The following is a 53,259-nucleotide window of genomic DNA, read 5'->3' as shown; positions in this document are numbered from 1 at the left end:
GTAGTTTAAAATAATGCATAAAAGATGAGTTTATGGATCAAATGGTAAATAATATCTGATTGATATGAAAATTGGCATGCATGTTAAGAATATATAGAACATATAATTCAATGGTTAGATTTTCAAAAGATTAATTCAATAACAAGTTATTAAGTGGTGTAACATTACTTAGAGTTATACCAAGTGTAACTCTCTCTCTCTCTCTCTCTCTCTCTCTCTCTCTCTCTCTCTCTCTCTCTCTCTCTCTCTCTATATATATATATATATATATATAAAGCTAAAACGTAGTATATATTATTCTTGAGTCACATTATCCACCTATTTTCAACTCTCTCTTTCTCTTATTTTTAATTCTTTTTCTTCTTATTAATTCCCAACTTATTGTTACAGTTCCTCCAACATTTCCTCTCTATTTTACCTTTTCATCTCACCATTACTATCTACTTTAATATTACTCTTCTTGTATCCCTGTATCCCTTTATCTTTTTTTATTGTTGACTTTTCTTATTCCTAGGGGTTGCTTTACCTTAAGGCTAGGGGGTTCAAATGAACCCCCCGACCTGTCCGGAATTATATATATATAATTTTTAATAACTTCTTTTAGTACCTAAAATAAAATTTTGAACCTCCTGACCTTAAATTTTGTTTAAACTCAGCTAATATAAATTTGAATATGATCATCATAATGCTACTTTCACAATATTTTCACAATAACTTAACAATAAAGATTAAGTAGCAAATTGTAATTGGTTTTTATTAAGACCCGTAACTAACATTATTTTTTCCTGCTTGTTAGGTTCTAAGGATTTAGGATCCAAATGTATTAGAACTTCAATGTGTAATATTGGCAAACCATGATCAAAACTTAGAGTCTAGAATTAGGCTGCTCAAAGTATATTTATTGTAAAGTTGGAATCGAGTAATTGCAGAAAATTATTGTTCACTTTCTGCAAGGCTCGATTGATCGGAAATTAGATTCAATCGATCGAAGCTCGTGCATATTGTTTTTTTGCAGATTTTTTCCAACTCAGCCCAAGCTCATATGACGTGTAGGGTTTTATGTTTTGCCTTAAGTATAAAAAGAAAAACCCTAGCCACGTTTTATTGTTGTTGTTTATGCTATGTGTATGAATTTTTTGTGAGATCTAAAGGTGTTTGCCTTTATACATACTTAGGGTTATCAAGATCAAGATTGATGTCGAGAACTTGGTGATTGTTTCAGTTGCTGCATAAAGAGCTTAAAGAAAAATACAAGTGGGAGTACTTGTGATTGCTGTGAATCCAAGAAAGAAGTAGTCTGTGGACTCGGAGCTGTCATGTGGTCGTGGTAGTAAGTTTTTTACTCGAGGTAGCAATAGGATGTTAGTGGTCTAAGTCGTTATTGTAAAACTTCAATTCTTTCATAATGGATTTGTTTTATCTTAAGGATAGCTAGGTTAAATCCTCCCTAGGTTTTTTACCGGTATGGTTTTCCTGGATTATCATATCGTTGTGTTCTTTATTTTCCACATTGTTTCAATAATATGATTTATTTGTGTTAATCTAGATCTGTATAATTTACCTAAGTTAATCATTTGGCTAAATAACTAGGTTAATCTTTTTGTGTTTAAGGGGTCTAAAAATGTACACTGCTTTTAATAACTTGCCACCTAGATTTTGTTGTGAAAGTGTTGTGTCAATAGCACTACTCTTAAATATTTAATTTTATAAGAAAGAAAAAAATGTTTAAATTTTTTGCTCATTTGTTATAAAAAAATCTTTTTTTTTCCCAAGATTTTGGTTTAATTTTCCATTGATAGCAGAATAAAGTTGTTTTTCCCTACACTTTTCTTCTTCATCAACAAAAAAGTACACTACTATTACAACTAATAGATCTGTATTTATATCTATGATTTTTTTCTCATTCTCCCTATCTTTCTTTTTCCCTTCTATGTTTTCTTAGTTTTTTTCTCTATTTGATCAAGTAGTTTGATAAATGCTCTATAGATTTCCAAATCCAAAAAGTCTTTTAGTGCTTGCTCCAATTTCGAGACTAATCACATGTATGGTTAAGAAGTCATACTCTTCCAAAGTTAAAACTAATATTAGTTACTATTTTTTTCTTCATCTTAGTTTCACATTTATCATTAGTCTGACTCCAAGAGACTGACCACGTGTATTATTAGTTATTTCATTATATTTTTTTTGTCCATTCAATGGTTGTTTTCTTACTGATATTTATACTAAATTATATTTTGAATACTATTTTAGATTATTGTATAATATATGTAATATGGAAGTTGCACATATAAAAAAAATTTAATTATTTTATTTTTTTTACTCACTCCCATGATAAATTTTTACCTCCACTACTGCTGACTCCCCTAGAAAAAAATCCTGGAGCCACCATTGCTTTTTCCCACCCTCTTACTATAAATTTGCAATTCTCTCTCTCATTTTATGAATAATTTTTGCACACAAAAATGCTATTTCTCTCTCTTTCTCTCCTAATTTTTTTTTAAAAAAAAAATTTTGGTGGATTTATTTATTTATTTTTTATTTTTTTATCTTGCCTCTCTACTTTATGTTGATTAATTTTTGTGTTCTTTAGAGCTCTATTTGGGTTGATGTGATTTAGTTTTTTGTTGTTAAGTATTTATTTTTTCATTGATTTCATAGATGTCATTTTATTGCATTATAGAGATAGTATATAACAATATAATGTTATTTTATCATATTACATGACTTAGATAATCCAGTGTTTATTACTACATGTGTTTCTAAATTTTTTTATTTTTTCATCTTATTTTCTATAAATTTTTATTCTCTCTCACTTGCTCTCTTGAAAATATGAGTATTCTCTCTCTCTCTCTCTCTCTCTCTCTCTCTCTCTCTCTCTCTCTCTCAATTTTTTATTATTTTTTTCTACTCCACTTTAGGTTGATGAATCATTGTGTTTTTTATAATTCTATTTTGGGTGAATACGTTTTGGTGAATTTGGTTACCAAACAAGTATAATAAATTGTAATTTTTTTTATCAATGTATTGTCAAACCCTCTGAACACTAAAAAGTTTTTTATTTTTTTATTTTTTTATTATTATTTTTAAGTTAAAATTCTTTATTGCAAAGTCACTAGTTACAATAATGTTAGTATCATACACACTTTGCCACAATTATCTTACGTGATAGATTGTGATTGACTATCTATTACTATTATATAGACCTACCATTTTTTCTCTATTATTTATTGTCTATCACATAAAACAGTTTTGGTAAAATATGTATCTATATGATACTAGCATTATTGTCAAGCGAAAATGGTTCATGAAACTAAGTATAGGGAATGGAAGTATCACAAAATAAATATATTGCAACTCCATGTTCTTTTATTTTTATTTTTATTTTTTTATTATTATTTTTTTGAGAGAGTTCCAACCTATGACGTCCGCTCTTAATGATAGCTTTTTATCATTAGACCAAGATACCAATTGGTTTTCGATGTAGGCGAAGATTGAACCCTAGATCTCTTATTCAACCATCAGAGACTTTACCAGTTGAGCTAACTGGAACCCATTACAACTCCATGTTTGATTGGGTCATTTGCATTTTACCCAAATATATATAAAAATGAAAGATTACAAATCTGTTGGCTGTTGGTTTGATTATTCTGAAATTGAAAACGATGGATAACAATACCATAGAAAACTAGACCATAAATTTAATAACAATATTGGAATCATCATATCATCATCATGACATTAATTATCTTATCCTTTAACCTGACATCAAAAGACAATCTTTGGTAGGATTTTTGTTGTAGAAAATTTACTATTTATCCGCATATTCGTTCAAAATGTTTGATTCAATCATTGTCATCTTTGTCATGTTATCATCATTACATCTTTAGAGTTTAGAATCTCCTGTAATCATCAATAGCAAAACACCCTAATTTGGCAGATTAGTATAATCTAATTTTATCATTCCTCAAAAAAGTAAAAAGAATAGTCTAATTTTATCTTTTCTCATTTCTCATCTGAGTGAGGTAACATAAATTCACAATAATATCATAATTTTAATAGTAGATTGTGGTTAGCGAGATAGTAGGCAGAAATATTGTAAGTTGGATAATTATAGGTTTATATCGTCCTATCAATGTAAATTTTACATTGTAAACTATGCAAGAACGTACAAAAATCGTATATATTTATTGGGTTTGGCTTACTTCTAGTACTTTTTCAACTAAACATCTCATTTTATTTAAAATATACAATAGCAAGTAGCAGTTGAGTTTTAATCTCTATTTTTTATTTAGTTAGTGAGTGATGTAGCAATTTCTCATTAAAATAAAAGGAGATTTCAGTTAAAAAAATATTAGAGGTAAACCAAACTAACATTTGTTTAGTATATAATATAAATCTTACATTGTTAGTACAATGTAAACTAACGCTCTGTTTGTTTCAGCATTAACGTTTTCTGCAAAATGGTTTATTTTCCAAAGAGCATTTCTTGGAAAACTATCTCACTTTCTGGTGTTTGGTAACGACCTTGAAAATGAGTTTGAGAATGTTTTCTAGTGTTCGGAATGCATAAAATTTTTATAACATTTTTTGTATAATTTAAAACATGTGTATTATGTATAATTCTAAATTGGATTTCAATTAGAGTCTAATTTTCCACCACATGTCAATCTAAATTTTTAATTTTTGTGGTAAGTGAATTATTAAGTGTAAAAACCAAAGAGTCTAAAACCAATTAAATTCTAAATCTCTCTCTCTCTCTCTCTCTCTCTCTCTCTCTCTCTCTCTCTCTCTCTCACACACACACACACACACACACACACACACACATATATATAAAATATGAGAAACCATTACATATTTTAGAAATATATGGTTTTAAAAAAATGTGTAAGTTAATACCATATATAGTTTGAACATCTTCTAAAAAAATTGTATAATTTAAACCGTATAATTATGATTGTTTTTAATTGTACTCGTGCATATACATGAGACTAAACACTAGTCTATATATAATAATAGGTGAAGCTGAGAGAAACTTAAATTAGAATTCCAAATTAGAGTTCCAATTTTGTGCCATGTGTCCTAAATTATTTATTCATAAAGAATTTTATTTCTTAATTTTAGAACCAAATGTGGGATCACATCATAAATATTCATTCAAATGAGTTATTAAGTATAAAAACCAAAGAGTGTAGAATAAATGAATCGTAAAAAAAAAAAAAAAAAAAAAAAAAGTGCTTCACAATAATAAATAAATATGGAAAATTTATATTTTATACCTAATAATATTCTTATAATTTTTTTTAAAGAGTTAACAAAATATAAAAATGACTATCAATAGTATTTAAATTATATATATAGGAATTACATTATATATCTTATTGTATATCTTTAAGTGTATCTATGTATATGCATGGGGTTACAAGTTAGTATATATAATAGTGGAGACCTCATGGGAGAGTATGAGATTTTGCCAAGTGGCACATTCCTTGAAACCCTCGCATTTAGGCTTCCACCTTATCAGAGTTTGCAATTATGTTTAGTTCATTGAATGTGTTAATGGAGTAAATACACATATTAATAATCTATAAGTGTGCATTACATATATATATATATATATATTTATAAGTATTTCATATGTTTGTTTGTTTTTTTTTTTTTTTTTTTAATAATTTTATATAAGAAAGCAAAAATTTCATGTGGGAGATTATGCAGTTTTGCCATGTGGTGCTTTGTTAGAGTAATTTTTCTTTTAACTTTCCACCTCACCTTCTTTGATATTTTGGATTATAATAAAATTCTATTAGTAGGACATTACTATTTTCACTAAGTGTTTAACCTGCCACTATCATACTTCAATAACATAAACGTGAAATTATAAATTTTCTATGATATTTTCATAGGCCAACTAAACATTAATGTGATACTACACAAATTTTTATACCATCTCCAATGCATTGAAGAAAAAAAAAATGATGATTAAACAAACAATCAACTTATTTGTTACACTACATAATAACTAATTTCTAATTTGCTAGACATTTACTCTATAGACTAAATTCTTCATCCCCTAATTTTTTTTACATCATTAATTAAACAAAAACAACACTACTTCATTTTATTACTTTAAAATATTTGGAATATTCTATATAATCATCTTGTATAGCAGCTTACAACACTATCCATGCATCACGCGGGCCCATTGCTAGTAATAATGAAAATTAGAATCATTCCAAGTCTATTAAAAAAAGGCGTATAACAATTGAAGGTGCTATAAATTGGAGGAAACTCTACTTCTTGAAATCACAAAGTAGAAGTGTTATAGTATCGGTTCAGAGTTTTTTCTAAAAAGAAATATGGGTGTAATTATTCATTATTTGTTGATGGTGACCATATCCATTTGTCTCACCTCAGTTGAAAGTACTTATTCTAGGGTTGCCACTTTCTACAGTCCTTATGTTCGTGAGTATATTTATATGCAACAATTTTAGTTAATTGCTACATCTTATAGAATGTTACAGTTCAAAATGGTTTTTACCCCAAACAATTGAATTTCATTTAGGTTGATGAAGAAAATATTACAAGTATAAGGAGAGGCCAATGGTAGCATTGATGAAATGGTCAATACAATAATTTGGGGTAGTGTTTATTACATACTTGTGTGTATACACACTAGTGTGTAATAAGTTTTATCTGAATGATTTTTCGATCCATGTTACCACAAACTTCAAGAACATAGATATAACCGTTACATGAAATTGCTTAGTTTATTGTTTTTTGGAATTTTAATTGAAATTAATTCACTTGTTTTAGTTGGGTCAATTATTATAACATTAGAGTGGTAGCAATGAGTTTGCTTCCCATGAAATAACAAAGAAATCAATTGAGAAACTCTCTATTAACTTAACCTTTGCTTTAATAGTGTTTTGTTATCTATTGATAGCCTCTGCATGCTTTGGAAATCAAGACGAAGGTTACTGCGTAGCTGGGGGAGGTGATGAATTATGGGACAATGGGGCAGCATGCGGGCTATTATATATGAGGTCGTATGCACTGGGCCTGTAAACCAGGGTGTGCCACAACCTTGCACAAATGAAGCCATCGTTGTTAGAATCGTCGATTATAATCCAGGTGCTACAACAATTATTAATCTCTCTACCCGCTTTCGCCACAATAGCTAATCTTGATGCAGGATCAGTCTCTGTTAATCTTGTTCGGTATGTCCAAATGAACAAACTTTATACTCCTTTTGCTTTAGGTATGTATAACTTGCGAGAATAAGAACATAATAATTCATATATGTTTACTTTTGTATTTGCAGAGTCAGATGAAGTTGACAATGCATGGCCTCTCATAATAAAAGTTGGAGATAATATAAGTAGTTGATCAAGATGGAAACATCCATGTTTCAAGTCTGAGAAGTTATCATGATAAATATATTTAAATAAGCACTCCATGTATTGTTCAAAATAATAATAAATTAGGAGAATCTTATGGAATGTATATTTCCTTATATTTTTGTGTATTTACTTTTTTGGGAATCTTATAATAATTGTGTTATCAAGCTTCTATTATGTTGTCCATATAAAGCTTATATTATATTTTTGAATTGAAAATATTGTATTATATTCAAAATATATTAGACTCATAATTAGTCTATACCAGATAATCAACGAAGTCATTATCAATTAATGTAAAATATAATAAGTAAGATGTTTGTAAACTCATATTGAATGAATCGAATAAGCAAATAATTAGTATCGAAAAGAAATATGTGAAGCAGAAAACCATAGATATTAGACCATAAATTTAATAATCTTATTATTTGGCATCAAGACTTCTAGCTAGGAAGACAGTTCGGCTGTTCAAACTTCTAAATTGACATTTGCAAATTGCAACATGATGCCTACCTCAGAAACTGGTAAAATTCTTCTATTATTTAGTCCCCAAAATACTATATATATATATATATATATATATATAAAACTTAATAATGGGAAAGATCCTTTCTTGACTGGGACACTAGTTGACTCCAATTTGCACGTCGCATTAGACTATTATTATTTTTATTATTCACTATCGTCTATAGTTGCTGGGATTGGAAAATTTGAATCATCATCATCACCATGACATTATCATATCCTTTAAAGCTCACTTCTAAAGACACTCTTTAGTAGGATTTTCCTTTTTGTTGTAAACTGTGGTTGGCCTTCTTATTTCTATTCATTATTTTATGAGAATTGGTCTTGAGGCCTTTAAAAGCAATGATCGAACCTCATTGTGACTGGGCCAATTTCAGTGGACCATTAAGCAGCCCACATTTATCATAAGGGAAATTAATTTTTTCATCCCTACATTTTGGGGATATTATCAATTTGGTCCTCAAATTTTTGTAAGTTCATTTTTGCTCCTATTTTTAATTTGCTATCATTTTGGTCTTCAAGTGAAGATACTACAGGACCAAAATGACTGCAAATTTTAAAGTATAAGAACAAAAAATGAATATATAAAAACTTGAGAACCAAATTAAAAACATGGCCTAATGAAGGGATAGAAAAATGTAATTTTCCCTTAATTATACAAGGGATCAAGCAATGCCAATGTAAACTAAATTGAGATGGCTAGTTTTATTTTATTAAAGTAAAACATGGATTCAGCCCCCCCCCCCCCCCCCCCCCCCCAAAAAAAAGAAGAAAAAAAAGGGATCGAGCAATGCCAATGTAAACTAAATTGAGATGGCTAGTTTTATTTTATTAAAGTAAAACATGGATTCAGCCCCCCCCCCCCCCCAAAAAAAGAAGAAAAAAAAGAAAAAAAAAAGGAAAAGAGTGAAGCATGTGACAAAAAGGTTTGCAAATAGCTTTCTTTATACTCTTATCTTAATCACCATATTACCACTAAAGGTATCAGAAGTATACCAAGTAACAAAAATAATCTTGCCATTGACCTCCAGATTGAAACACATTTTCAAGATAACAACATACATCTGAAAGAAATTTTGCAAAATGCACCTTTACAATGTTTCGTCAGTTCTCATGCCCCGGCACTCTCTGATGAATGTACTGGCAAGGTCATAAATGAACATGTAATTTGAGCTTTTAGCAGCATTTCCCTTTTTTTTTTAAACCAGATATACAATTATAACCGGATTTTTTTTTTCCAAGGGTAAGATGATTGGAACTTAATAATTGCTGATTGGAATTCTTATAAGAGCACAATGCATTTTTCTTTAGCAAATAAAATTTGCTAAACATCTAAAATTTGATTGAGTGCATGTGTGGGTCTCTGTGTGTGTGTCTAAGTTTGCTCCCTTTGTGTATTGGATACTGGGTTCCTGCATAATAGAGAAGCCGAAAGAAATAGCCATTTTGGAATGACCCAGCATATTCTAATCGCTTGTCACGACCCATTGTCTATAAGAGAAATGGAAAAGGTATAAATTGATGGGTTTATATTTAGGTAAAAATGTCAAATTGCAGAATCGAAACTTGCATGATACCACTGGAAGCAGGTAAATCCTGAATTTGAGGAAATCCATATATATATCATATTAGTCACACAGATAAATAAGTATCTGCAAAAAAATTCTTCGAAATTGGTGGTTGGAGGATAGCAGCAAAAGCATATATAACAGTATGCCAGAAAAGACTGTACATTGGTGTAAATTTTACACATGTAACCTGAATACCTGATCTAAATACAATCAATCCAACAGATCTGATAGTTCGATCTGATTTCCTCTATAAAATTACAGCCGACAAGTTTTATGGAATTTTAAATCTAACAAAGAAAATAGATAGAGCCTGCTAGTCATGGAGTTCAAGCCAAGAAATTCCGAGTTCACAATTTCATCTATATATTCTCCAATTTACTGTGTGTGTATAATTTAAGTCATACATTGTTGATGATAATAGTGATCAGCGGTCTAGAGCAAGCTCCAGAGCAAAGCATAAACATTCCAATGATTCTGATTTAGGGTTTGATCACAGAGCTGGAGGTTGAAGACAAGGATTTGGGGGATTTTTTAAAAAAATAACTATAAATCCGAAACAATTTTATTAGTTGAGCAACTTTCCAAACTATTTGCATTTCTAACAAATCGAGTCTAATAGACTCGATTTTGCCCTTTGAAAATACACTTGGAAATCGAGTGTGAGACACTCGATTTTCAAACTCGAGTGTCTCACACTCGATTTCCAAGTGTATTTTCAAAGGGCAAAATCGAGTCTATTAGACTCGATTTGTTAGAAATGCAAATAGTTTGGAAAGTTGCCCAACTAATAAAATTGTTTGAAAGATTTAGTTATTTTTTAAAAAAATCCAGGATTTGGGAGTTACCGTTGTTGTTGAATGAATAGCAAAACGCGCCGTTTTCATTAAAATGTATTTATTAGAACGCACCATTTCATTTGTATTACGTGCATAGTTTTAAGTCATCAAACGATGTCCTTTCTGTTAGCACAGGTTGGAGTTTCTTTTAGGCGCGAAATTCATTTGTAACCTATGAAGCACGGGTGCGTTTCGGGACTTGGGTGCGGGTGCGGCGGGACTCAGCGATTAAAAAATTATTAAAAATATTTTTATTTATATTTTTAATATATTACTAAGCATACTTTTTTATATAATAATAATAATAATAATAATAATAATAATAATAATAATAAAGTTTTTGACACTTGAATTATTGGCAAAGGTATTAAAATAGATGAAGCTTCTCATAAATAAATAAATAAAAAGATGTGACTTAGCTCAAAAATAAAATAAATGATATATGTAGTAAGTATTAAAATAGGTGTAGTTTCCTATTAAAAAAGAAAAAAAAAAGAAAAAAGAAAAAAGAAAAAAAAAGGGTAGATGTGGCTCTCATGTGTTTGATCAGAGAGGTGTGAGAGCCACAAAGAAAAAATAAAGCTTTTTTATCTCCTGGGACAATCATAAGAAACAGAGCTCTTCAAAAAAGAAAAGAAAAAAAGAAACAGAACAGTGAGTTACGAAGCAAAGAAGAAGAAGAAGAAGAAAAAGAAGAAGAAAAGGATTAAGGTTGGTGAAGAAGAAGACGAAGAAGCAAAGAAGAAGAAGACGAAGAACAATGAGTTACAGATTGATACGGCATGGATAAGTCTTTAAATTTCGGCCTGAATCGGCAACAGAACAAAACGACAATGCTGCGAAAAAAAGGAAGAAGAAGACGAAGAAGCAAAAAACAAGAAGAAGAAGAAGAAAGGGGTTAAGCCGGTGAAGACGGCGTATCAAATCCACCAATATTTTTGGTTAAATTTTTTTTTTCTTCTTACTGGCCGATTTCCTTTTTCCAGCCGAAACACACCGATATTTGGCTGATACGGCCCGAGTCGGGGAATCCACGTGGCAGGACGCGGCTCGACACGGAACGGACGCGTGGTCAGCAGTGTCCCTCCCGCGTCGCCGCGTCCCGCCGAGTCAGACGCGGGTGCGGCTCCTTTGGAGCTGTGTCCGTGCATTCCAGTTTGTAACTGAATTCTCTCTCTCCAAAAATCACGGATTAGATCCATATAATGTGGGTTTGTACCATAAATACTGACGTACACTTCTGTTGATAATTAAGCAAGAATTACTCTCAGTTTCTCAATTCTTCTTTTCCTCTTTCTCTCTCATTTTCTCACTCATTTTCTCACACTTTCTATTAGTCTTCTTTGTCCTTCAATTTCTTTGCTATATACAAAACAATCCACAGTTAAGATCTTGCTTTAGCATCAATGTGTGTTTGTTACAGAAATTTTCAATGAGGAACAAAATTGATAGCAGATCTTTTGTATGATGCCTGCTTGTATAAGGTTTGTAAGAGATTAATTATCCAAAAGAAAGGAAAAAATTTGTAGAGTATTCCACTTCATATGCACTGCCACTGTATCCATGCACTCATGCATCTAGCTACTGTTTAAATAGATTTTTTTTTAAACATCTAGCTAACATCAATGGCAAATGAACCCTTAAGAAAGGATAAGCAACAAAACTAATGCATTTAAAATTTGGTGATTTCAGTGCCTTTCTACACACAAAAAGTCAAAAACTAACTTTTCTTTTAAGTGTATATGTTACATATATGTCTGCTTGATTTTTATTCATCTATTAGAACGAACAAAGGCAAATGTATATCTATATATATATCTAAAAGTTAAAGTGCAGCATTTATTGTTGCTATGCTCCTATTGAGCCACCACATTATCCACTCATTTCCAACGTTCTCTCTTCTTCTTCTTCTTTTTTCAACTTTTTTTTCTCTCTCTTATTAATTTTCCAACTTAATGTTATACTTTTACCAACTTTTCTCATCCCTTTTATCTTTTCATCTCCCCACTACCATATATCTTAATATCACTTTTCCTCAATCCCTCTATCTTCCTTTATTTTTGGCTTTTCTTATCCCCCTCTTACTATAAATTTACAATTCTCAATTTCATTCTATACATAATTTTCCCACACACATAAGGTTATTTCTCTCTCTCAAATTTTTATTTTTTGGTGGATTTTTTTTAAAGATTTTTCTTTCATCTCTACTTTAAGTTGATAAGTTTTTGTATTATTTGAAACTCTACTTTATGTTTTTAAGTTGTTATCTTTTTTCTTCCATTTGATTTCATAGATATTATCATATTGCATTATATATAAAGATAGCATATGAGAACATAATGCTATTTTATTACATAACATAACATGACTTGGATAATTTGGTGTTTATTACAATATTTTTTACTTTTCACTTTTTTTCTTCTCATATTATTTTCTATAAATTTTTTATTATTCTCTCACATTCTCTCTTGAAACGTGGTTACTCTCTGTCTCTCTCTCTCTCTCTCTTCATTTTTTTTTTAATTCTTTCTTACAACTCTTCTTTATATTGATGAATCATTGTGATTTTTAAAAACTTTATATTGGGTTTATACATTTTGGTGTTGTATTTTTTAGTTTCCCATTACAAGTAGCATATTTTTCTCTCTTATAGTTTTGGTTTGATTTTGGTTTGAGTTAATACTTGATTATTTTGGAAGTAAGAATTTGAATTTATATCAAAACACAATCTTGGCTGTGCTAATAACAGATCGGCATTCGGTCCACTTCATCAATTCAGTCCGATTTGGTTTACTTCAGGTCACTTTGGTCAATTTTGGTCCAATTCGGTCTACTTCAGGCCACTTCAATTCAATTAGGTCTGATTCTCAAAAAAAAAAAAAAGTCCATTCGGTCTACTTCGGTCAATTCAGTCCAATTCGGTCCATTCAATCCCATTCAGTCTACTTTGATCAATTTGGTTCTATTCGGTCCAATTTGGTCCATATGGTCAACCTAGGTCTATTCGGTCCAATTAGATCTATTAGGTCCAATTTGATCCATACAGTCCACTTAGGTCAATTTGGTCCATTCCATCCATTTAGGTCTATTCGATCCAACATGGTCCATTCGGTCAACCTAGGTCTATTCAGTACAATTTGGCCAATTTAGTTCAGTTAGGTCTATTCTGTCCGATTTGGTCCATATGGTCCACTTGGCCAATTCGGTCCAGTTAGCTCTATTCGGTCTACTTTGGTTAATTTGGTCCTTTTGCTCTACTTTGGTCAATTCGATCCTGTTTGGTCCATTCTGTCCACTTCGATCTATTCGGTCCATACGGTTCACCTAGGTCTATTCGGTCCAATTTGACCAATTCGGTCTAATTAGGTCTATTCCATCCAATTTGGTCTATACGGTCCACTTAGGTTGATTTGGTCCAATTCGGTCCATGCGGTCCACTTAGGTCTATTCCGTCCATTTCGGTCCACCTAGGTCTATTCGGTCCAGTTAGGTCTATTTGGTCATATGGTCGACTTGGCCAATTCGGTCCAGTTAGGTCTATTCGGTCTATTTCGGTCCATTCAGTCCAATTCGGTCTATTCGGTCTATTTCGGTCCATTCAGTCCAATTCGGTCTACTTTGGTCAATACAGTCCTGTTCCGTCCAATCCAGTCCATTCAGTTCACTTCGATCTATTCGGTCCAATTTGGTCCATACGGTCAATTCAGTCTAGTTACACACACACAAAACACATTTGTTTATTTATTTTATTATTTTTTGCTTGAATGTATAATCAACCTCATGCAATTCATTTAAAAGTAATGATGTTAAAATAAATGAGTATTTGCCATAAATATTAGATTTGTATATTCATAGCCTTAATGTTTAAAAGGACTTTCACTTAAATTTATTCGGACCGAAGTAGACTGAAATGTTATGTTATTGTGACTCAACAAAAGTGTAGCAATAATAAATTTTATAGTTAAAATTTTAGTTATTACGAGTTTAGGATATCTAATAATAATAATAATAACAATAATAATAATAATAATAATAATAATATTTGGATTTAGAATAGGTACCCTCAACCTAAACATGTCTTTTCTCTGTATGCAAGTGTACAAAAATGGACCAAAATGAATTGAAGTGGTCTAAATGGACTAAAGTGAACACAAATGGACCAAATGGAATAAAGTTGATTGAATGGACAAAAAAGGATCGAATGGGAACAAGAAGGACCAAATAGGACTAAAGTGAACTGAATAGAATAGAGTGGACCAATGTGGACCAAGTAGGAACAAATAGGACCGAATAGGACCAATGTGTACCGAATAGAACCATAATGGGCAGAATGGACCAAAGTGGATTGAATGAGACCGACGTGGACCAAATAATACTTTTGAATATTTGTCATTTTTATTGCATTTTTAGGGCTCATATTTCTAATTTCTAATGTTTATTTTGTTTGTATTTTTTAATTCAAAACTAAAGAGTTTAGCCTAGATATAATAAAATCTCATACTTTTCAACCCAAAAATTAAGATTTTTTTTTTTGGGAGCTAAACTTGAAAAGGCAACCTATAAAAGAATCAATTTAAGTCCCAATTTGTCCAAAATGGACTGAAGTAGACCTAATTGGACCAGATAGCAATTGTTTAATTTTTAGAGAGAACAAATTAGGTCTATTTGGTCCGGAAAGCAATTGTGCTTAGCACATTTTTGGAAGTCAAGAAATTGCAAATAGATGTTTTAAAAACACACGTTTATCAGTGGTTTTAAAACTATTTTCAAAACACACATTTTAAAAATGCTGTTTTTTAAAAATGCACATTTTAAAACAGCTTATCCAAACGGACTTGTAAGGACTTAAAAGATAGCCCAAACCCACTTAGAATAGTGGAACCTAGTACTTTAAACCTAATACAATAAATTTGTAAGAGAGTGGGCTTTTTGAGTACAATTGCAATGCTAAGTAAATTACAAGCTTGAGGATAATAGGACTAATGCAATTAACATGAATGATAGAGGCATAGATTCAGTATACATTCTTCCTCGGGCAGGTCCGAGGAAGGGTTGTTCATTAACAGTCAAAGTTGATTCTTTTACAATAGGATCTTTAGTTCTCTCTCTCTCTCTCTCTCTCTCTCTCTCTCTCTCTCTCTCTCTCTCTCTCTCTCTCTCAGTTTGTAAAATGTTCATCCTCTTTTATAGAGGGGTTCCTTTCCTTATATAGTTCTTTCCATTACATCTCAGCCCTCTATCTGTACGTCTCAGGAGAATAATTTGGATGCTTGTCCCTTAAGGACCCTTCTAGAGGTGGTAGAGAGAATTGTGAGCTGTGGAGTCACAGTTCATGTGTCTTTTCCTTATAAATGCGGCCAGCTCAATTGGTGTAGAGTATTGAATGTGGAGGTGATCGCCACCTTCCTAGATATTTTCCTACTCTGTTGTCTTCCATAGTGCTTTACTTTTTGGTGTAGGTGGACAGCTGGCACATCTCGAGGTGCCACGGCTCCTCAGGATCCTCGGACAAATGGTCCGTCCACGTCCCATCATCGGATCTCTATTCGCACATTTTGCCTGAATTAGCGTTATCTTCAAGTCTGACTTCCTCGGACTCTACCTATATGTCAGGCTTTGATTGGTGATTGAATGGGCCTTTGCCTTTCCTAGGACTGGACCTATGGACCTCATTTCTTGGTTCGGATCCCTCCCTCCCATAGGACCCATTAAGGAAAAAAAATAATTTATTGATTCTCTCAAACTTCAAGGGAGGGGTGTCATTTTCCTCAAGGTGGATGAAGTGTCACTATCTCAAATTTCAAGGGAGGTTTGTATAATTCACCTTCTTCTATTTAATTCATCATAAGTTTTTTAAATTGCGAAAAGGTCGTACTTTCAGTTTAAAAAAAAAAAATCTGAATTGGGTGGCTGGGTGTAATTCACCTTCTTTCATTTAATTTATTATTATTATTATTATTATTATTATTATTATTATTATATACAAGTTGGATCCTCTTCTTTGTGTAAGAAGGAAAAATGAGATTTATTATAGTAAAATGGAAATTTGGTAAGAAAAAGTAATTAAATATACTCTCAATCTAAGCCTATTTCTCTTTGCTTTGGTGCTCTCTGGGCGTGTACTTCTGTTGTATTTCACGCCGCCTGGATGTTTGTTTTGGTTTTTATTTATTTATTTTATTATTATTATTATTTTTTTTTTTTTTTATGTGTTGTGTTGCAATAATAATTGCTTGATTAAAAAAAAAGGTGTAATTAAAATAAAAAGGATTTCACTTTCTTAAATCGAGAATATTCACTAATCTCTATTATGCGAATAATTTTGTACCCTTGCAGGATAAAACAAACAGTAAGCATCCAATATACAGATGGATTTCCCTTTCCATAGTATTTTTACTTAGATTTACATGGATTTCACTTTCATCTTTTATTTTGCAATAACTTTCAACTTGTGGAAAGTGGAAACTATGACAAATATGGAAAATGACACACAACTTTGCTTTGTTTTGTTTTGTTTTTGTTTTTGTTTTTTTTTGTTTACTGAGTTTTTCAAAAAGTGAGCCTTCTGGAAATTCCGAAATGCCACATCCCATTGCCACCAATTACCATGAGGGTTATATAATTAGCAAAAATTTTAAGACCATGCAATAATTTTAAGACCATGCAATATACCATAATTTTAGGTCATAACTATCCATATGGCAGACCATGAATGGTAAAAAAGAGAGTAGTAGGTCTATATAAAAATGACATATAATTAATCATAGTCTGTCACGAAAAATAGTTATGGTAAAAGTTGTGGAGTTTTATGTGTTACTGGCTTATATAATTAATGGCACATAATAGTCCAATAGTTGGCTCTATCTCTAGCTAAAAAAGTTGGCTCTGTCTCCTCATTTAACACCATACGTTTGTCATTTAAATTAGATGTTTTTTTTTTTTTTTTTGGGAGAAGATAATTAGTTGAGGTAAAAACGGAGATAATGAATGAATTTATTTTTATATTTTTTGAGAAGATAGTTTTTTTTTTTTTTTTTTTTTTGAGAATCTTTATGAGAAGGTAATGAATAAAATTTGACACAATTCTGTTTTTCCCAAATGTGTTTTTTTTTTTTGCTAAGTAAAGTGATGTGATTATTTATATTTTCTAGCTGAATTTAGGATTTATCATGAGTCACATGTGATTATTTTTATTTACTACTAGGATTTAGCCTTTCTTTTGGGGGAGGGATGAATAAGTCAATGACATTATCCTAATCCTACTCAGACAACAAAGTCTTATAACTTATAAGTGTGTGGGTTTCGAACTATTTGGATTGGATTATTGGTGTATGCAACAGGTCAATGGTTAATATGGATTAAGTGATTGACCCACCCATGCTAGCCTAGAGATCCGGGGCAGTGTTTTCAGAACCGGACCGGACCAGGAGGTCGGACCGTGAAAACCAGGATGAAAATCGGTTTTTTAAGCTTAAAAAACCAAATTTTTTGTTAATTCCGTGAACTTCTAAAACTGAGGTTGGACCGTAAGAACTGGTGAGAACCGTGCGGTTCAACCTCTTAGCAATTTAAAAAAAAAAAAAAAAAACAACTTAACACAATTTTATTCTACTTAATTAAATTATCCATCTCTTATAAGGAATAAAAAAAATTATAATTAAAATCCTTCAAAGATATTCAATTTTACTTCAAAAATTAATCATAAATTTTAATGTTTTCATGGTTATTATTTTATTTTATTAACTTTCTTATTTAATTATTAAATATATGCTTGAAAATCATTAAATTTCCCTCACATATACAGATATATTGTCAATTTTGATAGTTTTATAAATTTAAAAAATATATTTAGGCTTTAATTAATTATTAAATTAATTATGACGTCATCACGGTTCGACCCCGGTTTGACCTTGAAAACCTTGAACCTCTTCCTTTTACGGTTCAATGAATAGTCCGGGTCTGAAAATCTTGATCCGGGGTTCAAGGATCGGTGGTGGACAAAGAGAAAGGTCAACAATTAATGAGATTGGGATTTGGGAGTGTCATCATAAAATAATGTTTATGGAAAGTATTACTACATGTTTAACTATTAATTGGAAAGTATTACTATATGTTTAACTATTAATTGTTAATATGTATATTTTTTAAATAAAGGAGTATAAGTATTTGTTAAAGGTTTGTTTTTTGTGTTTTTTGTAATAGAAAATTTCCTCTCTCCCCCCCCCCCCCCTCCAAAGCCTTGTTAATTTTTAATGGTTTTTTTTTTTTTTGTGTGTTTTTTAATTATTCATAGAAAATAAGTTAACTGCATTAATATAAAGAAAAGGATAATACATCATGAGATAACACATATTCAATCTAAGTTATAAAATCAGTCTATCAAAAAAAAAAAAAGGTTATAAAATCAGCAATTCTTAAAGCATGTTTTGCTAGTAATTATTTAAGGTTTAAATGTTAGAATAAATATTAATTATTTAAGTTAGATAACACGTTAAGGAATATTAAATACTTTAATAATTAGTTGTTATATTTGTTTTTTTATAAAGAAAAAGTAGGGGTTTATTTTGTAGCAGTCAATTGGTAAGTTGCGTGTGAACAAATTATTTGATGTAGGTCGTTTGTGTCTCTTTTCTCTTAATACTAGCGGATATTCGGCACGATCCGCGTGTACATCATTAGTTTATTTTGAAAATTATAACACAAAAGTATTGTTAACTTGCACTCTTAGATAGTGATTGGTTGGGGTACTAGTAATGTGTGTCCTTAGGAGAGAGGTAAAGAAGAAAATATCATTGTTAATGATTCATTGACTCACTACACAAATTCATTTGGTTGTGTGTGTTTTTTGGATATATTCATACGGTTTAATTTTATTTATTTTTGAATGTATAAACACATTATTTAATAAAGTGTTATTTGATATTAACCATTGTCTTTAGGGCATTTGATAATAAAAGCTTATATGATATTGATTTGTTAGGCTCACCCATGCATGCATCATTGGTTCAAGTATCATGCCCATTCAATGCATGACTCAATTCAAAATTATATGGAAATAAATTGAAACATATTAATAGATAGTGCTTGTGGGGCATGGGAAGCAAGGGTGAGGGTTCAAGTCTTCAAAATCTCACCCATGCATGCATTATGTCAGGATTGGTTCAAGTATCATGCACATTCAATGCATGACTTAATTAAAAATTATATGGAAATAAATTGAAACATATTAACAGTTAGTGCTTGTGAGGCGTGGGGAGTAAGGGCCGGGATTCAAGTCTCCAAAAAGAAGTTTCACACACACATATATGCTTAAATTATGCTAGAATAGAATTTCTATTTTGTATATATATATATATATATATATATAGAAAAGAAACAGCCAATGTGTAATATATTAAGTCATTTTGTGCAAGTATGGTATGTAAATTTTATTATGATTAAAATTAAAATAAATATTAATTTTATTTTAAATTGCTTGAAACTTTTGGTAATAGATTTTCAATTGAAGTAGAATTTTAAATTTCTTAGAATTTTGATAATTGAGTTTTATATCGAGTAAACTATTGGTAATAGATTTCATTTACAGCAAACTATCTTAATAATTAAAATGAAAAAAACCACTTGGGGCAACCACATATTATAGGACCTAACTTCTTTTTATAGTAAATGATAGGATGTTAACTTATTCGGTTCACTCACACATACATTATGGCGGGAATGGTTCAATGAGTATCCTATAGTGTGTGAAAAAAAAAAAAAAAACTTATTTAAAAAAAAAAAAAAGTTTTCACATATAGCAAAAATTAACAAAACAAATATGGCAAAACCGAAAAAAAGGGGTTAAAAAGTGTATGAAAAGATACGCTATTTAGTTTGAGCTCAAATGCCGTGCACAAGCCTCGCAAGACAGTATGTTACAACTTGAAACTAACTTCCATATCCAATAGCAAATTAATAAGCGATATTATCTTACTGTTGAAACTTAACTATATCTATGTTGTATTTGCTTAAACTTAAGTCTGTGTCTATTGAGAGAGAGAGAGAGGTCCCAAAAAGTTTTGCTTTGCCTGAGTTGTACCTATCAGACAAACAAAAAAGATGGTCTTCACTTTGAAGTTGTAACGTCAACTTGGTGTGCACTGTGCAGGGTTTATAATGATTAGGCACATGTGTTTGTTTCATACGTGATTCTGATTCTCAGTTCACATCCTAATTTTGTCTGCATTAGATTAGAATGAGTATGAGGCTTGCGAAAAGGCTGCAAGAAGGAATGGCTTTTTTGCTATGACGTTGATTTTAATAAGATAATACCAAAACAAAGATAGGCTAGTGCCCAAACCCAAGATGAAAAAAGAGAGAAAAATAAAAGAAGCGATCTGGTTAAAACTAGTATGTGTTTAGTAGATTTTTTGGTTAAAACAAGTATGTGTTTTTCCCTGCAAGTCCTACATCCGGAAAGATTGATCATTAACCATTCTTGTTTAGTTGAAATTCTTGTCATGATTCCTCCCCCACCGGTTAAATAGTACCTGATCACTATTAAGGTGCTCGGTTTATAAATATAATTATGGGTCCGGTTAACGAGTGTCCTAATGCATTTGTTAAGATTAAATTTTATAATGAAATCGATTGGATTTTTACGGGATTTGAGCCATTTTCAGTTTCAATGAATATTTGTTTATTAGCTTTTGTTTCTTCTTAATGCAGATGGAGTTTGTTTTTAACCCCTTAATGAGTGCACAAGGACTCCCAATGACATACCTCATAATCAAATTGTTTGTTTGGGTTTAAAATTGAGAGACGTGGGTTACTTGATGCCATATTGGTATGTGGTACATATATATGTTCTTCAATTGTGACACACATATGATCCATAATAATGGGTTTTGAGACTTTTTGAGTTTTGGCCCAGCTGCCTTAATTTTCCACTACCATTTAAAGCATTAAGTGTATGTGGAATGGGACTCATCTTAATATCACAAGACACAAAATCAAAAGCACTGTCACACCTGAAAACCAGTTGTTGAATTTGTTTGATGACCACTAATTTGATCATGGATGATTAAGCCAGTTAGTGGTCACTGATTTGATCATGTATGAGTTTAATACTTCTTGAACAATGTGACCAGTTGATTAAGATTTTTCTTACGGCAAAATGGCGTTCCTCTCTTAATGCAAGTGATTGTGAGATAGTTAATGTCTCTCTTAGCAAACTCATGTGGGAGAGCATAAGATTCTGCCAAGGGATACATTCCTTGAGACTCTCATTTAGGCATCCACCTAATCAAAGTTTGCATTTATGTTTAGTTCACTGAATATTGTTTTAATGGAGTAAACATACACACACATAAAGTATTTTACATGTTTTTTATAATAAAAATATTTACATAAAAAAGCGAAAACCTCATGTGGGAGATTATGTAGTTCTATGTGGTGCTTTGTTAGAGTAAGTTTTCATTTGTCTTTCCACCTCACCTTCTTTACATATTTTGGATCATAATAAAATTCTATCAGTAAGATATTACTATTTTCACTAAGTATTTAACCTACCACTATCATATTTCAATAACATAAATGTGACATTATAAATTTTCTATGATATTTCAATAAGCCAGCTAAACATTAACATGATATTACAAAAAATTTATACTAACTCCAATGCATTAAAGAAACAAAAATTTGTGATTAATCAAACAATCAACTTATTAGTTACACCACATAATAACTAATTTCTAATTTATATGACATTTACTCTATAGCGTAAATTCTTCATCCCCTTAATTTTGTAATATATAATTAATTAAACAAAAACAATTCGACTTTATGTTATTACTTTAAACTATTTTGAATATTCTATATAATATTCTCATATAGCAGCTTACAACATTATCCATGCATTGTGTGGGCCTATTGCTAGTAATAATGAAAATTTGAATCATTCCAAGTCTATAAAAAAATGCTTATAACAATTGAAGGTGCCGCTATAAATTAGAGGAAACTTTACTTCTAAAATCACAAAGTAGAAGTGTTATAATATCGGTGTAAGGTTTTTTTTCTAAAAAGAAATATGAGTGTAATTATTCGTTATTTGTTAATGGTGACCATAGCCATATGTCTCGTCTCAGTTGAAAGTACTTTTTATGGGACTGCCACTTTCTACAGTCCTTATATCCGTGAGTATATTTATATGCAACAATTTTAGTTAATTGGTACATCTCATAGAATGTTACAGTTCAAAATGATTTTTTTCCCCCCAAACAATAGAATTTCATTCAGGTTGATGAAGAAAATATTAAAAGTCTAAGGAGAGACTGATGGTAGCATTAATGAAATGGTTGATACAATGAGTTGGGATAGTTTTTATTACATATTTGTGTGTATACATACTAGTGTATAATAAGTTTTACCCAAATGATTTTTGATCCATGTTCCCACAAGCTTCAAGAACATAGATATAACTGTTGCACAAAATTTCTAAGTTTATTGTTTTTTGGAATTTTAATTGAAATTAATTCACTTGTTTTAGTTGGGTCAATTCTTACAACATTAGAGTGATTGCAACGAGTTTGCTTTCCATGAAGTAATAAATAAATCAATTGAGAAACTCTCTATTAACTTAACACTTTGGTTAAATATATATTATAGAATTTAAATTATAAAAATTCTAACATTTGCTTTAATAATATTTTATTATTCATTGGCAGCCTCTGCATGCTTTGGAGATACAGACGAAGGTAGCTATGTAGCTGGAGTAGGTGATGAATTATGGGACAATGGGGCAGCATGCGGGCGACAATATAGTGTCATATGCACTGGGGCTACAAACGGTGGTGTGCCACAACCTTGCACAGGTGGGGCCGTCACTGTTAAAATCGTCGATTATAATCCAGGTGCTGCAACAATTATTAATCTCTCTCCACTCGCTTTCCTCACAATAGCTACTAACATTAATGCTGGATCAGTCTATGTTAACGTTGATCAGTAAGTCCAAATGACCAAACTTTATATTTCTTCTGCTTAAGGCATGCATAATTTGCGAGAAAAAGAACATAATAATTTATATATGGTTACTTTTGTATTTGCAGAGTCAGTTGAAGTTGACAATGCATGGCCTCTCATGATAAAATTTGGGGATATATAAGCAGTTGATCATGATGGAAACATATGTGTTTCAAGCCTGGGAAGTTATCATGATAAATATATTTAAATAAGCACCCCATGTGTTTTTCAAAATAATAATGAACTAGGAGAATCTTATGGAATGTATATTTCCTTATATTTGTGTGTATTTTCTTTTTTGGGAATCTTATAATAATTGTGTTATCAAGCTTGTATTATGCTATCCATATAAAGCATATATTATATTTTTAAATTGAAAATATCGTATTATATTCAAAATATATTAGAATGATAGTTAATCCATATCAGACAACCAATGAAATCATTACCAATTAATGTAAAATCTAATAAGTAAGACGTTTGTAAACTCATATTGAATGAATAAGCAAATAATTAGGATCAAAAAGAAAAATATGAACCAGAAAATCATAATAAAACTAGTTACAATAATGTTAGTAATATAGATACTTTGCCACAACTGTCTTACATGACAGACTGTAACTAACTATTTATTATTATCACATGGACCCAATATTTTTTTTACCACTCACAACCTGTCATATAAGATAGTTATGACAAAGTGCATGTGACTCTAGGCAATATTAGGTTTTTTTTTTTTTTTTTTTTTTTGTTAAGAAGTTAGTATTGGCTTTATTGTTGAAAAAAAAAAACAAAAAAGCATCATTTTTAGACTGGACAAAACTTAGGCATAATTCTTTATGTATAGTTACTTAGGTTCCTGGCTTAATTTTTTGACACCTGCGACTTAAAAAACGGATGTTAAAAGACCCATCTCTTTTTGTTTTCTTCCGTTAATTTTTTTTTTCAAGGTTCGGAGTGGCTGCTACACTTTTGCCACCGCCGCGGACTACAGCGAGATATTTGAGAGCTTCCACGCCTCATGCGCACTTCAATTCCAGTCTTGGATCTCCCGGCAGTCGACGAGGAAGGCTCTGAGGTCTTCTTCGATGTTCGGAGCTCCGGCTTCGACTACTCCGAGGTCTTCGGTGGTGGCGGCGGTGGTGGTGGACTATATTTCGCTGTCTCCTATGAGGACTTGCTTTTTGAATTGTCTAACGGTCAGGATTTCCATTCCTCTGAAGAAGATGAAGAAGCTTGGTATGATCAAAGTTCAAAGTTCTTAGATTTAAACTGAAGAAAGCTTCTGCTTTGTGCTTTCTTGCAGTCACAGGTCGGGGAAAAAAAAATTAACGAAAGAAAACAAAAAGAGATGGGTTTTTTAAAGTTTGTTTGCTAAGTAACAGATGTCAAAAAATTAAGAGGGAACCTAAGTAACTATACCTAAAGAACTGTATCTAAATTTTACCCGATAGGCTATTATCATTCACTATTGTCTATAGTTGCTGGGATTGGAATCATCATCATCACCATCACATCTAATCACTATCGTCTTTAGTAGGATTTTTGTTGTTGTTTGAAAATTTTCTATATACAGCATATTCGTTCAAAATGTTTGATCCAATCATTGTCACCATTGCCATGTTATTATCATCATTACATCTTTTAGTTTATCCTGTACACATAACACTTCAATAGCAAAACACCCCTGTTTGGCAGATTATAACAGTCTAATTTTATCATTTCTTATCTGAGAGATGTAACAAAAATTTTAAAATTATAATTGTAGATTGTGGTTGGCCTATGTACAAGATAGTAGGCTGAAATATTGTGAATTGGGAAATTATAGGTTTATGTTATACAATTAATGTAAATATTACATTGTAGACTAAAAATATATGTACAAAGCATCGTATACATTTGTTTAGTCTATATAGCATAAATCTTACATTGTTTTTATTTCTATTCATTATTTTATAAGAATTAGCGTGTAACCCATGCACTCATTAACTCTCTTGGCAGTGATTAAAAAACCTTAGTGGATACATGGCACAAAATTGACCCACAATTGAAATCTAATTTGGGATCTAAATGAAATTTCTCTCAGTTTTAGCTATATATATGTGGAAAAATCTCTCATGCATTAGGAGCATAAGACTTGCCTATGAAAGGTTGGTCTCATGCACTTGGCGCATGAGATACGTGTGGGGCCCACCTACCTGTGTGAGGCCCACCTACCTGTGTGAGGCAGGTTTCATGCGCCTGACGTATGAGAGGTTTTTCTATATATATATATATTTTTTTTTTTTGGCCCTGAGACATTTAAGAGCAATGATCGAGCCTATTTTTTAAAATTTTCTATCATTTTGGTCTTGAAGTGAAGATAGTGCATGGTCCAAAATGACAGCAAATTTTCAAATACAAGAACAAACAAGTAGACATTTGCATGTGACGGAAATAATATATACCACTCAAGAAGCCCCTACAAAAGAACAGAGGATAAATCATTTAAAAAATTAGGAGATACTAACAACCAGAAATAAGTAAGAAGATGTGATGTTTCTTACCAAGTTCCTGAGGTATTCTTAGCTTCATTTCTGCATTTGTTATTGAAATGAAAGGTTTAATCATGACACTGGTTTTTGAAAGTGAACAGCAACAAGAACAAAAAGTAACAGAAATTATCCATAAAATACTAATATATAACAATCAAATGTGAGTTACCTTGGTTTTCCTTGGAAGGCCGAAGGCATCATTAATTTCATCAGTGGTTGGCCTTTCAGTAAATATAGACAAGATCACATACTTCTCCTTTCCAGATGGTTCATCTACCCTCTTATACAATTCATAACGATATGGGTAAGACATCCTGAAACAATGAGGTGAGAATACTTTTAGGTATTGTTCATAGAAGTATTTTAGGTGATAAAATTTTGCAGCAGATTAATGTAGCACATCCATCTCTTCATTGGATTGTGTGTAACTCCTACTTAATCAATAAAATTAAAATAATGAATACCCAAATACAATTGGGATAGACATTGATGGTAAATCTAGGAACTGGAAGTCATTTTCAAAAATTGAGAACAAGAATATGGTTTTAAGCTTTGCTCCAATCATATAATGGTGTATGTACTTCCATTATATATCAAAATGTTAAAACAGGTCTTTTACCAAAAAGGAAACATTAAACTTTGTACTAATGCATCCAAATGTCTTGTGTTAAATCAGGTTTTGAGATTTTGAATAAAAAATTGTCCATATGACAGAGAAGAAAAAGAATCTTAACCATATGTGAGCAAAGACATGCCACACTACGAAAACAAGTTGGGAAAAGGATTTGCCAATTGAGCCACAAAGCTGTGACCTTCTATCTAGGGACTTGAAACAAGAACCATTGGGATAAGCCTAAGGCAAGTGAGAAAGAAGAGTGTGGTTTATTATAGTATATGATGCAATGGATCAGTACACAGATTTGAAAAAAAATGCAATCACTGGTACAATAGAACACAATTTTTTTGTCTTTTATGTAAAACTTCTCTTGTCCCAAGTGAATTTGGAAGAGAATCAGAATTTTTTGAAAAGTTTGTGATGCAATGGTTCAGTACACATTTGAAAAAGTGCAATCAGTGGTACGATAGAACACAATTTTGTCTTTTATGTAAAATTTCCTTTGTACATATGTTTATGGAAGAGAATTTTCATCTAGCTAACAGACTTCAATTCATATTATCTAGTATTCGCAGCATGGTTTTAAAAACCGACTGGGGGGTAAAACTGTTTTTGCCTCCAATTCTCGCTTCTTGGTTTAACCCGGTTTTGACCGGTTTAGTCGGTGTTAACTAGTTTTGAGTTTTTTCCTGAATGGATTGGTGCCTGGTTCGTTGAAACGGTTAGACCGGCTGGTCCAATCCGATTTTTAAAACCATGATTGGCCATGAAAGAGGTTATATTTCTATAATTATTAGATGTACACTTCTCTAGTTTTTCCAAGTTTGGCATTTCCATATTTTTGTAAACCCTATGGATGGGAATTCCCTTGCTTTATGATGGACTTTTTGTCAATCTCATGATAAATGAGGTTTCTTTGAACTTCAAATAATTGGAGCAAGGAAATACCATCTTTTTTCTAAGACAAAGGCTATTAGTTACTCCTTCCATCGCATTTTGTTTGTCTATTCTTAGAATATCCAACTTTTCAAGGGACGTTGTGACACAAGACAATAAACTCTAAAGGAGAAAACTTTTGTTTGGGAAATAAAAGAAGAATAAAAAATGGGATAGAACCTAGGAATCAGCACCTAGGGTATGTTAGGAATAAACACCAAGTAATGAAAAAAATAAAAATTGCAACAGTCAATCTTGGGCATCTACATCCCAATTTGGATTCCCCTAGCAGGTGTAAGTGATTCTGTTTTTTGGTGCTAAGGCTATAAAAGATCTTATAATACTTATAATTACATAAAAGTTTCGTTGAATTATCAGCTATGCTTTCTCTTATCAATCAGTCACTCTATCAACGTCATTTAGATTAAAACCTCTAAATTTAGGAGAATTTAAGGTGGTTTTTTTTCCCCATTAAGGTTTGACTTTGGTTTTTCCACATTTAAATTTTTCTACCAATAGAAATTAAAATATTGTTTCTTTGTATCCACAAAAGTGCACTTTGTAGGGAATTAACAGGAAATTCCCAACCTGTGAGAAACAAAAAATTAGAGAAAACACATGCTAAAGAAAATAATCACACTCAGAAGACAATATTTACGTGGTTTGACAATTTGCCTATGTCTACGGAGTTGCAGAGATTTCACTATTATCAGGGAAAAATACAAAGTGTGGCAATACAGTTTTTCTTTCTCTTAAAAACTATAACAACCCAAACCCTAATCACCGAAACTACGTTTTCTATAACCTGCGCACAGGATTCACAATGGGCTACAAAACGGGCCAAATTTTTTTCCCAGGGCCTCAGACCCCCAGGAGGCTTGTCCATGAGCGCTACGGCTTAGGCTTGTCGTCCCAAGCCTTCACTCCACGAACTAAGCCTTAGAAAATCTCCCATTAAAAACCATTCATCATTTTTCGAGTCGGGTCAGGTCGTCAACCGAATCAAACATAACTAGGCTCCATAAAGCCCAACACACTTCTACTAAAGAAAACAAAAGTGGGGCTAAAAAGGTTGTATTAGTTTCTATCATTTCAAAGGTTGCATTTAAATAGGTCTTTATTATGCTATTGTCTCTGATTGGACAACAATCACCCATTTAGCACACCAAAGAATCCATTTTGTTCCTATTTTATATACCTTTGTAGTTGGCATGTTCAAGATGGACAACATTTGAGAGGATTACCATATGTGCTATAGTTTTTGTAGGTGAATGATGATGGCTCAATTCATCTAAGTGAAACAGAGCTGGCACTTACAAATGCATTAGGGCTAGAATACGTCTTTGCTCACTAAGTGAGCATTTGGGTTAGGATTAAAAATTAAAATTATTTCACTATTCAGCTTATTTTTGCTACTATTCAGCTTATTTTTGCTACTATTCATGGACCCTACTATACTATTTCAACTAACTTTTACCTTTATCTACAGTACTTTCAGCAATAATTTTTCAATTTCAGCAAAATAAGCAATATCCAAACACATCCTAAATGTTTTTTTGGTTAATGAGTTCTGGGACTTTATTTTCTACTATGGAGAATTTTGGACATTCAACATTGTTATTGACCTGACTTTATATCGCACAATTGTCATTTTTGTTTTTTGAAGTGACTATCATTATTACAACAAAGCCTTTGATAAACATATTAACTATTGTATTTTATTGCATTATTATGTCAAATTGATAGTATTTTAAAAATGTAAAATGCTCCCGCATTGTACTGGTTAAATGTTAGTATATATAAAAGTAGAGATCTCATATGGGAGAGCATGAGGTTGTGCCAAGTGGCATATTACTTGAAACTCTCTCATTTAGGCTTTCACCTCATCAGAGTTTGCATTATGTTTAGTTCATTGAATGTGTTAATGGCGTAAATACACATATTAATAATCTATAGGTGTGCATTACATATATGTGTGTGTATATTTTATGTTTTTTTTCTCTAAAATTATATAAGAAAGAAAAAATCTCATATGGGAAATTATGCAATTCTGCCATGTGGTGCTTTGTTAGAGTAATTTTTCTTTTAACTTTCCACCTCACCCTCTTTATATATTTTGGATTATAATAAAATTCTATTAGTAGGATATTACTATTTTCACTAATTGTTTAACCTACCACAATCATACTTCAATAACATAAACATGAAATTATAAATTTTCTATGAAATTTCCATAAGCCAACTAAACATTAACATGATACTACAGAAAATTTTATACCAACTCCAATGCATTAAAGAAACAAAAACTATGATTAAAAAAAAATCAACTTAATAGTTACGCCACATAATAACTAATTTCTAATTTTTATGACATTTACTCTATAGCCTAAATTCTTCATTCCCTAAATTTTTTATTACATCATTAATTAAACAAAAACAACACTAGTTCAAGTTATTACTTTCAAATATTTTGAATATTTTATATAATCTTCTCATATAGCAGCTTACAATATTATCCATGTATCGCACGGGCCCATTGCTAGTAATAATGAAAATTTGAATCATTCCACAATTGAAGATGCCGCTATAAATTGGGAGAAACTCTACTTCTTGAAATCACAAAGTAGAAGTGCTACAATATTGGTGCAGAGTTTATTCTAAAAAGAAATATGGGTGTAATTATTCATTATTTGTTAATGGTGACCATAGCCATATGTCTCACCTTAGTTGAAAGTATTTATTCTGGGGTTGCCACTTTCTACAGTCCTTTTGTTAGTGAGTATATTTATAAGCAACAATTTTAGTTAATTGGTACATCTCATAGAATATTACAGTTCAAAATGGTTTCCCCCTATTACAAGTATAAGGAGAGGCCGATGGTAAGCATTGATGAAATGGTCAATACAAATTGGGGTAGTGTTTATTACATACTTGTGCGTATACATACTAGTGTGTAATAAGTTTTACCCAAATGATTTTTCGATCCATGTTGCCACAAACTTCAAGACATAGATATAACTGTTACATGAACTTGCTAAGTTTATTGTTTTTCAAAATTTTAATTAAAATTAATTCGCTTGTTTTAGTTGGGTCAATTATTACAACATTAAAGTGGTTGCAATGAGTTTGCTTCCCATGAAATTATAAATAAATCATTTGAGAAACTCTCTATTAACTTAACACTTTGGTTAAATATATATGTTATAGAATTTAAATTATAAAAATTCTAACCTTTGATTTAATAATGTTTTATTATCCATTGACGGCCTCTACATGCTTTGGAAATCAATACGAAGGTAACTATGTAGCTGCAGTACAGTAGGTGATGAATCATGGTTAAATGGGGCAGCATGCGGGCAAATATTCCAGGTCTCATGCAACCCGAGTGTGCCACAACCTTGCTTAAATGAGACTGTAAATGTTAAAATCGTCGATTATATTCCAGGTTTTGCAACACTTATTAGTTATTACTCTCAATCAACCCTCTTTCGCCACAATAGCTAATATGAATACAGGACCAGTTTCTGTTAATGTTTTTCAATAAGTCCAAACGACCAAACTTTAAACTTCTTCTGCTTAAGGCATGTATAACTTGCGAGAATAAGAACAAAATAATTCATATATGGTTACTTTTGTATTTGCAGGGTCAGTTGAAGTTGACAATGCATGGCCTCTCATAATAAAAGTTGGAGATATATAAGCAGTTGATCATGATGGAAGCATCAATGTTTCAAGGCTGGAAAGTTATCATTATAATACATATTTAAATAAGCATCCCATGTGTTGTTCAAAATAATAATGAACTAGGAGAATCTTATGGAATGTATATTTCCTTATATTTGTGTGTATTTTCTTTTTTGGGAAACTTATAATAATTGTGTTATCAAGCTTCTATTATGTTGTCCATATAAAGCTTATATTATATCTTTGAATTGAAAATATTGTGTTATATTCAAAATATTTTAGAATCACAGTTAATCCCATACCAGACAACCAATGAAGTCATTATCAATTAACGTAAAATATAACAAGTAAGATGTTTGTAAACTCATATTGAATGAAAAAGCAAATAATTAGTATTGAAAAGAAAATTTTGAAGCAAAAAACCATAATAAAACTATTTACAATAATGTTAGTACCACACACTTTGCCACGACTGTCTTACGTGACAAACTGTAATTGGCTATCTATCATTATTATATGAATCCACTATTTTTTTTTTACCATTAACATGTCACGTACGACAATGGTGGCAAAGTGTGTATCAGTGCAATATTAGCTTTATTGTTTAAAAAAAAAAATTTGAAAATGCCTCACGAAACTAACTATAGGGAATGGTGGTATCACAAAATAAAACATATTGTAACTCCGTATTTGAAGGGGTCATGTGCATTTTTCCCATATATATATATATATATATATATATATATGAAAGATTACAAACCTGTAGGCTGTTGGTTTGATTATTCTGAAAATGAAAACGATGGATGACAATAAATACCATAGAAATTAGACCATAAATTTAATAATCTTATTATTAGGCATCAAGACTTCTAACTAGGAAGACAGTTCGGCTGTTCAAAATTCTAAACTGACATTTGCAACTTGCAAACCTCAGAATCTGGGAAATTCTTCTATTATTTAGTTGATTCCAAGTTGCATGACGCATTAGACTATTATTATTAGGACAAAACTTAGGTACAATATCTTAGGTGTTGTTTTTTAAGTTGCTCTCTTAAGATTCAACTATGTGGTTACTTAACTAAAAAATACATTTCTACCCCATGAGAAAAAATCCACATGACAAAATATTAAAATAAGAACCTAAGGAATAGTACTTAAGTCTTTCTCTTATTATTATTCACTATCGTCTATAATTGCTGGGCCTAGGATTGGAACCATCACCATCACCATGACAATATCATGTCCTTTAAAGCTCACATCTAAAGACATTCTTTAGTATCTCAGCCAAACCAAAAAAAAAAACCAAACACTCTTCGGTAGGATTTTCCTTTTTGTTGTTGAAAATTTACTATTGATCATCATTACGTCTTTAGAGTTAGCATCTCCTGTTCACATTAATAGCAAAACACCTTTATTTGGCAGATTAGAATAATCTAATTTTATCATTCCTCCAAAAAGAAAAGAGAAAAGTCAAAATTTTATCTTTTCTAATGAGTGAACTAACAAAAATTCACAAAAATATCATAATTATAATTGTAAATTGTTGTTGGCCTATAGTAGGTAGAAATATTGTGAATTAGGTAAATATAGGTTTATATTGTATTATCAATATAAATCTTACATCATAGATTCACTAAACAAATATGTACAAAACAACGTATACATTTGTTTAATTTATAATGTAAGTCTTAAATTACTAGTATAATATAAACTAAGAATTTTCCTTGTGAATTTTTATTGTCTCTAGTTGTATTGTTCTATATTCAGTGGACCATTAAGCAGCCCACATTTATCATAGGGGAAATTAATTTTTCGTACATACATCCTGGGGATATTTTCAATTTAGTCCTCAAATTTTTATAAGTTTATTTTTGGTCCTATTTTTAAATTTGCTATCATTTTGATCTTCAAGTAAAGATACTGCAGGACCAAAATGACAAAAAAATTTCAAAATACAAGAACAAAAAATGAAGTTATAAAAACTTGAGAACAAAATTTAAAACATGGCCAAAATGTAAGGACAAAAAAGGTAATTTTCCCTTAATTATACAAGAGATAGAGCAATGCCAATGTAAACTGAATTGAGATGACTAATTTTATTTTATTAAAGCAAAGCATAGATTCAGCCCCAAAATATAAATAAAAAAACAGGAAAAGAGTGAAGCCTGTGACAAGAGGTCTGCCAATGGCTTTCTTTATACTCTTAATCACCATATTACCACATATGTATCAGTAGTATACCAACTAACAAAAATAATCTTGCCATTGACCTCCAGATTGACACACATTTTCAAGATAACAACATACATCTGAAAGAAATTTTGCAAAATGCACCTTTACAATGTTTCTTCAGTTCTCAGGCCTCGGTACTCTGATGAATGTACTGGCAAGGTCATATATGAACATGTATTTTGAGCTTTTAGCAACATTTCCCATATTTTTTAAACCAGATATACAATTATAACCGGATTTTTTTCCCAAGGCTTAGATGATTGGAACTTAATAATTACTGATTGGAAGAATTATAAGAGCACAATACATTTTTCTTTAGCAAATAAAGAAGACATTTACATGTAATGGAAATAATATATACCGCAACGCTCCTACTCAAAATATACCACTCAAGAAGCCCCTACAAAAGAACAGAGGATAAATCATTTAAAAAATTAGGAGATAATAACAACCAGAAATAAGTAAGATGTGATGTTTCTTACCAAATTCCTGAGGTATTCTTAGCTTCATTTCTGCATTTGTTAATGAAATGAATGGGTTTAATCATGACACTGGTTTTTGAAAGTGAACAGCAACAAGAACATAGAGTAACAGAAATTATCCAAAAAATATTAATATATAACAATCAAATGTGAGTTACCTTGGTTTTCCTTGGAAGGCATCATTAATTTCATCAATGGTCGGCCTTTCAGTAAATGTAGACAAGATCACATACTTCTCCTTTCCAGATGGTTCATCTATCCTCTTATACAATTCACAACGATATGGGTAAGACATCCTGAAACAATGAGGTGAGAATACTTTTACTGTATTGTTCATATTAGTATTTTAGGTAATAAAATTTTGCAGCAGATTAATGTAACACATCCATCTCTTCATTGGATTGTGCGTGTGTGTGTAACTCCTACTTAATCAATAAAAGTAAAATAATGAATACCCAAATACAATTGGGATAGATATTGATGCTATATCTAGGACTGGACGTCATTTTCAAAAACTGAGAACAAGAATATGGTTTTAAGCTTTGCTCCAATCATATAATGGTGTAAGTACTTCCATTATATATCAAAATGTTAAACAGGCCTTTTACCAAAAAGGAAACATTAAACTTTGTACTCATTCAGCCAAATGTCTTATGTTACATCAGGTTTGAGATTTTGAATAAAAAATTGTCCATATGACAGAGAAGAAAAAGAATCTTAAACACATGTGAGCATTGCAAAGACATGCCACACTACAAAAACAAGTTGGGAAAAGGATTTGCCAATCGAGCCACAATTTGAAAAGTTTATGATGCAATGGTCCAGTACTCATTTGAAAAAGTGCAATCAGTGGTACAATAGAACACAATTTTGTCTTTTATGTGAAATTTCCTTTTTACCAAATGTTTATGGAAGAGAATTTTCATCCAACTAACACACTTAATTCATATTATCTAGTATTGCAAGTGAAAGAGGTTATATTTCTATAATCTATTAGATGGACACCCCTAGTTTTTCCAAGTTTGGCATTTCCATATTTTTTTTTGTAAACCTTAAGGACGGGAATTCCATTGCTTTATGATGGACTTTTTGTCAGCCTCATGATAAATGAGGTTTGTTTGAACTTCAAAGAATTGGGGCAAGAAAATATCATCTTTTTTCTAAGACACAGGCTATTAGTTACTCCCTCCATTGCATTTTGTTTGTCTATTCTTAGAACCAAGTTTTCAAGGGACATTGGGACACAAGGCAATAAACTCTAAAGGGCAAACTTGTGCATGGGAAGCAAAAGAAGAATAAAACAAATGGATAGAACCTAGGAATCAGCACGTAGGGTTTACTTGGAATAAGCACCAAGTAATGAAAACAAAAAAATAAAACCTAGGTGTCAGCAAATAGGGCTGTTGGAATCCGCACCAATCATGATAGGAACCTAAAAATCAGCACCTGGGCCTGCTTGGAATCAACACCAAGCACTAGAAGAAAACTTCCAATCCAAATTTTATAAATCCATCATCAACTACTTACAACAGTGAATTTTGAACCCTGTAAATGGAGTTCCCAATTTACATCAAACAAGGAAAGAAATTAAATTCATAATAAGATTACATCATATCTAGCAATAAAATTCAAATAGCCATCAAATCTCCCTAATAGCATCCATTAACATCACAATCAATCAGGTCCAACAAAACCAATCAGCATTATTTGGTGTCCGCAGCACCACATCATGTAATGCATTTTCTTTCAAACAATAGGAGCACTATTTTGAGATTGATCAACTCAGTACTCACTATACAAGGAAATGAAATAGGAAACAACAAGTGTTCCCATCTATGACACCATCTATCTCTGAGGTAAGAAATCTTATGTGCTTAAACATCTAGAATTATTTTTGATAAGTATTAAGTTTTATTGATATCAAAAAAGGGACACCATTACACAGGGAGTGTACAGGAGTCAACAAATCAAGTACAAAAATTACAAGAATCAAGAAAATCAAGAAAAGAAGTGAATGATTTGGTTTTGCAAAGTAGACAACCAATCCCATAAAGTTCTAAAAAAAAATAACTTGAGGAATGGTATGGATCTCTCATTATCTTCAAAACACCTATTATTTCTTTCCCTCTAGAGACACCACATTAAACAATGGGAAACAATTATCTATATATGACCACTTCGACGACAACCAACACTTAAGCATCTAGAATTTGTTTTGAGTGCATGTGTGGGTCTCTGTGTGTGTGTGACTAAGGTTATGTTTGGTAACTATTTTTGTTTTTTATTTTTAAAAACTTGTTTTTGGGAATATAAAGAAAAAATAATTTTCTTATATTTTTGAAATCTAAAACATGTTTGGTTAATTGAAATTAAAAAAAATAGTTTTTTGAAGAAAAAAATAGTTTTTTGAAGAAAAAAATAAAAAAATACGTTGTTATTAGGATTTGAACTCTAATGCTAACTCACTAAATAAGACAGATTCATTAAATCAAATACGTATTTTCTTTAACTTTTGAAAACTAGAAACTGAAAACAGCCTTTTGCATGTTTTCAGCTTCCTTCACAAATTGAGTTGTCAAATAAGTTTTTTAATTTCAAAAATAGAGAATTGTTTTTGAAAATAGGAAATAAGAAGAAAACAGTTATCAAACATACTCTAAGAGTATATTTGGTAATTGTTTTTTCTCTTTATTTTTTATTTCTAAAAACAATTTTCTATTTTTGAGACTAAAAAACTTGTTTGGTAATCTAAAATGGACAGAAAACAAAAACTGTTTGCAAAACTCAATTTGTGAAGGAAACTGAAAACATGCAAAATACTGTTTTCAGTTTCTAAGTTTCTAATTTTTAAAAGTCAATGAAAAAACTATTTAATTTAATGAACCTGTCTCATTTAATGAGTTAGCATTAGAGTTCAAATTCTAATAACAACATATTTTTTTACTTATCAAAAAAAAAAAATAACAACATATTTTGTTATTTTCTATTTTTTTCTTCAAAAAACTATTTTTTTAATTTCAACTAACCAAACATGTTTTTGATTTCAAAAATACAAGAAAATTGTTTTTTCTTTATATTTCCAAAAACAAGTCTTTGAAAATAGAAAACAATAACTGTTACCAAACATAACCTAAGTTTTCTCCATTTGTGTTTACTGTTTTCTCTATCTGCTTTTTAGGCTTTTCTTTTGTATACATCTTGTATTCAAGGATAGTGTTGTACCTCTGCCCCCCTTTTTTGTGAGTTCATATTACTTATTAGGGGGGTGACAACAACAACTACTCAGCAAAGAATTATAGAAAAAGGATGATCAGAAGGTTTGGGTAACATATAAAAAGTACTAAACTTGCAATATCTTTACCTGAGAGCACCCATAATTGGATACTGGGTTCCTGCATAATAGAGAAGCCGAAAGAAATAGCAATTTTGGAATGATCCAGCATATTCTAATCGCTTGTCACGACCCATTGTCTATAAGAGAAATCGAAAAGGTATAAATTGATGGGTTTATATTTAGGTAAATATGTCCAATTGCAGGATCAAAACTTACTTGCATGATACCACTGGAACCAGGTAAATCCTGAATTTGAGGAAATCCATATATATCAGTCAAACAGATAAATAAGTATCTGCAAAAAATTATTCTAAAATGGTGGTTGGAGGATAGCAGAAAAAGCATAACAGTATGCTGGAAAAGACTATTTTGCACATGTAACCTGAATGCCTGATCTAAATACAAGCAATCCAACAGATCTGACAGTTCAATCTGATTTCCTCAATAGAATTTCAGGAAATTAGAAATGTCTCACTGAGTGTATTGTTGAAACAAATCCTGAAAAAATGTGGAAAAAAAGTCCAAGTAGCACTTCAAGGTGTGGTTAAGTATGGTGACAAGTGTTATGGAGTTTTAAATCTAACAAAAGAAAATAGTTAGAGCCTGCTAGTCATGGAGTTCAGGCCAAGAAACCGAGTTCACAATTTCATCTATATATTCTCCAATTTACTGTGTGTGTGTGATTGAATGCAGGACAGAGTGATCACATATAATAAATTACAAAATCATTCCACGAAAGGGATATCAGCTGAAGTTATAAAAGGTATTGAACCTTGAGCCTAGGATTGATAAGAATAACTGGCCGGTCCCCAGCAGCATCAGTCATTGCTTTTAGATCCTGCACATTCAACCTCAAGACCACTAAATACAGAATAGTAAAACTAAAGGACATTAGACAATGCAATGTCCTAAATGTTTTAGCAGAAGATTTGCTGAGTTCCTTACATCAATAATACAATTCCCAACAGCATTCTGAGGAGCCACTATGATAAACATGTCATCTTGCTCATCAACCTCTTTGGCACCTGCAAATGCAATTGAAACTATAAGTCACATGTAATGAGGAACAGAATTGATAGCAGATCTTGTGTATGATGCCTGCTTGTATATGGTTTGAAAGAGATTAATTATCCAAAAGAAAGGAAAAGATTTGTAGAGTATTCCACTTCATATAAGCACTGCCACTGTATCCATGCACTCATGCATCTAGCTACTGTTTAAATAGTTTTTTTTTTTTAACATCTAGCTAACATCAATGGCAAATGAACCCTTAAGAAAGGATAAGCAACAAAACTAATGCATTTAAAATTTGGTGGATTGCAGTGCCTTTTGACACACAAAAACTAGCTTTTCTGGTAAGCATATATGATACATATATGCCTGCTTGATTTTTATTAGTGTATTAGAACGAACAAAGGAAAATAGAAGATAATTGCAATTACAAGTTGGGATATGGAAATAAGATGGAGAACTTGTGCTTAGTACCATAGTTGTCAGTATCGTACGATACGTGATACATATTGTATCGTGTATAAAAAGTTTTGTATTGTATCGGCGTATCGTAAGTATTCATGAATCGTACGATACAGTGTGCTATCGTATTATATCGTATCGTAAAATCATATGTATCATACGATACATAGAAAAATGCTTTAAAATGAGATTTTTTGTTAAAATTTGTACTTTTATTTGAATCTAACAAGTTGTTAGGCTTGTTTTTAACACAAAATTATTAGTTTACTTAATTTGGCCTAATAAAATAGCATATTCATAAGTTTTTTTCCCCTCTCTTTTTCCTATAAAATTTAGACTACACGGTACCCACTTACACTTTACTTTAATATTTGCAAATTTATTTTCTATACTATGAATAAGATATTAATTGACAATATAATTATTTTTTTTTAATTTTTGTCATTATTGTTATAAGTCCATGAAACTAGAATGCCAAGAAGATATTTTTTTTTTAATTATTAAAATAAAAAGAACAAGGAGAGATAGTAAATGTTAATAACGATGAAGAAAATTTTAATGAAGAGATAAGTTTGTAAAATTATAAACATGATGACAGCATTGACTTAGATGGGGTTTATTAGGCAATGTGATAAAAATAAATTATTATTTTTTGATCATTTGAATTATATTATCACTTTTAAATTTAAACCATTTGAATGTGTATGTTATAAACACATGATAGGTTGATTTATTTAGTTAGCTTGTTAAATATTATTACATAAGTGATGAATAAATTAATTATTAGTTGAATATATTTAAAATTTATAACGAATATACCATTTATATATGCATATCTATAATTTTTTATAAATTTTATTAAATGTTTGTGTATTTTACGATACACGATACGATACGATACACGATACAGAAAAATAAAAAATTGATTCACGATACGATTCACGTTTTGACAATTATGCTTAGCACATTTTTTGAAGTAAAAAAAATGATGGATTTCTTACTAAAATAGCAATGCAAATAGATAGGGATATGTATTCTGTCAACAAGTCTACATGCATATTAACAGCACTATCCTACCAATTTTATATTTATATATATCATCATCATACAAGCTTTATCAGCACTTTTTTCAAGGATAAATAATAAAGATTCTAGAATATGCATATCTATAGATGCAACTCATAAAGATGATGCATAAGATTACAAGCTGAGTAAAAAATTAAACATGATTTCTGTTCGGTTCTATACCTACAGAACCAATCTTGATAAAAGTCCCCAGCGCACCATAATCACCCCAATCCATATACTCTAGGATCTTTCGAGTACCAGCAAGCTGCAATGGCATTCCCGCCAGTGCACCTTCCCCCATAGATCCTTGCACACAAACCTAAAAGAAAAAAGGTGTGGAAGACTGAATAAATGAAAAGTTCACTTTAGGATATTATTATTGGAAAATCCATGTTAGAGGCGAGCCAGATAAAATCACCTTGACTTGTTTTCCATCATCAGCAAATGAAAGAGCAAGAACTCGAACAAGTTCCATTAAAGTACCTATTCGATAAACATCCTGTGCATCAAAAGATATTGTTAAAAACAAAAAGACACTCGGAGAATTAAGGAAAAAAGCCCTTTACCATTTCTGGGTTCAACTCTGGAATATTATTCTCCACCTGTCAAATTTAAATGAGAAATGAAACAAGATTAATCCGGTTCATTGGGGAAGATATCTTTGCAAACAGTAAAGCCACTTAATATTTAGTGTAAGTGCAAATTGTATTGGAATGAAAAGAAAAAACTAGCTTCTTTCTCACAACATCTTTAAATAGTAGTTAGCTACATGTTTAGTTGGTTTAATGGTGACTGATCTACAGACCCTTTTATTTTCTCTGAACTTGATGCACTTCATATCCATAACCTTCCCAAAACCATGTCCAAAATAAATTAATCACATGAATTGGACCGGTTTAAGTAATTACAAATATATTCTCCGAGTAAAAAATAATCCCAAAAAAGAGGATAGGAATATTAGTTGTACCTAATACTGTTCATTTTCTGAAATGGTGATCTATTTTATAGTTTCCACCTAGCATGCAAATCCAAGTTCATAAAATAATTATTTATATATGACTCAGAAACAAAAAATAAACGAAGGAATTATATCATTGATGATAAATAAACTTGAATCATTGATGTATCAAAATAAATTAATCTCCAACCAAAAAGAAATAATGATCAATACCAAACCTTTAGTCGAGTTCTTCCATCATTTATGGCTCTTTGTGTTGCTTCTAGCACGTCTTTATAAAAATATTCCCTAATTTCCCTTGAGTGAGGAATGTTATTCAATTTAGTAGGAATCCCTCTCCAGTTATCCTGTAAAAAGCTAAAGTAAAATAAGAAAAGAAATACAACAGAGATTATTTAATGAAGCTTTACATAAAAGTGAAACTTTAAATACAGAAAACAATCATCATTAACTTTACACTGTATAGATTATACCTCGCTTGCAGATGCCTGAATCTTATGGCTCTTACTTTCAAGTAGTGTATTCCCTGGTGCAAAGAGTGAAAAAGATGGAATTTTACAAATGAAAGAACCTTAAGCTAGTCACTGGTACAAGTTTAAAAATAATTGAGTGATGTCTTGAACATTGGGTTTTACTTAAATGCAAGGTTCCATAATGAGAAATCTTCAACTTGTGGGAGAGACGATTCAACTTGCATGCCATCAAGGTTTTAAAAACTCTTAAAATTTTATACTTAGCAAAGAAAGGTACCAATAAAAAGGACGTAACAAATTCAACGGACATGTGCCTATTAAGCATACAAAGTAAAAAATGAAAAATGAAAGCATAAAATTTTATTTTTCATTAGAATCTAACCCTCAGTTCATCTCTCTCTCTCTCTCACACACACACACACACAGAGAAATGGAAAGTAAGTTTGTTAAAATGCTTAACAAGACAGCTAATTTCTTAAGCAATAAGGTTCCCTTTCGTTCATCTTGTAGTTTCCAATTCCAGCCTGAACCGAATGGTAACATTCCTAAGCCATAAGTCTTTTTTTTTTTTTTTTTTTGATAAATTTCCAAAGCCATAATTCAGTAAAAAGAAATGAGCACCCAACAGTGGAAACACAATACAGGAATACTTGGTTGGCAGCTAAAGGAAATATATAAAAACAACTAAAATAAATAAATATTTAAAAAGAAGAAGAAGATTGATATTGTCGTGAAGCTTAACTGCTGATAAAGTACATAATTAAGTAAACAGTAGAAGAATGTAACCACTTAAAAATAGATAATGTCTTCCAGAATAGAGTTAAGACTAAAAGAAGTGACCATATAGAACCAGAAAAAATATCTTGAAACAAGCTTGATTGTTTCTGCAAATCCTAACCATATACTCTTAACTAACACGCTTTAAATCCTGAAAATACTTGCCTGATTTCTCCATCTTTTCTGTATCTTTCTGCACTTGCAAAAGAAAAGATTCTATTACTTTGAAAATTTCTTCTTTTGGACGGTTTCCATCAATCTGTGTTTACAAGATAAAATATAACAAACAGACATCACTAACATAGATTTACAATGATAGGGGCAAAAAGAAAGTGGATAAAGTTTAATCAATTTGCAGACACCTTGGTCATTATTTTCAAGTAAGTGGATGAGATTGCTTCTGAATTTTGCTTGTATATTTCTAGACGTGACTTCACCTAAACAAATATTACACAAAGAAAAGAAAATTTAGGTGGTAGACACAGAACCTCATAGTAAATCAGGTTAAATAGACAAAAGAGTATTACAATCATGAGACTTAATCATACCCAAAATGATATACAATCATCTAATAGGGAATGACAATGAGAGTGAAAAAGATAAAAATGTGAATATGCAAACCATACTTTTTCCTCAGTATCATCAGGACGAATAACAAGCCTAGCTTTAATTTCTTCAGTCTCTGGAGGGAAATTCTTTATGTGATAAATCTTCCTTGTAACTGGATCTAGCCTTCTACCAATGCATCTGTTGATTAGAATTTCATCAGGAACCTGAGTATTAAGAAACACATCTATGTAAAAGATCAATTTGATAAATAAATGATTACCTATGAACAACTAAGATGATTTTATCAAAGATTGTGAAAGATGCTAAACAAACAGAATATTCAATTCTGAAGGCATATTAAGTAGAAGTCTATGATGGTTCATATACCAGAGAATCTTTCAGCTAAGTAGATTTATGTTTTATAATTTCAGAAGGAATGAAGGAAAGCTATAGTGGATGATAACCAATATATATTATAAAAAAAAAAAAAAAAAAAAAAAAAAGTATAAACATGTGGTTCACATACATCTAATACAATATAAATATCTGGCCTAATTTTCAGTTTTTCCAGACTTTGAGCTTGAGCAAAACTCCTTGGATAACCATCTAGAAGCCACCCTCTTTCTACTGCATCTTCACGAGATAATCGTGCTGTGACCATCTACAAAGCAAAGCATTAGTACTTTGAACTATATGATAAAGAAAAAACACAAATGTGAGTTAGAAAATTTCAGTACAGCTGTCACTATTTCATCTGGAACAAGATGGCCAGCATTCATAAATTCTTTTGCTTTATTTCCAATTTCTGTCCCAGAAGACACTTCAGCTCTTAAAAGATCCCCGGTTGATATGTGCACCAATCCAAACTGAAGTACCAAGACAAATGAGGCATGGATGAGTATTTACATAATAACCAATTACATTCAGTTATTGAAGCCCAAGATGAAATTCTAACGTGACATTAAAAGAGCACATCTAGACTTTTAGTATGATAAATGTAACGAATAAAAGGGCAATGCACTCTTTTCATCTCGAGAGCACTTGTTTGTAATATGCCTATAATTTTCAAGATTAGCTAATTTATCTTTACAGGACCATATGCAGAATAAAGGAATCAACACTCTTATTTGCCTTCCAGGCATCAAACTAAATCTAGCCCTTAAAACATTTTTTATTAGCCAATAAATAAGTTGCTACTTTTTGTCAATGGAAGTTTAATGATTTTGAAAAACAGCACATGCACTCAGCAAAAATTTTCCGTTTATTTCTGTAGACAATTCCTCACCAAGAACATCAATGTTATACAACTTCTTTATCAAGAAGTTCAAATTCAGCCAGCTATACATTTCTGCATTGTTGTATAGGGATCAACATCCAGAGTACTGAGAAAATGGGATCAAACAGTTACAATCTACAATTGTCAACATATATGCCAAACCCTTCCATAGCTGACACAAAAAAAGTTCACACACCTACAATAAAACCACATTCATGATCTCAACTCATGAGTTCATAGTGGATAGGTGAGGATATTCTTACAAAAAAATCAGACTAGTGTACGAGGACTTTTGTGGCTATCAGCCCAAATAATAAAGTTCAATAGCTTCTGCAAGCTTATTAACAAATGAAACGCAATGAGACTGATATGCCAATGACCTTTAGGTCAACTAGCACCTCCTGGTGTTTCCAATGGAAACACCCAGATCCAAATTCCCCTTCCCCACTTAAGATGTATCAAAAAATAACCAACGAGACTGATACATATAGACAGATTCCATTACACGCATACTAGGTGGACCTTGTAATACATTTAAAATGAATATTTGATGAATTTACAGCCTCTTAACTAACAAATGAGTATCTTTCATCAAAGAACCAACTTGATCATATTACTTACACTAGCTACTTATACATTGCAATCTCTAATAATTAAAAATAACAACTTTGCACTATGATTAATCAATTAAATAATAAATGACACATGGTTAAGCTTGGCTACCTTCTGGACTATCAACTCACACTGAGTCCCTTTGCCCGATGCTGGTGCACCTGATATCATCACCTTCAAAGGCTCACTCACCAAACACCTCACCTTCAGTCCCTAATAAAGAACACATTTTTATTAGAGAACAGTAAGCAAAAGTTTAAAAGAACACAATATTGGGCAAGAAAACAAGAACCAACCTTGGGTTTTGGGCTTATCCTCAAATGGGTGTCGCCAAAGAAGCATAAAGAGTTGAGACGACGACGACGTTGGGTAGAAGAAGATGGTGGGAGAGACAGAAAGGAAGAAGAAGAAGAAGAAGAAGAAGGAGAGAAAGGGGAGAGAGGAGAGACAGAGGGAGTGGGAGTGACATTGGTGGAGTGAGGAGAAGAGAGTGTGGTGGGTAACATTGTTGCTTACTCAGAGAGAGAGAGAGAGAGAGAGAGAGAGAGAGAGAGATGGGTTTGGGTGCAAAGAGATGAATTGAGTGGGAAACTTCAAGTGGCTGATACCAAACGATAAACGAACACCACTTCTTCAGATTGGGGTGCTTATTACAGGCTGAGGGCTTCGGGCCAAAACTGGGACCTTTCACATGGATCGGTGTGTAGTGTTCATAGTTTTAAAAACCGGATTGGACCGGCCGGTTCAACCAGGAACCGGACATCAATCTGGTCCGGTTATCATTAAAAACCGGAAATAACTTAAAAATCGGAAAATAGTGAAAATCGGCCGGTTTAATCGGAAAATCGGGAACCGGTGCGGTTAAACCGATTCTTGAATCTAAAGAGGAATCTGAAGAAGACCAAGAAGAAAAACTAGAATAAAATAGAACGAACTTCTTAGATTTGCCCTAAAGTAAAATTGGAGAAAATTTGTGGTGAAAATAAAATAAAAGAAATACTTATATTGGATGATATGTATAAGAAATCTATGCTTTGAGCTTTGACTAGAATAAAATGTAAAGAAAGACTATCAAAAACTTATCTTGAGAAAGAGAAAGACTTAAGATTTGAGAGGGACGGCAGAAATGAAGTTTACTGCATTATGAAGAAGTGTGGAAAGAAAACTGGAGATGAGTAAAATTTAAAAAGGAGTTTGAATCTGATTTGAGGGGTAGGTGGTAATGTGTGGTTATAGATTTAAGGGGAATAAAAAAAAGAAGAAAAAACAAAAGAGCAAAGTAGAGTGAATGTGTATGGGTAAGTGTGTCTGACACTTGCTATTGAAGGAAAAGCATGAGAGAAGTAAGGTGATGAATGACTTGTCTAGTCATTCTGACCTTTTGAACTTTGATTTTCGGGTCTTTTTTTTATTTTTTAATAAATAGTTAAAAATTGAAAGTTAAATATCAAACTATTATTTATGTATTCAACCAAAAAAAATATTATTTGTAATATATATATATATATATACATGAAACTTAAATAACAAATTATACTTTTTCAACAATTATTAATTAGAAAAAAAATGAAGAATAATGAAATTTTTTTATTTTTTAAAATATTTTCTTAATATAATTTATGAAAAATAAAAATTCACATAAAATTTATTTAAATATTTTAAATTAAATTATTAATAACATCGTCGATTTGACCATCGGTTCGATCTCGGTCGGACCATAAAACCGATAATCAGTCTCTTTATCGGTTCTTTGACCGTACCGGTTTTTAAAACCATGGTAGTGTTAGAAAAGGATTAAGCCACTTGGCTCATACGATGAAAGCAATTTAATCCAACTAGTTTTTTAAACATTCTTTTTCCCATAAGAACATAAAATTTAAAATTTAATAAAAAGTTTGTTATTTACACTATCTTTTTGTATTTTATGGATTTTATAAATGTAATGTTTTTAATAATAATAATAATAATAATAATAATAATAATAATAATAATAATAACCAAAACAAAACTATGTCCTTTTTTTGCACTTAACTGAAAACCGCATAAATTTAATGGTAACAATATCAATAGTGAACTTTGACTTATATAAATTATAAATTAAAGAATCGGTGTGTTATTTAATTTTTATTTTTGAGTATTTTTTTATTTTTTAACAAATTTTTTTGTTGTTTCTCGAAAGAAATTTTGTTTTCATTTATTATTATTATTATTATTATTACAAAAAAAAAACTGATTGACTTGTAACCCGACCAAACTAGTAACCCAATCTAATTACAACCCGTTTTAGATGACCACTTTTTTGACACAAATTTGATTAACTAGACCTGAGAAAACGAACTTTTTGTATATCGTACTTTTGAGAAAATTTACTACCAAACATGCATTTTGAGTTTTGAGTTTGAGGTAGAAAACACACTTTTTGCCCCCATAAAGTCAAACCAAACGGGCACTTGTTAGCTATTCTAGTAGGATTAAATTTAAGTTATGGTTGATTTCACTTCAGGGTGTACTTGAGAATCCTTGTTTTGTGGGTCCATCTAGAATTCCTTTTATTGTTGATTCCTTATTGGTAAGCATTAGTGTTTAGTGTGCTAAACAATGCTACTTTAGCAAACTAAAAAGCTATTTTATTTATTTTAACACACCATTTAATAAAATATCTTACATCTCATATTCTATTATTTTACAATTTTATTTAAATATTATTTTTTTATTAGTGAGAGGAAAGAAATGATTATGTTATTAAGAAGAGAGGACTGATTGAATAAAAACTGATGTTTTAATTTTTAGTACTGCTATAGTGATCACTGTAAGTGAAAATCTTTATACAAAATTTTTCCCCAAACGACACAACAGATGGAGGGAGTTTTTTACTATTTGGTGTGCTAAACTAGTATTTACTATTTAGAGCCTTTTAGCACACTGAATGCGATAGGGTTTCCACATTGTTCTCCTCTCTATCTCCTTTTTCTTAGGTGAAAAAAAAAAAAAAAAAGATTGATTCAAGAGTAAAAAGGTAAATCAAATTTGTAAATTAACAGTTAATGTGGTCCTAATTTCATGTGATTGAGAGAAATTTAATCAATGATATTTTGCCTCCTAAGAACATGACCCGATGCAGCAAGCTTGCAACAAAAGAGCATTGTGTCAAATATAATATAAGGTCGTTGGCATGTAATTTACTACGCTTAGGGTTGTCCAAAGACAAGCTCCAAACAACAGGACTCGAGCCGACCACCGCCTGTAATGGTCATTGGTAGGTCTCCTCCTCTAAAACTTTATTTAAAACAAAACTAGTAAAATCCGCTAAAATCTTTGTCAGATCTGGAAAAATCTCCATCGAACTTGGCGAGATCTCAACGGATTTTCTCCATTTTTTGCCTCTCCCTGCCGTTATCTCACTAGATCTTTGCTGTTGTCCACCTCTCTGGTGTCAATCAATCTACCTGCCACCTGTGGGAGGTTTGATTTGCCGCTCCTCTCTGGTTGACGGCGGATTGACATCTCCTCTACTTGATATGATTGGTTTCTGATACGGGTTGAGCACAAACCTAACCCGAATCGACCCGTTGACATTGCTTACTACACCTATTGACTCAAGAACACCAAGTCAATCTTTAGTGCTTTAAGATCCGGACCATCCAGTCATCTTAATTTATGATTAACACTTAACCTTATGCTAACTCCATGTAATCGCGTACAATATAATAAAATGAGCAAGATTTAGGTATAGCACTTAGGTGTTGTTCCTTAGGTTCTCCTCTTAAGATTCTTTCATGTGGATTTTTTATCATGGGATAGAAGTGTATTTTTTAGTTAAGTAGTCACATGGCTCAATTTTAAGTGAAGAACTTAAGGAACAGTACCTAAGGTATTGTACCTAAGTTTTGTCCTAATAAAATATAATGCATGGACAGCAGTTTACTCAAGTTGGTTTATGCCTAGCTACTGCCTAGTGGCAATTTCTTGTTAGTATTGCACTTTCAACGCCAAAGATGCACTCTACACGTGAAAGTTCAAAATTAGGGGACACCAGATTTGTAATTTCAAAATCCGCTCAAACAATGAAATTGGTCATGAAGGATGCATTTTAATTAAAATGACATATGTCATTTTAATTTCCTCTTACTTCAGTCAACGCCTTGTGGAATTTTTAATTAACATAAGCCCATTTGGATGATGGCCAACTTGATCCAAAATTATGGTAAGAACGTGTAACATATTGGGTTTTTTTGAAGATGTAGATATTGAATATGGGTTAATGAAAAAAATAAAAATAAAAACTGAGCAGAAAAAATAAAATAAATTGGTGTTAAATTGACAGGCTCCAGACTCTTCCATATTTCCATTTGGCCCTATTTTTGTAAAAATTTACACACTAAGTGTCATTTGCCTACCAAATTGGTGTAGAATAAGTGTCATTTGCCTACCAAATTTTAATTTTGAAATTTTATATAAAATAAATGCTTTATTTTCTTACCTTTCTTAGCAAAGTCCCAAAAATTAATTTTCGATTTTAAAAAGTTCTTTTTGGTTCTCTTAAGTAGGTGATTTTTTTTAGGTGACATAAGCAAGTGAAATTATTCAATGCATTGAGTGTATTACACATTTCTCTCACAAAAAGGTAGAACCTACATATGAATCTCACATGTACATAGGACCGACATTTATGTCTCTCACATAATGGTAGAGCCTACATACAGATCCCACACATAAGACCCATATTTATGTAGAAAATGAGTGTAATACACCAAATGTAGGGAATAATTTCTCTATAAACATGACTAAATAGGTTTTTAGGACTGGCTCAATACAATTTGAGATACAAGGCAACGGCTTTTAGTGAGGGCTTTGTTATATTTAAATATCAATTAAATAGTACTATATTTATTTAATTTTCTATAATTTTTTATTTAAAAATATTCTTTTTTCCTTTTGAATTACAAAATTAATAGCTTTTATATTCATTTTTGCTAATATCTCCTCTAATGATCTTAATTTTCTTGTAATGTAGTGATCTTTGATATGATTTTATCAATTTTAATTTTTTGATTTTTTTTTTTTGCATAAGTATATAATAGGTATTGCTGATAAAATTATGTAAGAAATACATTTAATTGAGAAAAATATACTCTTTTTATTTAATTCAATATATCAATTAGAGTATTTTTCTCTATTTGTAAACTTATTTTAAAATTTTCAGTTCTAAAAATAAACCTAAATTTTTTTTAATAAGGAATCTAAACCTTTAATATCAACACAAATATCATTTTTGAAGAAAACATTCTATATTGAGAGAATATTTTGGTAAACTACCATAATCTAGTGATTCTTAATGTCTTGAAATCAAATAGAAAACCAAAAATACCTTGGTATAAAAATGTTCAAACCTTCTATGAATTGAAGTAAAAGCTTGATCTACTATATATAAGAAATAAGAGGATCTATATTTTTCATATATCCTTTCTTTTTCTTTTTTTTTTCTTTTTTGGTTAGTCCATGTCTAGTTAAAAGTGAATGAAATCCAATAAAAGGTCTTTCCTAAAGACTAGTTTTTGACCCCAAAAAGAAAAAAAAAAAAAAAAAAATTGATGGATAAAAAATATATTTTACATTTAGGTTGCTATATGGATATAGTATTGTACCATATGGCCAAAAATATGGTAAAGCCTTTGACGGGCAATTAAATCAGGAATGAAGGACATTTAAGTCCAAATGAAGTAAGAGACTTCTATTTGCTTCAAGCAATGCTAGGGTCATAACTTTTTTATAAATGTCGACATGGTCTATTATTGTGAATTTGTGATTAGCAATGCCACTTTATCTCATTCTGAAACCACTTTTACCATATATCAATTATATCAATCATAGTAGGACATGTCAATGATTATAAAAAATATTGTGTCGTTTTTTTATTGTTTTGCTTCTTTGTTGCATTCAAAGTGTCCAAGCACTTTAACCAAAAAAGAAAAAAAATTTGTCCAGACACCTCTCCAACCAGAGACCAGTCAATTAGGGAAGAAAGTGAGAGGTTCGTTCATTTACCGACTAGAAATATTCAAGACTACTAAAATGGGGTAATATTTCTTTTTGCTGAGTGTTTTCTTGGAAGTTAGCAGAAGTCAACTAGATTTTTAGTTTTTATTTTTTATTTTTTATTTTTATTTTTGAGAATCAGTCAACTAGATTTCTTATTCCGCTTGATAACAGATGTTTGGACAGCAATTTAATTGAAGGGTCTTGCAATTGCATCCATTTTCCATGTAAAGATGCTCTCTGACCACGGAGTATTCGGGATCAACTAGATTTCTTTTTGCGGCATCAAATTTTCTTAAACATTTAGGACAACTGTCTTTTTCATTCGGAATCTCAGTCACAATTTGCTTGATTCAATTCCCATGTGCAGATTCATGATTAGCTAGTGTTACTGTCAAGGTGTTCTGTGTGTGTAGTTTGTTGTCTGCTACTTGTAATGACCTGGTGTTTTTGGAAAATATTGTATGGTACGTATCTATCTCTCTGTGATTGAATAAAATCTTATTCATAAAAAAAAGCACAGAGGAGAGCAACTGAGCAAGTTTGAGCATTTCTGTACTCAATTAATAACCGAAAACACTGTTGAAAGACATGGAAAGAGCGCAAGTAAATGTAAGTTCAAATGTAGCAAGAAGTAGGAGCGTCCAGAGTCTCAAGATACCTCATCAAAGGTTGCCAGTTGACCCAATTGAAACCAGTAGTGAAGAACCGAGAGTACAGACACGTGAGCAAAATGGCGAAGGAGAAACTCGTACTGATGTTGTGCTGGAAAACAACAATCCTGAGAGACGAGCAGGAGGAGCCTCTTATCAGCAGAGAACGGTCATGGTCAATATTCAGGGTTCCTGCACATGTACGTGAAGTTGATGGAGGAGCTTACAATCCCAAGATTGTCTCCATTGGTCCATTTCATCATGACGAACCGGGTTTAAAAGCAATGGAAGCTCAAAAGAAGCGGATTCTCAATCGCCTTCTAGTGCTTAACTGTGAAGTGTGTCTTGAAAATGCCATGAAAGAATTGGAGGTAAAAACCAGAGAATGCTATTCGGAGCATTTTGAGGATATAAAAAGTGATGATTTTGTCCGGATGATGGTCCTTGAAGGTTGCTTCATTGTAGAGCTCCTGCGCATATGTGGAAAGATTTACAAGGTACATAATTGTATGAATTCTAGTATATATTGTCTTTCATTTTATTTTTATTTTCCAAAAAAAAATAATTCAATAACACCTTGTTTTGTAGGGGGAAGAGATGTGAAGGAACCCATTTTCGAAACACGGTGGATGCTACCAACTATTGCTTGAGATTTACTTACGCTTGAGAACCAACTTCCTCTGTTTGTGCTACAGAGAATATTTGAGCTTACTACCTTTAAGGGAAAAGTAACTCCTTTGAACAAGCTTGCTCTCCAATTTTTTGAACCCTTGAGATCTGATTTGGGAAGGACAAATTGTCAAAAAACATATTGAACACGAGAGGCGAGTATCCACATCTATTAGCTTTGTTTCATTCTACGTTCATTCCAAGCGATCACAAATACCAACCTTTACCATTTAAAAAGGTAAGGTGGAACCAATATGGTAAACTTCCTGGGAAGGGTTGGGTTCAGAATGCTAAAAGTCTGCGTTCTGCTGGTATTATATTCTACAAAAATCTAGTAATAACCTTCTTGATATAAAGTTTAAACGTATGGTACTGATGATTCCTACTCTATTCATTGATGATGGCACTAGCCCTTTGTTAAGGAACTTGATAGCTCATGAACAGAGCAACAGATATGTAGCACCGTTTTTCTCTTGTCTTGCTGTTTTCTTGAATTGCTTAGTGGATACAGTCGATGATATCAACATTCTCCGTAATGCTGGGATTATTAAACATGTAAAGAGTGGAAACGAGGAAGTGGTGAATCTTCTGAATGGTCTCAATAAAGAGATTGAGATTGACATGGATGATTGTTGTATAACCACGCAGATCGAAGATATCAACCGTTACTATATAAATCATTGTGGGCCAAAGCCACTGATGGATTCAACTCTTTTATCTCCCAGATAAACTTGATGAATCTTCTCTTATCATACATTTCCTTCGTCCAGACGTTGAGCTCCTCTATTATTCACACAAGTAATGATACTCTTTTAATGATTCTTTTATTTGTGTGGATTATTTACAAGGTACATAATGATTCTTTTATCTCCCACAAATAATCATTCACACAAATAATCCAAATATATATATATATATATATATATCAATATGTGATGTTTGCACTTGTCACACATCATAGATTTCCATTTAATAAATCAAATTTCATTCCCTTCCATTTCTCCCAATTTCGGAAGGAATGAAAATTTGAGATTTTAAGGGAATAGAGAGGAATGAGTGTTCCATCTTACCCATTCCATTCCCTCCTACTTAAACTCCCAAATAAGGGAATAGGTTTTTCATTCCCTCCATTAAAACTCCCAAACAAGGGAAGGGAAGAATATTCTAAAATGATTCTTTTCATTTCTTTCCATTCTCTCCTCCCAAACGGAGTCTTATGGAAAGCCTATTCCCTTGTTTGGGAGTTTAAGTAGGAGGGAATGGAATGGGTAAGAGGGAACACTCATTCCTCTCTATTCCCTTAAATTCTCAAATTTTTATTCCCCCGAAATTGGGAGGAATGGAATTTGATTTGGGAGGAGGGAAAGGAATAGAATGGAAAGGAATGAAAAGAATCATTTTAGAATATTCTTCACTTCCCTTGTTTAGGAGTTTAAGTAGGAGGGAATGGAATGGGTAGGAGGGAACACTCATTCCTCTCTATTCCCTCAAAACCTCAAATTTTCATTCCCCCCGAAATTGGGAGGAATGGGAGGGAATGAAATTTGATTTAATGATTTTTTTACTAAA

General features: G+C 31.5%; 2 protein-coding genes across 2 annotated transcripts; one reads left to right on the top strand and one right to left on the bottom strand.

Annotated features, from left to right (window-relative positions):
• Positions 1-22,349: 22,349 nt before the first annotated feature.
• On the top strand, positions 22,350-23,660 carry LOC126715532 (EG45-like domain containing protein). The gene is made up of 3 exons (XM_050416172.1): positions 22,350-22,502; positions 23,034-23,310; positions 23,415-23,660. Exons 1-3 carry the CDS (start codon positions 22,397-22,399, stop codon positions 23,422-23,424), a joined length of 393 nt encoding a protein of 130 aa, XP_050272129.1. The 5' UTR covers positions 22,350-22,396; the 3' UTR covers positions 23,425-23,660.
• A 9,683-nt stretch (positions 23,661-33,343) lies between these two features.
• LOC126715531 (adenylate kinase 5, chloroplastic) lies at positions 33,344-45,090 on the bottom strand. The gene is made up of 19 exons (XM_050416171.1): positions 44,629-45,090; positions 44,444-44,545; positions 43,182-43,310; positions 42,971-43,105; positions 42,522-42,668; positions 42,258-42,332; positions 42,061-42,154; positions 41,119-41,171; positions 40,864-40,992; positions 40,254-40,289; positions 40,106-40,186; positions 39,868-40,006; positions 38,092-38,171; positions 37,919-37,984; positions 37,363-37,392; positions 37,174-37,283; positions 33,971-34,108; positions 33,813-33,842; positions 33,344-33,730 (listed from the first exon to the last, which is right to left on the bottom strand). Exons 1-19 carry the CDS (start codon positions 44,836-44,838, stop codon positions 33,706-33,708), a joined length of 1,809 nt encoding a protein of 602 aa, XP_050272128.1. The 5' UTR covers positions 44,839-45,090; the 3' UTR covers positions 33,344-33,705.
• Between the last annotated feature and the right edge of the window lie 8,169 nt (positions 45,091-53,259).

This window comes from Quercus robur, chromosome 2, assembly GCF_932294415.1.
Source record: "Quercus robur chromosome 2, dhQueRobu3.1, whole genome shotgun sequence".
Classification (NCBI taxonomy): domain Eukaryota; kingdom Viridiplantae; phylum Streptophyta; class Magnoliopsida; order Fagales; family Fagaceae; genus Quercus; species Quercus robur.
Note: the sequence above shows the minus strand (reverse complement) of the source record. Positions and strands in the feature narration are given on the sequence as shown.

What these genes read in the sequence shown, in the direction of transcription:
- LOC126715532 (XM_050416172.1), top strand. Translation starts at nt 22,397, where the DNA reads ATGAGTGTAATTATTCGTTATTTGTTAATGGTGACCATAGCCATATGT. An exon ending in TTTCTACAGTCCTTATATCC is followed by an intron (nt 22,503 to 23,033) that starts GTGAGTATATTT and finishes ATTCATTGGCAG; the next exon opens with CCTCTGCATGCTTTGGAGAT.
- LOC126715531 (XM_050416171.1), bottom strand. Translation starts at nt 44,838, where the DNA reads ATGTTACCCACCACACTCTCTTCTCCTCACTCCACCAATGTCACTCCC. An exon ending in CTGATGATACTGAGGAAAAA is followed by an intron (nt 42,333 to 42,521) that starts GTATGGTTTGCA and finishes ATATTTGTTTAG; the next exon opens with GTGAAGTCACGTCTAGAAAT. An exon ending in ATGGAAGAACTCGACTAAAG is followed by an intron (nt 40,290 to 40,863) that starts GTTTGGTATTGA and finishes TAAATTTGACAG; the next exon opens with GTGGAGAATAATATTCCAGA.